Here is a 60,948-nt window from a genome sequence, read left to right on the forward strand (position 1 = left end):
CAGGAGAGGTCTTTGTGAACGTACAGGCTTCTCATCTATCGGGTTGTGTGGACTTGGTCTGGGAGAGACTGGGGAGCTGGTCAGTCAGATGACCACTCTTAAGATGTCAGAACGCTAACTTTCTCTTGGCCTAGGATCATGCCTGGATTTTAAGTAAACAATGCCCTCTACTGCTAAACAGCTAGCATGACAACTGGGAGGGCTGCACAGCTTTCCCATGGGAGCTCTGTCTGCAGGGAACCCTCTAAGGCAAGTGGAGCAAGGTGCACATGAGAGTTTGATCCTTAAGACACGGAACACCTTCTGCGAAAGCAGAGGTTTCCATCTCAGTAAAGTATTTAGGGTGAAACATCGGGGTGAGGTTTGACTACGTGGCTCTTAGACCTGTGTCAGCACCAGGATGCAAGACTATCCAAATTTGGTTGGATAATTTAAAAAGCAAAGCAAAACACTTTTCTGCCTGTTTAGATCTAATGGATTGGCTGGTGTCTATATCTCCCCAGGTCAGGTCTTTGCACACAGAATGGGAGGCTTTGTCAATTCGGAGCTTATTCTAAGAAGCAAGATTCAAGCACACCTATCTCTCCAGGACCTCCAATTTTACGTAATTTAAGAGAGGTGAAGGCATGGACGTCTGTGCTTTATGTAACTTGAATGTCTCCCTGGGAAACCTGAATTTTCTTTGAAAGACACTTGGAGCTACTATGTACATGGTAATTTAAAATAACCCAGGCTCGGTCATTGGTGACAAAGGCCCTGTGTCCATGTTCTCTGGCTTCCTTGTTTCCCTGGGTGGCAGAGCTGTCCCTCCCTTCTTAGCTGGGCTTTTCAGACAAATGCTACCTCTCTCTTTGGCCCCTCTCTATAGGCCAAGGGAGCAGGCCAGCCTCCTTTGACCTCAAGCACTTTGCTTGACTTGCTCAGCCTCACTCTTCTTTCCTGCAAAATGGATTGAACTAGATGATGGCTGTAGTATCTTCCAGCTCCCTCTGAGAACCAGCAGTCCCACTTCTTTCTCCCCCCAGGCTTCCACCAGCCTCCTTTCGGGTAGACCAGTCACCTCACTGAAAAGGGGAGAAAGGGTCCTAGTAGTGGACGTCTAATGCCAGGTAGCCTCTGCAATCTGGGACACTACTACCCTCTGTATAATCTGTGTGTTAACATCCGAGTAGAGTAGCTCTCTCCCCCTCCCCATATGAGAATGAATGGTGTTAAGGAATGGCCTCCATGCTGTGGAAGACAGGCACATCTCACACCTCCACTTAATCACCGTGGATGAGTTGACAAGTTGTTTCACTGACTTAAATGGTTACATCAGGCAAAAATGCCAAAACTCACTGGAGTTTATGATATTTTCAAGTCTTAAAAGTAGCAGGGGAGGTCATATCCCAAGAATTCAGGTTTCATTTCTTTCTTTCTTTCTTTCTTTCTTTCTTTCTTTCTTTCTTTCTTTCTTTCTTTCTTTCTTTCTTTCTTTCTTTCTTTTTTTTTTTTTTCAGAGTTTCGCTGTGTCACCCAGGCTGGAGTGCAGTGGCGCGATCTCAGCTCACTGCAACCTCCGCCTTCCCTGGTTCAAGCAGTTCTCTGCCTCAGCCTCCCGAGTAGCTGGGATTACAGGTGCTCACCACCACCCCAGGCTAATTTTTTGTATTTTTAGTAGAGACAGGGTTTCACCATGTTGGCCAGGCTGATCTTGAACTCCTGACCTTGTGATCCACCCGCCTCAGCCTCCCAAAGTGCTGGGATTACAGGTGTGAGCTACTGCACCCAGCCCAGGCTTATTTTCTATCTAGACTTGCACCCCAAGGGACTGCATGCTCAGAAGCATCTTTTGGCATTCAAGTTGTTAGGCAATTGGGTGCCTGTCCTGTGCCAGGTACTAGGCTGGGAGGCCTGCACCAACCAAGAGCGCCTGGCCAACTCTAGTTACCCACCCGCCGGGTGCACCAAGCCTCTGTCCTGAAGCAGGCAGCTCTTCGTGGAGATCAGACTCTTCCAGTCATGCTCCATTTGTTTCTCCTCTAAGCTCCTTGGCAGCTAAGGATGGGAGGAGAGAGCCAGATAAAAATCAAAAAGGAATCCATGCAATTTAACCAGGTGCCTGGAGAGCTTCTGGGAAACTCCCAGGGGCATGGAACCACCCAGAAGATAATAAATAATAGTGACAGAAACCAGCGCCGAATGTCTCCCCTTTCATCTTCTGTTTCCCCATAGGGTCTTGGCGCCTGGGTTCAACGCTGACTTGGGAGTTTTGTTCTACTGTTTGACGGTGCCTCGGTATGAAAACAAAAACTCCAACTTCCTCTGACTGCACGGTGACCCTGGGAGGACTGAAGAGAGACTCCCCAGGGGCAGGGGCCTGCTGGTCCCCACCCCCTCCCACCCTAGTAGGTCTCTGTCTGGGGAATCGTGGCACCCTGATCTGTGCTCAGGTTCAAGTGGAGAACTTGGAAGGTGACAAGCCAGACTTCATAGCTTGTTAAACTCACATGCGCATGCGTGTGCGCACACACACACACACGCACACGCACACACAACCACACACACCCCTCTCACTGTAAATACAGGATTCAGCCTATAAAAGAAACAATGAGAGCTGGATTCAATGAGGCTCCCCCAGCAAATGGAGTATTTAGGGTTTTGTTGGGATTCTATTGTGTAGACTAGAGTTCCTTAATACAGTGAGACAGTAAGCAGCTTCCTGTTATGGAAACAGTCAAACCCTGACATTCAGCAAGTCAATCTATACAGCAACTGGATAAACAACCAAGATAACCATCAGCCATCATCGGCACAATAGCCAAAATGGTATTGCTTGGGGACAAGGGGCTGGCTCAGACCCAAGCAATTCAGATGAATACAAGCCATCTCCTGGCCAACAGGACCATTCATTGTGCCCGGGATTGTGCACGCCGCCCTGTACGCTGGGCGGGAGTGTGCATGCCCAGATCCAGATGCTGTTTATAGGCCTGTGCCCTGGGAGCCCTGTGTCTGGCTTTCTGGGTGACCTTCTGAAGGCCTGTGTAGGGCACTGGGTTGGGACAGGTGTCCCATCTTTGCCAGCACTGAGATTGGAGACAAGACTCTAGGTCCCATCAGTTGTGGGGTGAGCTTGGCCAAGCCAGGCCTTGAATGCAGTTCTTAGCTTCCCCATCTGCAGAAGGAGCACCCTAACGATGTGTCCAACTCTTCTTCTTTCTTTCCTCTGAGGGCTGCACACATAGCCGCGCCTTTGACTAGAGAAGAAAGGACGGCCGGGGAAGCTTTATTTTAGGAAGTGTCTGAACTCCGGACTTGGCCCTTTCCCAGTTGCTGAGCTTGTTACTGGAAAGGGGTCTGGATCCAGACCCCAAGAGAGGGTTCTTGGATCTCATACAAGAAAGAATTCAGGGCAAGTCCACACAGTGAAGTGAAAGCGAGTTTATTAAGAACATAAAGGAATAAAAGAATGTCTGCTCCATAGACAAAGACCCCGGGACTTCTGCTTGCCCCTTTTTATGGTTGTTTCTTGATGATATGCTGAACAAGGGGTGGATTATTCATGCCTCCCCTTTTTAGACCATATAGGGTAACTTCCCGACGTTGCCATGGTATTTGTAAACTGTAGGAGTGTAGCAGTGAGGATGACCACAGGTCACTCTCGTGGACATCTTCGTTTCGGTGGGTTTTGGCTGACTTCTTCACTGCAACCTGTCTTATCAGCAGGGTATTTGTGACCTGTATCTTGTGCCAACCGCCTGTCTCGTCCTGTGACTAAGAATGCTTTAACCTCCTGGGAATGCAGCCTGGTAGCTCTCAGCCTCATTTTACCCAACCCCTACTCAAGATGGAGTTGCTCTGCTTCAAATGCCTCGGACAGGCTGAGTGCAGCGAGACCCATCTCCTGTCCTCCAAACTGTGCCGTCTGACACTGAGAGAGTCCTGGTCCCTGATAAGCCCTTAGTCAACACATGTCCAGCTGGTTAATCTGCCCTTGGCGTCAGATTCACACCAAGAATGACACAATCCCTCTACCTCAGTGGTATCACTGATCGCCCATGTGTTCTGGCCTGGAGGGTCCGAGAAGATCTTACAACCCCCGAATCCTTTCTTTAGCTACCAACGTCTGTCTGAAAGCAAGTGGCCAGCATTTGACTCTTTGGGCTAAACCAAAGGTTGGGGTGCATTGCAGGTTGGAGCATAGTATCAGGAAAGCCCTGTTGGGGTGGACATAAGCCTGTGAGGGAGATGTAGGGCCTCAATCTCTTTGTTTGGGAAGAGACAACAGGTGTCAGACAGGACCTGGGGAGTCAGAGGGCCTGGGTAGGACATTGTAGGGGCAGGAGGGACAGAGGAGGCTGGCCTGGGGTCTGGGAAACTCTCGGAATTATTCAGGGGACAGAGGGGAGAATCAGTCTGTGAGTGCTTGCCTGTAGCATTAAATTCTGAAATCTAAGCACAAAAGAGCGCACTAATACATTTTTTTTCCAGGTATAAATACAACTTTACTCAGTCTCTATTTTTCTTCTACACATGACAGATGCCGTTCAAATTATGAAACAAACAAAATTGTCAGTAGATGATGCAATCAACAGAACCAGGCTCAGAGACGGTCCAGATGTTGCAGGTATCATACAGCAACTTTAAAAGTAACTATAATTACTATATTAAAAGATATACCAGAAAAGGTAAGCAACATGCATGATGGTGAATTTCGGCAGAGAGATAGAAAGTGCAAAAAAGAGTTAAATAAAATGCTCAAAATACAAAAGAATCAGATACAAAGGATTAGTATTAGAGGCCCATGGATCCCTATCCAAAGTTTAGTTCTGATGGGAGTGGACTAATAATACATTTTGAGTGTTCAAGGGGCAGAGATTGGCTTTTTAGAGCTAGTGTACATCTCAGAGATGACTCCAGGCTAAATGCTAAGGCTCGGAGGGAGGGTGTGACTTGGCCGTGATTGCTGCATGAGTGTGATGGGTCAGAGGTGGGAGCCTGAACTTTCCCAGTCTGGCCTTCCTCCCTCCACACCTCACAGCTCCCACCCCGCAGAGCCTGAGATGGCAGCAGATGTCCTGAGAGCTTCCCATTTTCCCAACCCCAGAGAGAGGCGTGACCCAGCGCCTTGCTCAGGGAGTACCTGCATTCATCCTTCCCTGAATCCCCAGCCCTACCTGCCTCCTAGGAGCTCACAGCACAGGGCCTCCCCGGCAGCCTCTCAGCAGGGAGGAGGAGAGCAGGCTTGCTAGGTGCACCCTTCCATCCCTGCCTGAGAACGAGGCTCCATCCAGACCAGGAGAAGCCTGTGACCAGCCACAGGACCTCACCCCCTGGCCGCTCTGCCTTCCCTACTGTCCAAGGAGAGGAGGGAGACAATGGTGAATGCTAGCAAGGATGACATGAAAAAAAAAAAAAAAAATCACATCCCAGGACACCAAACTCACTATGCTAAAGGGAAAAGTTCAGCTAGGAACTGAGTCACGCAAAAACGCTCTTCCTTTTGTTCCCAAACACAAAGCTCTAATGGCACATTCTTACTTTATCTCATGTGAAATGTAGATTTACTTTCACATGTAAAATATGGATTGGCTGGGCACAGTGGCAAATGCCTGTAATCCTGGCACTTAGGGAGGCCGAGGTGGGTGAATCACTTGAGGTCAGGAGTTCGAGACCAGCCTGGCCAACATGTGAAAACCCCGTCTCTACCAAAAAAATACAAAAACTAGCCAGGCGTGGTGGTGCATGCCTGTAGTCCTAGCACTTTGGGAGGCTAAGGCATGAGAATAACTTGAATCCAGGAGGCAGAGGTTGCAGTGAGCTGAGATCACACCTGGCTAACTTTTCTATTTTTTGTAGAGACGGGGTCTCACTATGTTGCCCAGGCTGGTCTTGAACTCCTGGGCTCAACTGATCCTCCCACATTAGCCTCCCAAAGTGCTGGGATTACAGACATGAATCACCATGCTGGGCCAATTTTGTATCCCTTAACAAATCTCCCCTTATCTCTCCCTTCCCGTTGCCCTTCCCAGCGTCTAGTATACTCTGTTCTACTTTTTGCTTGTATGAGATCATTTTTTTATTTTTAGCTTCCACAAAGGAGTAAGAACATGGGCTGTTAGCTTTGTTCCTGTCTCCAACCTGGGTGACAGAGGGAGACCCTGTCTCAAAAGAAAAAAAAGGATTCAGTGAGCGCTAACCAGAGCCTCGGGGGAAGGGAACCACTTACTCATTTCCTACCCTCCCCTTTTCTTCCCCCTTCCTCTCCTGCCCATCCTTTCCCCTTTAAATGTTGAAGTCCTCAAGATGGTCCTTGGAAAAAAGCATAGGCCACAGATCCTACGGTAACTTGTGTTTCTTCTTCCTGGGCGCATCCTCAACCTTGGCAAAAGAAGCCTTTAGCTTGATCAAGATCTGTCCAAGCACTTGTTTTGGTTTACAACTTTGAGCAAGAGGGAACTCAGGCCAAGAAAATCAATCCTAAGACCCCCAAATTACAACCCTTCCTATTTCTACAGCACATAAAGCAGTTCCGGGGCCCTACATACCCGTTAACGTGTCTAAAGCATTTTCGGGTTCACACACCCTTGACAGTTTCCCTGTGTTCACAGTATCCATTATTCCATTTGCAAACAAGAAGCACTAGCACCCGCAGGGCTAGTAACTTACCTGAAACCACACACCTGGTGAGTTCCATAGTCACGATTTCAGGCAGGCCCTGTGACATTGAGCCCAGTGCTCATTCCGCTAAATCTCCCCAAACCTCACCTCCACAAAACCCCTACTTAACCATCACCCATGGAATTCAGTGGCAGGAGGGATGTGCATTTACTTTGTTTATAGCTGATAACTTTCAAACTTAGGTGAATGCCATTGTTCAACTGCTGCTAGTTCATTTCAAGAATCTCAAGTTCTTGAAAGTAAAAAAAAAAAAAAAAAAAAAAAAAAATTCCACCCTGATTCTCAAATAAGGTGAATGGAGCTTGGCTTACTGTGAGCCTCATCTCTCCATGGTGAAGAAATTAGCTTTCAATTACGTATATGTAATAATAAAGATGTGGACTAGGCAAAGAGGCCAGAGTGAAAGGAAACTTGTCCATACAGCTCCCTCCAGAAACAGAGTATTTTCTGGACTGCTTTTTTTTATCAGGGGGAGGTCATTGTTTGGGACAGAGTCTCACTCTGTCACCCAGGCCGGAGTGCAGTGGCACAATCTCTGCTTACTGCAACCTCTGCCTCCTGGGTTCAAGTGATTCTCCTGCCTCAGCCTCCTGAGCAGCTGGGATTACAGGCACCTGCCACCACGCCTGGCTAATTTTTCTGTTTTTAGTAGAGACAGGGTTTCATCATGTTGGCCAGGCTGGTCTCAAACTCCTGACCTCAGGTGATCCGCCCACCTCAGCCTCCCACAGTGCTGGGATTACAGGTGTGAACCACCACGCCCGGCCTAGAATTGCTTCTTTTTGACCACAGTCAGCTCGGTAGCTGGGAAGACAGAGCAACTAGCTTCTGCCCTGGGACTGGGAGCCATGGTCCTATTTTTTTTTTTTTTTTTTTTTTTTACATTAAATATATGTAATTCTGGCTGGATGCCATGGCTCATGCCTATAATCCCAGCACTTTGGGAGGCTGATCACCTGAGGTCAGGAGTTTGAGACCAGCCTGGTCAATATGGTGAAATACCGTCTCTACTAAAAATACAAAAAGTTAGCTGGCCTTGGTGGCATGTGCCTGTAGTCCTAGATACTCAGGAGGCTGAGGTGGGAGAATAGCCTGAGCCTGGGAGGTCGAAGCTACAGTGAGCCAAGCTCATGCCACTGTGCCCCAGCCTGGGTGACAGAATGAGACTCTGTCTCAAAAAAAAAAAAAAAAAAAAGTGTAGTTTTCATTGTGCATCAAGTATACCTCAATAAAGCTGTAGAAAAAAAATCTATATAAATGGAGGCCAGGCATGGTGGCTCATGCCTGTAATCCTAGCACTTTGGGAGGCTGAGGCGGGCAGATCACTTGAGTCCAGGAGTTCAAGACCAGCCTGGTCAACATGGAGAAACCGCATCTTTACTAAAAATACAAAAATTAGCCGGGTGTGGTGGCACATGCTTATAATCCCAGCTACTCGGGAGGCTGAGGGAGGAGAATTGCTTGAATCAGGACCTGGGAGGCAGGGGTTACAGCGAGTGGAGATCACCCACCGCACTCCAGCCTGGGCAAAAAAAAAAAAAAAAAAATAAAAAAAAAAAAAAAAAAAAAAAAAAAAAAAAAAAAAAACTATATAAATGGAAATCTATAAATCTCTCCATATAAAATCTATGTAAATCTATATAAATGAAAATCTATATAAATGGAAGGTATAACATATTTATGGTGCTGCCCTTGAAACTTTCTGAGATGGCAGTACTCCTCAAATAAGTTTATCAAGTTATAAACTTTAACTTTGTAAGTTTATAAATTTATAAATAAATACAAATATAAGTTTATAAATTCCTTGTAATCCCAATAAAAACTCCAGAGAGTTTTCTAGGAAGAAAAATCATGATGCCCAGGGTCTATCCCAGATGAACTAAACCAGGACTTGGGGCACGGGGCCTATGTTTCTTTTAATTTATACTTTATTTTTAAAATTTTAATTTTAATTAAAACATTTTTTAATGGTACCTATTTGTGGGGTATGCAGTGATGCTTTGATACATGTAACGTATAGTGATCAGATCAGGGCAATTAGCACGTCCATCGTCTCAGATATGTACCATTTCTTTGTGTTGGAAACATTCAATATCCTCCTTCTAGCTGTTCAAAGCTATATGATATATTATCATTAACTATAGCCATCCTATAGTGATCTAGAACACTAGAACTTGTTCCTCCTACCTAGTTGTGATTTTCTGGGTTTTTTTTTTTTCTTTGTTTTGAAACCGGGTCTCGCTGTCACCCTGGCTGGAGTGCAGTGGCACGATCATGGCTCACTGCCACCTCAAACTCCTAGGCTCAAGTGATCCTCCTGCTTCAGCCTCCCAAGTAGCTGGGACTACAAGTGCACACTACCATACTTGGCTAATTTTTCTGTTTTTTTTTGTAGAGACAGGGTCTCACTATGTTGCCCAGGCTGATCTTGAACTCCTGGGCTCAACTGATCCTCCCACCTTGGCCTCCCAAAGTGCTGGGATTACAGGCATGACCACCACGCTTGGCCAATTTTTTATCCTTTAACAAGTCTCTGCTTATCTCTCCCTTCCCCACATCCTTCCCAGCCTCTAGTAATACCCTCTTCTACTTTTTACTTGTATACGATCATTTTCTTAGCTTCCACATAGGAGTGAGAACATGTGCTGTTTAGCTTTGTTCCTAGGGTCCTATTTTTTCTTCCCTAACAGGGCCCCTGGCTGGGCTGCACCAGCCCCTCACACCTGTGTCCCTCCTAGGCCTCCCTGATTGTGGACCTCTGACTCTGGGGTCCCCTGTGGTCTTGTGTCTTCCTGTGGTTCCCAAACCTGGCTCACGTGCACCTAGAACTTCCCTCGGGGGCCCCTGGGCCAGTTCACACCATCTCCCAGGCTTCTCCTGACTGCCCAAAAGTGATCCCATGCAATGCGGAGCTCACGACGGCTCAATGGTGCCCCTGACTCCGTGGAGGAGCAGCAGCCACAGCAGAGGCTGGACTCTGGATTGTTAGGCTGTGGGTCTGGTGCTCCTTTCTGCACGCATTGTCTCCCGATACCCCATCCCCGAGTCCCGCAGTCTTAGGCCCTTCCTCCTCCTGACCCAGTGAAGCTCCAGTCACACTCCTGGCCCAGTCTTCTCCTGCCCTCCTGGTCTCTGGTCCCCACCTCTCAGAAGGACCAGATCCCATATTTCCATCCTAAGAGACGCCGCTGGCTCACTCCTCCTACCCATTCATCGCACTTTCTCAGGAGCAGGACTTGTCAGTGGCTTTGTCTCCCTCTCCCTGCTTTTCTTGGCGTGGATGGCATTGTGGGAATCATGAGAAAAAACTCCCAGGCTGCCATGTTCACATCTAAGTCCCCTAGACTTGCGGGGTTAAGGGAAAGACACGCTTGGATCCCAGGCTCCTCATGCTCTCTGCCCTTGCTGGTGCTGGTCTCTGGCCTCCCAGACGGCTCCCCCACGGTACCACAGGATCACTTCTGACACAGACCAAAGGCCCAGCGCAGGTGCCTCCCGGGCTCCACACCTTCAGCAGCCCCTCTTGGCCTCAGAGGAGGCCCTGCCCAACTCGGCTCCCTCGTTTCGTGCCCCAGGTGGGCAGAGCTGCTCTTGACCCTCCTCCCCTGCAACCCTCCTCCCACAGCCCCTCCACCTCCTCTGGACTCCTCCAGATCTCATCCACACTCCCAGGCCCCACCCACTTGCCTGCTCCTTTAGGAAGTCTTCCCTTGTGATCCCATTTTGCAAAGGAGGAAATTGGGATGGCAGGTTTCAATAACCTCCCCAAGGTTCTGCAGCTAGTGGGGAAGGGCTGGCTTCCTTCATCTGTTGGATCTTCATCCTTTGGATGTTTCCTCCCTCTGATGGACTCCAAAATCAGGCATCTCTCCGCGAAGCCCTGCCTCCTTAGGAAGGACAGGGGACGTGTCTTTAGTGCATTACCCAGCATGAGGCACTGCAGCTGTGTGAGCTCCCCTTGCCTCTCACATAGGGATGGGAAGCTCAGAATCTGCTTCTCCACCCTCTAGAACACTTTGGGGGTGCAGGCAGTCCCCCCAGGAAAGACCTCGGTATTAACTGATAACATCAGCTGCCACTTGCCAAGTGCTAACCACCTTGGAGTCCTCGGCTGACTCTAAGTGCATCGCCCCATCTAATCCTCGTCCCCACCTCCCACATGAGGTCTCATTATTTCCACATTCAGAGGAAGACGTGGTGCTTAGAAAGCCCGCCGAAGCTCGGCATTTCCCCCACACTTCTGCCTGTTCTCATAACCATGTGAGGTGTTATTTCTATAGTACGGTTGGCAAAATTGGGGTTCAAAAATCTTCAGCCACTGGCCCTTGCCTGTGGTGGAGCTGGGGTGAAAGTCCAGACCTGGGGACTTTGTTCCCTGGGTCCACTCTGCCGCCATTGACAGGGTGGAGGGAAGGCTCACCAGGGAAGCCTGCAATGGCCTGCGGGCACTCCCACTGCTTCACTGAGTGAAGGATAGGAGGTGAGGAGCTTGTCGTTGCTTTCAAGGGACAATGAGGCACATCACATATGGTGCAGGACACAATTAACTAGTGGGTCCCAAGACCTGGGAAGAGGTCTTGCTTCTGTTACTAGCTGTGTGTCATGGGCAAATAACTTAACCTCCCTTAGCCTCCTTTTCCTTTAACTCTAATTTGGTGTATTAGGCCGTTCTTGCATTGCTCTAAAGAAGTTGGGGAGGCTGGATAATTTATAAGAGGTTAAACTGGCTCAAGGTTCTGCAGGCTGTACAGGAAGCACAGGGGCATCTGCTTCTGGGGCAGCTTCAGGAAGCTTCCAGTCATGGTGGAAGGCAAAAGGGGAGCGAGTATGTCACATGGTAAGGACGGGAGCAAGAGAAAGAGAAAGGGGGGTGGGGGTGCCATACACTTTTAAATGACCAGATCTCATGTGAACTCAGAGCCAGAGCTGACTTATCACCAAGGGGATGGCCTAAGCCATTCATGGGGGATCTACCTCATGATCCAAACACCTCCTACCAGGCCCCACCTCCAGCATTGGAGACTACACTTCAACCTGAGATTTGGGCAGGGACATACATTCAAACGATATTACTTTCTTCCCGGCAAGAAGCAGAAAGGGAAATGGTGAGCAAGTAACAAACAAGATGCTTGCAGATAGTGATAACCTGATAACCGATATGGAGACGAGGAACAGATTTGGCAGGGGGGGTGGGAGAGAGAGACGGAGGGAGGGGATGGCATCAGCCTGTCCCTGCTGCATCTGAGCCTCACCCCCACTCCCACCAAGCCGGAGTCAGGACTGAGCTTTCTCACCTGTGCCTGAGTCATGGGTGATTTGCCCTGGGCATAAAAATCTCCATCCTGTGTTTCTTCCACCTGCCTCCCCCTTTCCCTGCCTGGAAGGCATGAAAGCAGTAGCCTTGCTGGTGGTCATATTCCAGTCCTCCTTCCAAAGGGATTCCTTTGCTGCTGGGATAGAATTTTCAGCTCTGGGGACAGTTGTTTTGTGGCTGGCTCACTTACCTCACAGCCCTGGCAGCAACCGCAAGCAAAGTCCAGACACCAGTGCAAAACCACAACATCTGCATCAACACAAGGCAACACCAGGCAGCCAGTTCTCCCTACCTCCCATTCCACACCCTTCCCCAAAATACAAGGATTAGAAAGTCATCCACAGCCAACACAGCCATACCCAAAGTTCGGTGAATTCTAGGCCACGGGGAGCCTGGGAGGGATGGGGGTGTGGGGCTGTCCTGGTTTGCACCTTTGGGGCATTCTGGAAAGTAAGACTTAGACCTCAACTTGGAAATTGCAAAAGTGCGAGGGGTGTGGTTTGGCAGTGGAATGGGAGGGGAGGTGCTGTCCTGGGGGTAGAGGTGCACTGGGTCCAGCAGGGTGCCGGGTCACGGAAGGCTGGGCTGTGGCTCTGGGATCTGCTGTTTCAGAGCAGGGTCTTGACTTGGAGGATGGCTGGGATTTGGGCAGCTGGAGCAGATGAGGAGAACCTTCTTTCAGGGATGGCACCTGCCTCCTGCTCTCAGTTCTCTCTTCTTCCAGGTAAGAAGATGGTATTGTCGTGGCCTCCACTGGGTGGACTTCTGGAAGGTGCAAGTGGCCCGCAAAGGGCCCTGGGGCCATTTTAGAATCACTCATAATAAAACTGGGTGGAAACACAACAGAGAATGTAATTGAATTCCTCCACTTTACAGATGAGACCGAGGGCTGCTCAGTTAAGATCACGCGGGTAGAAAGTGGCTGTCCTGTGGCTGTCCCATGATTCCACACAGATTTTTGGCATCTAGCTTGGTGGCTTTTTTTTTCTACCACACTTCTCATCTGCCTTACGCCCTGCAGCCCTGAGCCTGACACGTCTATAGACTGAAGGATGGAGAGGAGACGGCCTGGCATCCTGCAGAGTCTAGCAGAGGCCCTGGGCCACTTGGCTTCCCAGAGGCACAGCCAATTTCCCAGACTTGTTGTAAGAGAAACTGAAGTCATCCAGTTCCAATGGTGTTTCAGAGCCCAATAGACCCCCCCGGTGTGGCCAGTATTCAGCTGGCCTGGCATCTTCCAGGCGGTGCCACTGTGCTAGGCAGCGCTCTGCAGACCTGACTCTTAGCTGAAAAGACAAAAGATTGTCTCTTCCACTCATTAGTTATGAGACTTCTGACTTCGATGAGCCCCCGTGTTCTTATCTGTACAATAATCTATACTCTTCTTACATCAGTTAGTTGCTAGAACAAAAATAAAATGTCTGCTATGAAAAGTCCATAGCTCTGCTTCAACTCGAACTGTTGGTCTGTGTCTCCTCCTCCTGATCACGGCCAGGGGAAGCTGAAGATGTGCATTATTTTGGATGTCGTTATGCATAACTCTAATTAGTGATTACCAAAGTCCTCACGGGACCAATGAGGATACCGATCAGTTACTTGAACTGCCCAGAGTTAGAACTTGTATTCCCAACAACTTCTTCTTTTTTTGAGACAGCCTCACTCTGTCACCCAGGCTGGAGTGCAGTGGTATGATCTCGGCTCACTGCAACCTCAGCCTCGCAGGTTCAAGCAATTCTCCTGCCTCAGCCTCCTGAGTAGCTGGAATTAAAGGCATGTGCCACCACGCCCAGCTAATTTTTGTGTTTTTTGTAGAGACGGAGTTTTGTCATGTTGGCCAGGCTGGTCTTGAACTCCTGGCCTCAAGTGACCCACCCACCTTGGCCTACAGGCATGAGTTACTGCACCTGGCCTGGGAACAGTTTCGGTGAGAGAACTGCTCTGCTTCTAGTAGTTTCTGTAAATACTGATTTCTTGACTCACCAACCTCTTCTGAAGGTGGAACCCATAGAGGCTGGGCATGGAGGTGGTTATATTTAGGGCTCACGGTTGGAGGTTCTACCACCAGCCCCAGCAATACTGCAACAGCTGGAACAGCAGACTGATCCCAGGTAGAGGCACGCCTCCCAGATGCTGCAGCCTCTGTTCCAGGCTCCATTCCAGGCAGAGGCACGCCTCAGAGACATTGCCGGCTCCATTCCAGACCATGGCAACAAAGAGACTACCAAGCTAAAGCTAATCACACTACTTTTTTTGGTTTGTTTCCCAGCACATATAAAAGTTATATTTCCAGCCAGGCATGGTGGCTCATGCCTGTAATCCCAGCACTTTGCGGGGCTGAGGTGGGCGATCACCTGAGGTCAGGAGTTCGAGAGCAGCCTTGCCAACATGGTGAAACCTGGTCTCTACAAAAAATACAAAAATTAGCTGGGCATGTTGGTGGCACGCCTGTAATCCCAGTTACTCGGGAGGCTGAGGCTGGAGAATCGCTTGAACCCAGGAGGCGGAGGTTGCAGTGAGCTGAGATCGCACCATTGCACTCCAGCCTGGGCCACAAAAGCAAAACTCTGTCTCAAAAAAAAAAAAAAGTTATGTTCCACTGTAGTCTGTTAAGTGTGCAATAGTATTGTGCCAAAAAAAAGCCATGCACATACCTTAATTTCAAAATACTTTATTGCTAAAAATGCTAACGAAGTAAGCACATGCTGTTGGAAAAATGGCACTGATAGACTTGTTCGATGCATGGTTGCCCCAAACCTTCAATTTGTAAAAAATATGAAATAGCTATGAAGTACATAAAGTGCAGTATGATAAAACGAGGTGTGCCTATAAAATGTTCCTAGTGACTGGGGTGAGCTATCCATATACACAAAGCAGGGTACCCCGGGTGGAGCAGTCAAGACAGGTTCCCTGGAGGTAAACCTTCTTACCTGGGATGGGGGATAAGTGACTGGTTCCCCGAGCAGGTCAGAACTCTGGCTAGTCCAAGATCTCTTGTCCATTCAGCCAGTGTGTGTTGCAAACCATCTGCTGTGTAAAGAGCCAAGTCATTCATGAGATATTTCCTACCTCCAGAGAATGAACCCCCTCTTTCAGAGTGACAGGGCAGCGCGTCTACAAATCTGCTCCCCTGAAACAGTGAAAGCACAGCGTAGACTTCACACCCCAGCAGCCTCCTCATCTTCCAGTGACAGGAAGGCCGTCTAAGTGGGCTCCTCACCTGGTGGCAGGCAGGTGTATGCTCTGGGGCCTGCGTGGTGTTGCAATACACAGACTGTGGACATCTGTAGGAGGGTGGTGGACCCGTGCCCCACGGCCCCCATTCCTCCCTAAGGTCTGTGCCAGGTCGACTTTGCTCATCTGTGTGTCCTGCCTGGTTCACGTGAGCAAAGCCTCCCTTTCCCTGTGTGCGATTCCACAGATTGCATCCTGTGTGTCATCTGGTTTGGGATCATTTCAGGTAGCACTGGGTGAGCAGGCCATCCCCACCCCCTTGTTTGGGAACTAAGGGCCAGCTTTGGTGAGGAAAGTGATGAGCTCAAGGTCCCAGGGCGAGTCGGAGGCGGCAGCCCCCAGTCTCCTGTCTCTGACTGCTGCGATGTTCCCCTGGAGTGGCTGTGCCTCAGCTCCTGCAGGGGGATGGACGCTCCTCAGCTTCTAACCCAGTCCTCCCTGCTTTGCTGAGGCCCTCCTGACTCCAGTGTCTCTGCCTCCCATCCCCTGTGGCCACCTGTCTCCATGTGCACCTGGATCCCCTCTCCTGAGTGTCTCCTATGGAGAATGAGGGGGCGGCAGACCTGGCTGTCATCCGGTGACCACCTTCTCTTCCCGCTCCCTCACCGTCTCCTTCGGAAGAGATCCCACAGAGCCGGTGCCATAGGGATCAAGCCATGCTCATCACAGAGTCCCGGGAGCCCAGGCCCGAGGAGCCTCTGGTGGACACGGTGAGGTCAGGGGCACGGGGCAAGGGGCCGGGGCTGGGCGGGGGATGATTTGGCCCCAGTGGCCATCCCGAGCCTGAATGGATGGAAGTCCCGGCGGAAACACCTGGTGGGGACGGAAATGCAGGACAACTTTTATTATCCCTGTTCACAGGTCCATTCAGACTATATTGGGGGCTTCCTATTTCCTCTGCTGGCACCTCACACTCATTCATAACAAGAAAGGCCATTGTGCTCCTGAGTTATGGGCCCAGGAGCCCCATGGGGCGGGCATTAAACACATCAGCCCCAAAACTTATTTTTAAAATCGTATTCCCTGCTGAGTTGCAATTCTTATTTTTTCCTCCTCCCACAAAGAAAACTTTATGGGTAGTTTTGTCCCAACTTTGAGGGTGAAAAATAAGTGAAGTCCTTTTCAGGCACCCTGTGGGATCCCGCTGACTGGGACGGGAGCTCCCCACAGCTCCACCCCGATTCCAATCCTGGCTGTGCCCACATAGTCTCTGCTTGGCATTGAGTGAGGGATTTAACCCAATGGTTCAGTCCCTAACTGTCAAATGAGGGAGTGAGCAAGATCTCTAGCGTCTCTTTCAGTTCCTAAACGCTAATGATTACCTGGAGTGTGCACTGAAGAGTGAAATCTTCTGCTGGGATGTGGCCCATGGAGAGGAGCTCCACTTAGAGAGCACAAGAAGCCAAGCACGGTGGCTCTTGTCTGAAATCGCAGAACTTTGGGAGACTGAGGCAGGTAGATCGCTTGTGCCCAGGAGTTTGAGACAAGCCTGGGAAACATGGGGAGAATGGGAGAACCTGTCTCTACAAAAAATAAAATTAAAAAAATTAGGTGGGTGTGGTGGTGTGCACCTGTAGACCCAGCTACTCAGGAGGCTGAGGTGGGAGGATTGCTTGAACCCGGGAGTTTGAGACTGCAAGCGAGCTATGATCGCCCCCCTGTACTCCAGTCTGAGCAAAAGAGCAAGACCCTGTCTCAACACACACACACACACACACACACACACACACACACACACACGGCAAGACATGGACACAAACCTGGTTGTTCATCTGCATGCAAGAGTCAGCCACAGCTCCAGGAATCACAGCTTCCAACACAGACCCTGGCCAGCATCCCATGATACCGGGAGACTGTCTCCAGGGGTGAGGGTGGCTTTCAGCAGAGGCTCCATTTTCAAGTCAGACCCTCAATAAAGAGGCATCCAGCCTTGGTAACCACCAACAGAGCAGTAGCTGGCACTCTGCTAGGGCTCCCCTCCAGGGCTGCTGCCTGGAGCTGCTCAGACTCTCCTCCCCGAAAGGGACTCCCACACAACTGGGTTTTCCACCTGCCACAACTCAGTGTTGGTATAAGGCCCCATAATGGCTCCTCGAGTCACCGAGTCAGCTCCACAGCTCATGCAACGCATAGGCAAGCGCCGCATTCAGCAGAGCACCCGTCCAGAGCAGATACGCATTTGTTTGTCTTTGCGTTTGCTCCTAATATTACCTGTTAAAGGAAACATTATTTTGATGTGTGTTTAAAGGGTAAGGAAGGCTTTACTCAGGACTATCTGGGCAGGTTTCAAGACTGTCACAATAGAGGAGAGAGACTGGCCCAACTTGGAACATAAGAATAAGTGGGGAATTACCACCAAAGAGCAGGTTAGCGGGTCAGCACGTGGAAAATCACTAAAGGGAAATATCAAACGGAGGGATTCTGGCAAAACTGACCTACCAGATTCTTGCCGAAGGCAGGCCAGGGTGCCCAGACATCACCGAGGGGATGGGGCGGAGGAGGAGTTTGACCCGCTGTCAAGGGTGACTAACGCGGTTCTTAATTAAACTGAACTGTATAAGAACAGACAAGGAGGCCCAAGGAGGAGTCTGTGCTGAAAAGAGGGCACAGAAGAGTGTGTCTCATGTTTGACCACAGTAAGTGGCTTGGTCCTGCCCCTGCCCAAACATGGGAAATGGAGTTTCCAGGAAAAAACCATGCCTTTCTCTTCTGGGTCTTGATAATCCTGCAGTTGATGAGTTCTCTCCTTTCTTCTCCTGGCAGGGAGAGGGTCCTGGCCTTGGGGGCAGTGGGGTCTGGATGCTGACTCAGTTGCCTTTGGATCCCAAGTCCACGATGGGAGAAGTGCTTTGGGAATGATGGGGAGAGCCCCAGGGCTGCTGGGTGCACCAGTCCCTCCCCCAGTGCAAGTAGCTTGCAGGAAGCTGGCTTTTTTTTTTTTGGAGTCTTGCTCTTTCTCCCAGGCTGGAGTGCAATGTCATGATCTCAGCTCACTACAGTCTCACCTTCCGGATTCAAGTGATTCTCCTGTCTCAGCCTCGCAAGTAGCTGGGATTACAGGCACCCGCCACCATGCCCAGCTAATTTTTAGTAGAGACAGGGTTTCGACATGTTGGCCAGGCTGGTCTCAAACTCCTGGCCTCAAGTAATCCACCTGCCTTGGCCTCCCAGAGTTCTGGGATTATAGGCATGAGCCACTGCTCCCAGCAAAGCTGGCATTTCTCTTTGTCTCTTTTTCTTCTTCCTTACTTAGCTGCTTGTAGCCAGGGGAGGGGCCACATGGATTGTCAAGCCTGTGAGGAAAGGGCTGGGGTAGGACCTGTTCTCTGTGCAGAGACTCCTCAAACAGTGCCTGCAGGACTGAGCGAATGAGGAGCAGACGGGATGGGGGCAGAGATGCAGGGTGAGCAGGTCCCTGGAATGGGAGGCTTTGTGAGGTTGTGGGACCCTTGGCCCACCGTGGCTTCTGAGAAAGGTCCAGGTTTCCCTTGACTGCCTTCTTAGCTCTTATCTGGGGTTTTGCTAGTTTGGCAGCCACTGGAAGTGAAAAATGGAAAAGAAAATACACTGATAACCCTAATTACTCCTAGTCCCAGACCTCAGTGGGTCAGATTAGAGCCAGCCTTGGGGTGGGACAGTTGAGAAAAGAGGCCTCTGCAGACCAGTTCTGCTCTCTGCGGTCCTGGGCTGTCCACCTGCCCTCTTGGAAGGTCAAGGAAGCAAGGAGGGGCTGCCACACCTATTTCCATCTGTGCTTCACAGTTTACTCACTTTGTCTCATCACCACTGTGAAAGTCTCTTGATAGATTCTAACATCCCCGTTTTACATCTAAGGACGTTGGGGTTCGGGGAGGTTAACCTTGCCCTAAGTCATACAACTGCAAAGAGGCTGAGCCAGGATCCCTGCCCTGATCCCCACCCATGCTGCCAAACCGGGCAGTACTACCCAGTCTGCCACAGCGCCACTGTGAGAACCCCCGGGCATGTCTTTGTGTGGTGTGTGGCTTCCTAGGATGATCTGTGTCTCTTACAGTCAGAAGATTCTTCTTCTCTCAAATCCCGATCACCTCTGTCTCTTTAAAGTGAGGGGCTTCCTGAAGAAAAGCAAACAGACCAGCAATGAACCAAAGGAAACCTCTGAAGAAGAAACGGGCTGTAGGGGAGAAGCACATGCCTGCATCTCTCCAGGGTGCAGTCAGTGCTTGCTGTGCTGGCCCCATTCACAAAGAACACTGCAGCCTGAACTGCAGACTCCTTATTCCTCCTGGGCCCAAGGGCCTTTCCTCACCTCATCCAGGGCACTCAGCCACTTGTAGTGCATGAGAGTGCACACACACATGCAAACCCATGCATGCATATGCATGCATGGGCACACACCTGCACACACATACACACACATGCATGCCCACACATACAGGCACACGTGTGCACACACACATGCATGCACATACATGCATGACACACACACACATACATGGCACACACATATGCATGCACACACATGCACACACACACTGCGGAGTAGAAACCTAAATGTCAGGAGCCGCTCAGGGACATCCAGGACACCACATATCAGCCGGGCAAACGACTTGTGCAAAGTGAAGATGCGGCTGCCAAGAGGACAGAGGCAAGTGCTCCTCAGAGCCTTCAACCCTTTTGAAGGGTTAACAGGACCTTGATCCCACAAGGCCAGGGTAGGAAGCTGGCTCCAGGGCAAAGGGAAAGAGATCTGACTTTCTTGTCCAGGCCACAATGCTGAAAGTGAGCCAGTGGGGGAAGGGCCACGAGCCAAAACCCAACCACCCCAAGCAAAATTCTGAATGGGCTGCTCCACAGTGTGCAAAGTTTGGTGGGGGTGAGGGGCCAGTGTGCTGACAAGTAGCAAGGTCAGGGCCCGTATTAGCACTGTAAACAGGGGCGCACAATGCCCTCCCTTCCTCCGGAGAGGCAGCTCCTCTCCGGGCCAGTCCCCTGGGCCCAGGCCTCCCTGTCCCCCGTCCTTGCGGGAGTCTGACACTGAAAAGCCACTGCTGCTTCCTCAAGGAAAAGCCAGGTCTTTTGTGAGCTCTCACTTCCTCCTTCTGTGGGAACCACTCCTGGGCCTATGAACATCTGCCTGGGGCGTCTTTCTCAGAGGCCCGAGGTGGGAAAAGAGGAGGGGTGCTGGCTGCCAGGGAGTGGGCTGCAACCCGCGGGGCTGGGATTGTCATCACCAGGCTGCGGAAGAGAACAATGGGGGACCCCCAGCCCCCCGGCTTGGCTTCCCTCTTCCCACAAGCTTGCTCTTTTGTGCTTAGAGGGAGGTCAGGGGAATTCTTTTGTTTGCTTTTGTTTCCCTTGTTTTGTTTTGCTTTTGTTTGGCCTTTTGCGAGCCCCAGGTTGGGGCTCGGGAGTGTGGAGGTGGCGGCCCAGGCAGAGGGGTAGCGATGGGGTTGGTGGGAAATCCCGCATCTCCTCTGGGAGGAAATGTTTTGGGGGGCTTTGTGAGGTGAGGAGAGTCAGATGCTAGGAGTCAGCGTCAGATGTTTCACTGCTGGGCAGACCTGGCCTCCGAGGTGTGTGCTCTCATCTGGGCAGCTCATGGCGACCCTAGGCAAGTGCAGCTTGGGTGACAGGTGCCCCATGGTCATCCTTGGGGCAGCTGGAGGAGTGGCCTAGAGCTCTCCCTGGAGGGGAATCTGGAAGCAGCTCAGGCTTGGGGACTCCGATCCTTGCTTTCAGGCTGCATTCCAGGAAATGTGCCCAAGGAAGTCCTGCCCACGCTCCAGTGTGGCTGCCCTATGGGTTCACCTTGCCCACTGCCTGGACAGAGCCAATTTATCAAGACAGAATTGCAAGGTAGAAAGAGTAATTCACGCAGAGCCGGCTGTGTGGGGGATCGGAGTTTTATTACTACTTTGTCAACGAAAAGAGTCAAACTCTGTAAGATATTTGAAGAGATTTATTCTGAGCCAAATATGAGTGACCATATTTGGGAGGTCCTGAGAACATGTGCCCAAGGTGGTTGAGGCACAGCTTGGTTTTATATATTTTAGGGAGGCACGAGACATCAATCAAATATGTTTAAGAAATACATTGGTTTGGTTCAGAAGGGCGGGACAACTCAAAGCTGGGGGCTTCGAGGCGATCGATAAATTTCAACATTTTCTGGTTGACAATTGGTTATCTGAAGACCTGAGACCAATGGAAAGGAATGTTTAGGTTAAGGGAAAGGATTGTGGAGACCATGTTTTATTGTGCAGAGGAATCTTTCAGGTAGCAGACTTCCGAGAGAGAGCAGGTTGTAAAATGTTTCTTATTAGACCTAAAAGGGTGCCTGGCTCTTGGTCAGTTATCTACTGGATCTGGAAAGGAAGGAAGGAAGACAAAGGGGGAAGGGGATTCTCTATAGAAGGTGGATTTTTCCCACAAAAGACTTTGCAGGGCACTTTCAAGGGATGAAAGAAAATATATTTTGGGGTTAAATATATTTTCCTTGTCTCATAATGTTATGCCAGAGTCAGACTGAAAAGTAAGTCGCAATATATAGGGTCAAATAAACCCCATCTGATGAGAATTTATGGTTTGTAGGACGTGGCTCCCTAGACCCCTTAGGTAGGAATTTGGCTAAGATAAAAAAAAAAAAAAAAGAGCTTAGTCCTCAACTTAAATCAGTCTCCCCAAGCAGTAGGGGATTAGCATTTTTAAGGATAATTTGGTGGATGGGGCTCAGAAGAGGGGAGTGCTGATTGATCAGGTCGGAGTTGGAATCATAGGGGGTCGAAGTGAGTGTTTCTTGCTGTCTTCTGTTCCGGGTGGGATGGCAGGACTGGTGGAGCCAGATTACCGGTCTTGGTGGAGTGCGGGGTCTGCCAAGTGTCTCCAGCACTGATCTTAGGTTTCCCAGTAGTGGTGTTATCCGCAGGAGCAATGTGGGGAAGTTCAGACTCTTGGAGTCAGAGGATGCATGACCTCTAAACTGCAATTTCTAAGCTTGTAGCTAATTTGTTAGTCCTGCAAAGGCAGACTGGTCCCTAGACAAGAAGGGAGTCTTTTTGGAAAGGGCTGTTATCAATGTTGTTTCACAGTCAAACTATGAACTGAATTCCTTCCCAAAGTTAGTTTGGCCTCTGCCCAGAAATGAAGAAGGACAGCTGAAGGGTTAGAAGCAAGATGGAGTTGGTTAGGTCTGATTTCTTTCACTGTCATAACTTCCTCAGTTACAATTTTGCAAAGGCAGTTTCACCAGCTGCAAATGCTATTTGCTCCTCATGGCTGGAAAAGACATGGAACGCTCATCCCAGAACACCCAGCGGTGCCCAGAGAAGTCACACCTCTTGGGAAAGAAACTGCCTTGACTTCGATTCTTTGCAAGCTCCAGCATGAGGCTCAGGGCACAGGAACACTGGGCTATTGCAAAAGGGCTCTGTTCTGGAGAAAAAAACCTCAGCCTCCAAGACAGAGTGCCAGCAGTCAGAGGAACAATTGCCCCCAGTCACAGAGCTCAGCCAGACCCCCCAGTCAGCTGCATTTTAGGCTAGTTTGCTACCCCTGAGACCTGTGTAGATGTCAGTGTGGACACTCACATTCTCTTGAGCTCGCACCCAAGTGGCCCACACGTAAGTACATCAAGAAGGCAGAGGAAACAGCCCATTTCAGTAGCTGGGAGATGATTCAGAAAGATTTCCCAGGAACAATCCCTGAAAACAACTGAGCGCCTTGTGTTATGTGTGGATGAAATGAAGACCTCAGCTTCGTGAGCTGACATTTCTGCCACATCTGGGATGCCGCAGTTTGGCTTCCAGAGCAGCAGTGCTCAGCCCTGACTGCATAAGAGAGTCATAGGAGAGTTAAAACAACAACAACTACAACAAAACCCATCTCTACAGAGAGAGCGAGAGAGAGAGAAATTAGCAGGGCACAGTGATGGACCCGTAGTCCCAGCTACTTGGGAAGCTGAGCCGGGAGGATTGCTTGAGTCCAGGAATTCGAGGCTGCAGTGAGCTATGACTGCACAACTACACTTCAGCCTGAGAGACAGAGCGAGATATTGTTTCAAAACATACCCCCAAAACCAAAAAGCAACAACATCAACAAAGGCATTTATTGTAGAAAAGAGTTAGGCTGTATCTTATAAAACTGAAATGCAATTATCACAGAACCCAGCATTTGTGCTCTTGGACATTTATTCTAGATAAATGAAAAGTTATGTTCACATGAAAACCTGCACCTGAATGTTCATGGCAGCTTTCTTGGGGATAGCCCCAAACTGAAAACAATCTGGATGTTCCTTCAGGGGTGAGTGGTGAAACAAACACTCCGGCCGTGCTCCGTCCGTGCCAGGGAGGTCTGCTCAGCAGCAAAGACGACGGACTCTTGTTGCACATGACAACTTGGGAGGATCTCAAGGGAATCACGCTGAGTGAAAGAAGCCAGTCTCAGAAACATTCTTTGAGAACGTGTGATTCCATCTAAATAACATGCTTGAAATATCAATACCAGAGACGGAGAACATGAGAGGCTGTTCAGGGTTAGGAATGGGGATGGAGCCTCAGGGGTAACTTGAGGGATGTCATTGCCCTGTGGTCATGAAGCAGTTCTGGCTGTTGTCACTTGTGACAGTCACACAAATCTGCACACATGAGGAAATTGCACAGAACTACACACACCAACACCCACACCCACAGGCATGTAAACCAGTGACATCTGAAGAAGTTAGGCCGGCTGTGATGGTGCATGCCTGTAGTCCCAGCTACTTGGGACTGAGACAGAAGGATCTCTTGAGCCCGTGAGGTCAAAGCTGCAGTGAGCCGTGTTCCCATCACTGCACTCCAGCCTGGGTGGCAAAGTGAGACCCTGTCTCAAAAAGAGAAAACAGAAAATGAAATACGAAGAAGTTCTGTGGGTGGCACCAAAGTCATCCTCGTGGCGCCATCCTGGAGTTCTGCACGGCGTTACCATTGGAGTTGAGGAAAAGACATACAAGTCTGCTGTTTGTTGTTTTGCAAATTTCTGTGAACCCATAATTGCTTCCAAATAAAAAGTAAAAACCAAAACCTAAAATGAAGCATTCTAGCCTTCACCCCTACCTGCTGTTGAGTCAGATTCTTGTCAAGTACACCCATGGAACAAGGACAGGGCCTCACACGTGAGCCACTGTTAGAGCCTTTTATTATGCACAGAGATGGAGAAAAGAGTTAGGCCAAAGGTACCATCTCCCCCTGGGCCTCATCCCACACACTGGAAACCCTGACCAGGACACCACAAGACAATGGGCCGGATGGCTGGGATAGGAGCTGTGGGACACCCTGTCGCTAGGGAGCTGGTTCTAGACTGCAGCGGAGTGGTGCTGTATCCTGCACCTGCACTCTAAGCACTTAGGGTGTGGGAGAAGACCTTTACTTCATTAACCCTGAGGAGAAGGGAGGGGAGGGGCAGGTGGCTCCAGAGCAGCTCCTCTTTGGCTCCCATCCTCTTGGGTTCTGGGGGATCACAGACTGTTCTGTCAAGACCCAGATAGGCAGTGCTTTGATGGAGCCTGTGTGGATCCACACGAGGTTGTCCGGGCACCACAGCAAAGCAGTTTCCGTAGAACTCTCTTGGAGTGGGCCCAGGCATCAGTATTTGTAAAAGCCTCCCCACTAATTCTGCTGGGAAGCTGAGCTTGAGACGTCCTGTCTAGCTCGGCAGTAGGAGGAGCCAGAAGCGTGCATTTGGCTTCTGCCTGCAGCATGGCCCCAGGCAAGTCAGCATCCTGCCCCATTTTGGTTCCTCACCTGCAAAAATGCAGGTCTGGCCAGCCTGAAGGGGAAAGCCACTGGGTTAGGATTTGGAACTTGCTCCCTAGCCACTCTGGCACCTGCTGCTATGAGCTGCAGCACAGCCTCCCTGTTGGTAGAGAAATGGTCAGGACATGCAAAAGCCACACTGATCAACCATAGGCCCCAGTGAGGCTTTTTCCTGGCCATAAGCAGGACAGTGAGAAAGGCTGGAGAAAGAGTGCATCTGCTACCATATGCACCGCTGCATGCTCTGTCTAGAGCTTTCTAGAGCAACTCCTCCCTCAGACTGGGAGAGTCTTTTGCACATTCATATACATGCATCTAAGAGGGGGAATATGATGGTTTTCACCTACACATAAAAATACATTAGAACAATGTCCTAGATCCTAGCTTATTAGCTTTCTCATTCATTCAGCTAATCCACATGTCCATTCAATCTCTCATTCATTCAGTCCACAAACACTAAAATGTGACTCATCATTACCGAGCTTTGCTTACATCAGGTGTTAGCTTTTCACTTGGGATTGCATGTTCAGGTTGAAACTCTGGGGCCTCTAGAAAAGCCCCAGCTCCTTGAGTGACAGAAGCAAATGTTAAAAAAAAAAGAAAAGAAAAGAGAAAGAAAGCCCCAGCTCCTTGCTATTAGATCAGGGCTTGAAATATAATGAAGTATCAGTGTAAAGACAAGACTAGGGGCTTGGTGAAGAAGCAAGGAGCTGGACTTGGGATACCTAGGAAGAAAAGGGCTGGTGCATGTGCCGGTAGCCAAATTATCAGTGCTTGGCTGGAGCAATCACACCAGAACGCCTGAGTGAAATGTCCGTGTCTGTCTGCATCATTCGTGGCATGTTCACAAATGTTATGTGGACATGGGAGTCCAGGGTCACCACGGTTTAGGGAAGGCCAGGTTCACCAGATGGAACAGTAGCTTATAGTGCAGAACCTTCCAGAAACTTTACAGTGCTAACACAGTGAATCTCCAATATGAAGATGGAGACTTTCAAGGTGGAGATGCAACCAGGAGAGTTTCCCAAACATGCATTGACAGGGTTTGGATCTGCATCGCTGCCCAAATCCCATGTCAAATTGTAATCCCCAGTGTTGAAGGTGGGGTCTGGTGGGAGGTGATTGGATTGTAGGCGTGGAACCTTCATGAATGGTTTAGCAGCATCACCTTGGTGCTGTCTTGTGATAGAGTTCTCTTGAGATCTCGTTGTTTAAAAGTATGTGCCACCTCTCTTTCTTGCTCCTGCTCCAGGCATGTGAGATGTGCCTGCTTCCCCTTTGCCTTCCGCCGTGATTCTAAGTTTCCTAAGGCCTCCCCAGAAGCAGAAGCCACTATGCTTCTTGTACAGCCTGCAGAGCCATGGGCCAATGAAAGCTCTTTTCTTTATAAATTACCCAGTCTCAGGTGTTTCTTTATAGCAGTGAGAGAATGGATGAACACAGCCATGAGCATGGAACATCTCATGGGACCCTTGGAAGTGTTACCTGAGGGCAGTAACAAGATCTGTTGGAAGGGACGGCTGACTCTGGGTCCTTGGAGAGGCCAGGCTCATGCCAAGGGCCAAGCAGCCAGGTCAAGGGTGGGGACAGAAGGAAAAGGAGTCAGCTGGGATGGCAAGGGTGTGAGCTGGGAGGTTTTTTAGGATTTGGGACCAGGAGTGACCTGAAAGTGACAGGAACACATTCCGTCAACTCTAAAGGAAGAGGCAGCTGCTTCTCCCTGGGTTCTGAAGGACTTGGGGCAACCCAGTTTAGAGTGAAGGGCGACTCTAGAGAGCAGGAAGAAGATGGCGGATAGCTCATCTGCAGGGGACAAAGATCCTGGCGAGAGAAGGAGCAGGCCTGGGGAGTGGCAGAGGCTTCCCTGACAGGGGCTTCTTACAGACTCACAGCCCGGGCAGGATGGGGCCCGATCTTTAACCTTCCCTCCATGGTTAATCCATCAACTTAGCAGTCATAAGAAACCACAACTGGGGGAGCTGTTGGTAGAAGTCTCAGAATCCAAAGGCCCAAGAACCAGGAGCTCCAATGTTCAAGGGTAAGAGAAGATGGATGTCCCAGCTTGAGAAGAGAGAGAACGAATGTACCCTTCCTCTGACTTTTTGTTCTGTCTGGGTGTTCAGTGGATTTGGTGATGCCCACCCACATGGGAGAAGGAGGATCTTTCTTACTCATTCTTCATATTCAAATACTCATCTCTTCTGGAAACAGCCTTGCAGAGATACCCACAAATAATGTGTTCCCAGCTATCTAGGCATCACTTAGCCCAGTCAAGTTGATACATGAAATTAACCATCACACCCTCTTTCAGCCTCTGAGATCCAGCGTGTCCCCTCTGGCTACAAGGGTGTTGAGCACATTGTGCCCTTTGTGTGAAATGCTCTTTCCTTCATTGTTCTCCTACTTGTCACTTCCTATTTTGGTTTTAAAACTGAGTACTTCCATCTTTCTAAGAACAAGAGAATGAGTTTATTATTATTATTTTTTCTTCTCTCCTTCCTGCTTTTCCTCTGCTTCCCACTTCCTACTTAGCTCTTTAGAAGTGCAATTATAGCCTTTTACCTCCCCTTCACCAGGTACTGTCCAAAGGGCAAGTTCAGCTAACTAGGTGCTTAGTAGCTCCAGTGTGGGACTCTCTCTCAGCTTGAGAGAGAGCAATCCATCTACAACTCAAAGTATCCCCAACACGAAACTCTCTCCCACCTGGAGATCGCCTCAAGAGACAGCAGTCTATCCACAACTCAAAGTATGGTCAACATGAAACTCTCCCACCTGGAGATATTCAATAACTTTTACAACTTAATTCTGCCCGTGAAGGTGCCAACTCGACCACCTAGTAGATAAAGCACCAAAGTGAGTTATACAGACCCCTACCTGCCTGCTTCCTCCACTGCATGCCATTTATGTCAACTTTTCTTTTTTTTTTTCTTTTTGAGACAGAGTTTTGCTTTTGTTGCCCAGGCTGGAGTGCAATGGCATGATCTCATCTCACTGCAACCTCCACTTCCCAGGTTCAAGCAATGCTCCTACCTCAGCCCTCCAAGTAGCTGGGATTACGGGCAAGCACCATCATGCTAGGCTAATTTTCTTGTGTTTTCAGTAAAGACGGGGTTTCTCCATGCTGGCCAGACTGGCTCGAACTCCTGACCTCAGGTGATCCACCTTCCTCGACCTCCCAAAGTGCTGGGTTTACAGGCGTGAGCCACTGTGCCCGACCTGTCAATTTTCCTTTTAAAAGCACCTGCTTTCTGTTCCAAAAGGGAAGCAGAACGCTTAAGGCAGAAAGCCTGTACTTCTTCCCCTAAGCTAGCTCTGTAATAAAAAGTCACTTTCTTTATACCAGACCTCACTCTTATTAATTATACTCTGCCAGCAAAGAACAACTGAGTCTGTGTTTTGGTTACAGCTTCAATGCCATGTTCACAGGAAGACTTCTAGGAGACTGTCCAGAAACCAACTCCTCCTCTCATCTCCACTTTCTCTCTACAAAGTCATGTTGACAAAAGGAGAAAAAATAAAATATTTGAAGAGATTTATTCTGAGCCAAATATGGGTGACCATGGCAAATCCTGAGAACATGTGGCCTAGGAGATCCTGAGAACATGTGCCCAAGGTGGTCAGGCTACAGCTTGGTTTTATACATTTTAGGGAGACAGAAGACATCAATCAATACATATAAGATGTAAATTGGTTGGTCATAGGGCTTCCAGGTCATAGGTGGATTCAAAGATTTTCTAATTGGCAATTGGTTGAAAGAATTAAATTGTTATCTAAAGACCTGGAATCAATAGAATGGAGTGTCTAGATTATGATGAGGGATTGTGGAGAGTAAGGTTTTTATTATGTAGATGAAGTCTCCAGGCAGCAGGTTTCAGAGAGAATAGATTGTAAATGTTTCTTAACAGACTTAGAAAGAGGCCAGACTCTCAGTTAATTCTCTCCTGGATAAGAGAAAGATCTGGAAAGGGAAGAAAATTACAGAATGTAGATTTTCCTCACAAGAGACAGCTTTGTGAGACCATTTCAAAATACATCAAAGATATAGATTTTAGGGCAAAAAGCTTCAATTTCTTTCAGGGCCTGCTATCTGTCATGTTGGTATCTTATTACTACAAAGAGTCAGTTTTGTCAGTCTTAATGCATCTGTTTTAATGTTAATGCTGGCCAGCTGTGCCTGAATTCCAAAGGGAGGAGGGCATAATGAGGCATGCCTGATCCCCACTTCCCATCATGCCCTGAACTAGTGTTTCAGGTTAACTTTGGAATGCCCTTGGCTAAAAGGAGGGGGTCCATTTAGTTGGTTGTGGGGCGTAGAATTTTTTATTTGCATTCATGTTTATTGCAGTTGCAACTTCTATATATTTGTGTAGTGATTTCATAGATGCTAGTCTTCCCTATACCGTATATGCTCCACAGAGCAATGCCTGTTCCTTTTTGCTCACTGCCCCATTCCCAGCCCCAAGCCCATGGATGGCTTCTCATGAGGCATCTGTTAAATGGTTGTGAAACAAATGGAGGACATCAGGACAAACAATAGGGGCAGGTTGGTGGGGCTGAGCATTCAGAGTGAAAGGGATTATAATTAAATCTTGTCTCACCCTTGGATCCTTTACAAAATAATTGTTGGGTTATTTTCTTGGTGACACAGTGATCCATATTGATTTTAGAAAATGCATGCATCTCAGCTGGGGCATCTGGAAGTCTAGAGGGTGGCTACAGGAGCAAAGACCATGCAGTGCAGGCAGAAGAAGTCCTTGGAGCCCTGTTCCCTAGCTTAGGAGACCACGTGCCCCAAACCTGGCTGGCCACCAGGGCTTGCTCTTTCCTGGGTGGTTCTCAGCAACTTCATGGAGGATGACCCAGAAGGCAGGAAGTCTACTGCCAGTTCCTGTGCGCCCTTGGGCAAGCTATCTAAACCTTTTATGTCTCATTTTTTAAATCAGTCAATAGGTATAAATAGTCGGGCCTACTTCATTTGGCCATATTGAGGATTAAGTGAGATTTTATGTACAGTGCCTAATAGTACACATAAAAAGTGTTAAATAAATATCATTATTAAATCAGTCATCATTCAAAGGTACACCAAAGCAGACTCCTGGGCCCCTCTCTTGCCATGAAATAAAACCAGTAGTCATAGTCATGATGAGGCCTAATTCTCCTACCAAGGCAACTTGTTCTCTTTGCTAGTAATTGCTTGGATTTTCATTATTAGACAAGAAAAGAGAACCCTTTAGCAATAATTTGAGGCTATTCCTATCACAAAGCATGAGCATCATCAAAATGGAGAGGTTATGGTTGATTTTTTCAGTCATTTGGACAGAAAATGCCCTCAAAGATTTTCAACTCAAGGCTATGACCAAGGGTATGTTTTCTACCTCAAAAATGACTCCATGTAGAAGAAAGAGCAAAGCATCAATTTTGCAGATGAAAGGTGTGAGACCCAGGTGGCTTTGTTTGAGAGCTTCTGGTGTTCATTCTTTGTAAAGTGGGAAAATAGCTTCGCTTTTTAAAAAATGTTAAGTATAATTGACAAATTTAAAAAATTGTACGTATTTATGATGTACAATGTGATGCTTTGATTTATGTATACATTGTGAAATGGTTACTCCAATTAAACTAATTAACATATCCATCACCTTACTTATTGCTTTTTTGTGATGAGAACATTCAAGGTCTCTTCTCTTAGCAATTTTCAAGTCTGTAATACATTATTACTGTATTAACAATAGTAGCCATGCTGTACAATAGATCTTCAAAATTTAATTCTCCTGTCTAACTGAAATTTTGTGCCCTTTGACCATTTCCTCCCTCAGGTCTCATAACCACCATTCTACTCTGTGATTCCATGAGTTCAAATTTTTTATATTCCATATGTACGTGGGATAATGCGGTATTTGTCTTTCTAGGCCTGGTTTAATTCACTTAGTCTAATGTCCTCTAGGTTCATCTGTGTCATTGTCAATGACAGAATTTCCTTCTTGTTTAAGGCTGAATAGCATTTTATTGTGTATATTATATATATATCCATCTTATATATATGCCCATCAACAAATGAAAGATAAAGATATATTTATATTTCTCTGATGGTGAGTGATGATGAGCATTTTTTCATGTGTCTGTTGGCTGTATGAATGTCTTCTTTTGAGAAATGTCTGTTCATATCCTTTCCCCACTTTTTGATGGGGTTGTTTGTTTTTTTCTTGTATATTTGGTTGAGTTCTTTGTAGATTCTGGATATTATGAGATACCATGTCACACCAGTTAGAATGGCAATCATTAAAAAATCAGGAAACAACAGGTGTTGGAGAGGATGTGGAGAAATAGGAACACTTTTACACTGTTGGTGGGATTGTAAACTAGTTCAACCATTATGGAAAACAGTATGGCAATTCCTCAAGGATCTAGAACTAGATGTACCATATGACCCAGCCATCCCACTACTGGGCATATACCCAAAGGATTATAAATTATTCTACTACAAAGACACATGCACACGTATGTTTATTGCGGCACTATTCACAATAGCAAAGACTTGGAATCAACCCAAATGTCCATCTGTGACAGACTGGATTAAGAAAATGTGGCACATATACACCATGGACTACTATGCAGCCATAAAAAAGGATGAGTTTGCGTCCTTTGTAGGGACATGGATGCAGCTGGAAACCATCATTCTTAGCAAACTATCACAAGAAGAGAAAACCAAACACTGCATGTTCTCACTCATAGGTGGGAACTGAACAATGAGATCACTTGGACTCGGGAAGGGGAACATCACACACTGGGGCCTATCATGGGGAGGGGGGAGGGGGGAGGGATGGCACTGGGGAGTTATACATGATATAAATGATGAATTGATGGGTGCTGACGAGTTGATGGGTGCAGCACACCAACATGGCACAAGTATACATATGTAACAAAAACCTGCATGTTATGCACATGTACCCTAGAACTTAAAGTATAATTTAAAAAAATAAAAAAATTTAAAAAAATTAAAAAAAGATATATATATCACATTCTCTTTATCATTCGTTGATGGACACATAGGTTGTTCCAGGTTGTATTAGTCTATTCTCACACTGCTATAAAGACATACCCAAGACCGGGTAATTTGTTTAAAAAAGAGGTTTAATTAACTCCCAGTTTCACATGGCTGGAGAGGCCTCAGGAAACTTATGATTGTGGCAGAAGATGAGAGAGAAGCAAAGGCATGTCTTACATGGCAGCAGGTGAGAGAGAGAGCAAACGAAGGGGGAAGAGGCCCTTATGAAACCATCAGATCTTGTGAGCACTCACTCACTATCACGAGAATAGCAAAGGGAAAACTGCCCCCACGATCCAATCACTTCCCACCAGGTCCCACCCTCTGCACCTGGGAATTATGGGGATTATGCTTCAAACTGAGATTTGGGTGGGGACACAGAACTAAACCACAACACATGTCTTGGCTGTTATGAATAATACAAGCATGAGAGTGCAAATATCTTTTCAACATACTGATTTCATTTCCTTTGAAAAGATACCCTGAAGTGGGATTGCTGGATTATATGGTAGTTTTTGAGAAGCCTCCATACTCTTCCCCATTTTGGTTGTATTAATTTACATTCACACCAACGGAGTACAAACATTCCCTTTGCTCCACATACTCACCAACACTCACTATCTTTTGTCTTTTTGATAACAGCCATTCTAACAGGTGTGAGGTCATATGACTTTGTGATATTAATTTACATTTCCTTGATGATTAGTGATGTTGAGAAGTGTTTCATTCGGCCACTTATGTGTCTTCTTTTGAGAAATGTCTATTCAGGTCCTTTGCCCATTTTTAAATTGGGTTATTTGTTTTCTTACTATTGAGTTGTTTGGATTTTTTGTATATTTTAGGGATTAACCCCTTAAAAGATACATGGTTTGCAAATGTTTTCTCCCATTCCATAGGTTGTCTCTTTACTCTGTTAATTGTTTCCTTGGCTGTGTAGAAGCTTCTTAGTTTAGTGCAACCCCATTTGTCTATTTTTTTGCTTTTGCTGTCTGTGCTTTTGGGGTCACATCTAAGCTTTGCTTTTTCAACCCAGTGCTCAGTAGATTGAAGAGGAAGAAGTTTCCTGGAGGCCTTCAGCCATCCTTAGCTTTGCCACGATTAACACTCCCATGATTTCACTCTCTCAAAGAATGGGATTCTTTAAAAGTTCCAATCTTGAGGGCATCAGCAAGTTAGAAATGGGCTCTCTGCTTTCAATCAAATAGACCCCAGCTTTTGTTCTAAGAGAAAGATGAGGAGCTTGCTCATAACCAGTAGCTTCCAATACTCTTTATTCTAAGCATGAAGACATTTCCTTTGCACAGGGCACATTAAGGCTTACTGAGGCAAGGCAGGAAATGGTGCCCTTTACCCCAGTAACTTCCAGCATGTTCTGCGGTGCATCTCAACATCCGGCTGCTCTGTATTGCTATTATCCAAATGGGCAATGTTTCTGTCATTTAACTGCGTCTTTGGGCAGGAACAGTTGAAAGCAGGGATTTTGCAAAGGTTCTACTTTCGAAGAATTTGTTGGTTCCTATTAAATGGGCGGATGGAAAGCACAGGGAATCTGGAGATGCTTTATAGTGAGGACAGCACGGGCTTGAAAAAAGAGGGGGAGGAGTGTGAATTTTTTCATGCCCCCCTAAAAGGATGGGGTGAGAGCTTTTCCCCATCACCAAGTGCTCTTAGAGCCTGTGCAGATGGAGAGACATGGTTCCATTTTTCTCAGCCGTTCCCTTCAGTCCCTCTCATTGGCATATTGGTCAGCATTGCCAGAGTTAGGAGGTGAAACCCCGCTGCAGGGTGCCCCTACCTTGCACAAGATGACTTTGCAGGACATGCAGTCACAGGGAAGCTGGTCCTCGATCTGCTGGGATTCGTGGCCTCAGTTCATGCCTCCACCTGTGCTGCGTCTCACACCTGCAGTGCTGCCGGGTACCCTGCCTTCCCCACCAGAGGTCGAGCTCCCTAAGACAGCAACCGGGCACTGCCTGTCTTTGTGTTTCCCAGCACAAAGAAAAGAACTGAACACTTATTCTGATTCAATAACAGGAAGAATAAATGAATGAATGAATGAATGAGTGCATTTTAAAGCCAAGGGAGTTTCTGCCTCACAAGCTCATTGTCTTAGAAGAAAAGAAGGCAAATAAGGAGATCAGTAAGAAGTCCTGTGTGCCCGATTGCTTCCTGTGCCTTTCGACCTTCAGCCATGAAGCACGACCTTTATTGCTTGTTGAGCACAGACAGCTTTTAAAGGATATCCTTCCACTGCCCTCTCAGAAGGAAGGGGTCTTGGAAAGTGCTCAAAGCCCATCACTTGCAGGACCTTCTGAGTACGCTATGAATAAGAAGATAGTAAGAGAAGGTGGTGGCAACAGGGGATGTCAAAGTGTCCTGGAAGGCTGGGTCCATGTCACTCTTGGGGCAGCAACATGTTTTAGTGGGAGTAATTGATTTATTCAGTGTCATCTGAAAGTGAAAGAAGACAGGATAGCTGAGCAAGCAATCCTCCCTCCAGCTTTCCATCCACCCCTGCAGATGTGTTTGTGCTCATGCACACACAAGTGCACACACATGCTCACACACACAAGCCCCCACATACATCAGGTGATTAACACAGGTATTGAATGGAAAGCTACATCTTCAGGAGAAGCTGATACAGTGAAAACCCAGGTAACACATCCCAGGGTAACACAGTTGTCATCAAGCATTCTCTAGGGGCAGGCAGGGAGGAGAGGGGAAGGCTGGTTGGGAAACTGTAGGCAATCAGTCTCAGAAGTGGGGAGGCAGAGATTGGGTCCCTGTGCCCCAATTTTCTCCAGTCAAGTCAACAAAATGGCATCAGTTGGGAGTGTTCTGGAGTTTGCGTCTGTCTTGGAAGTCCCATCAAGAGTCCCAGAAATTCTTGATGTTTAAGGCACGGCAGCCAACTGCCACCAGCTGATGCCACACCAGAGCCAGGACTAGGACAGATTCATGGGGCCAGGAACGTGAGGCCAGGCTGCCGGCTCCACAGGCTCGGCCCCTTCCTTCATTGACTTGGCCATAACCAGCCTTGCACTTCAGGAGCTGGGAGTTCTGGACCCCCACTTATGTGTTATGGGGCTCACTAGGTAATTCTCTGTGGATAATGATGACTTGGATAGCTAAAATGCCTTGCGGGCTGGGCGCGGTGGCTCACACCTATAATTCCAGCACTTTGGGAAGCCAAAGTGGACAGATCACCTGAAATCAGGAGTTGGAGACCAGCCTGACCAACACGGAGAAACCCTGTTCTACTAAAAATACAAAAATTAGCAGGGCATGGTGGCGGGCGCCTGTAATTCCAGCTACTCGGGAGGCTGAGGCAGGAGAATCTCTGGAACCTGGGAGGCAGAGGCTGCAGTGAGCTGAGATCGCGGCACTGCACTCCAGCCTGAGCAACAGAGTGAGACTCTGTCTCAAAAATTAAAAAAAAAAAAAAGATAAAAATGCTTTATGGATTATCAGTGCTTCTCTATGCATCTTCTCGCTGTAGCAAGACTGAGAGCCGGGCCGGGAACGGGACCTTACCTCCACCTTGCAGGTAAGAAAATTGCAGTTTAGAGAAATGACAGAGCGGGGAGCTGCTGGCTGTGCCTGTGCTGTTCCATGGCCCCGAGCGCTCCATCTTTCTCCAACGTCAGGGGGAGAGACACAGCCCAAGAGGGGCACTGAGCGTTGGAACTGACGTCAGGAAGCCCCTGCCTGTGGCGCCCTAACACGGCCACTGAACAGTGTGGGGGCTGAGCTCCTGGGGCCTCGTTTCACATCGTAGAACCTGCGGCTTTTCTTGATGCTCTGTGGGGTCTCATCACTGTCGCGTTTAGCCGGGCTTGGTGAGCCTCTGTGTGACCCCCAGAGTTCTGGACACAGGCTGGACGCGGGCTTAGCCCTGAACCCAACCCACATCTCAACATTCCGATGCCATCGTCCACCCTCTGAAATGCCGTCAACCTCGGACCCTTTCCCATCCCCACAGCCGCCTTCCTAGGCTCTTACAACCATCTCCCACCGGGGCGCTGGCTCTGCGGCTGTCCCCTCACCCCCACTTCCCACATCAGAGTTTCTGGGATTGGATCGTGTCACTCCTGCTCAAGCCTCTTCAGTGGCTCTCTGTGACCATGGCCGCTGCTGGAACCTTTCAGAGGCCTACAGGACAGGACCCAGCTCCGTCCCTCATCTGCCCTCACCTCTGTCCTAGCGCGTATTATGGTGAGGTGACTGTCCGTTTACATCCATCTCCCCCTCTAGACCAGGGTAAGCGAATGTTTCCTGTCAAGGGTCAGGTAGTAAATGCTCCAGGCTCCAGGGGCCACCCAGCCTTGGTTGCATCTATTGAGCTTATGCCTGTATATACAGCAGTACCCACAGACCAGACACCAGGCAACAGGCATGGCTGCGGTCGGGTAACACACACAGTGGGCTTGATCCAACCCCGGCCCGGTGGGGCCCCTGCTCTTGACTTTGATCTCTGGGGCTGGCCATTCCAATCTGTCTGCCCTACCACCAGGTCCCCAGCACAGTACCTGGCACACAGCAGATGCTTCATAGAAGGCTTAGAGTGGATGTGTGACCAGGAGGGCTGCCCGAAGGGGGCACGGGAGTCCTAAGGCTGCCCGGCAGATCCACGTCTGAGGCTTTGGAGCCGTGGGTGCCTCAGGCTGCCGGGTCCCGCCTGTGCCTGGGCTTCTGCCCCAGTAGCTCCTCGTCTGCTTCTGGAGGGGACTTCCAGGCAGGGGGAATGGCCGGGGCTAAGCTGTTGGCCCAGATTCCTGGCTCACTGTGTCGGGAAGGGAGGGGTCCAAAGTGGCTCCAGCCTTAGAGTGAGGGAAATCGTTCCCCAGCTCCCAGGACCCGGGGGACAGGGGAACCCTGCGGAGCCACAGCCATCCGGGGCAATGCCTAGGCCCAGGGCCCCACCCGTGAGGGCCCAGGAGGGTGGCAGCCATCGGGAGGGTGGGGACACAGCCGCTCCTGGAAGGCTCCAGCCAGCTGTCAGGGAACCTCTGCTTCCCTCCCCTTCCAGGGCTGTGTGTGTGGCCTCCCTGGCTGCCCCAGGTCTCCAGGCCTGACCAAGCACAGGGAGACACGGAAGTCCTCGTGCCTGGTCTGGAGTCACTCTGCCACCTTGAGGCGACATCTGGGAACTGCATCCCACCCCAGCCAGGCCCAGCTGCGAGCTCGCTGCCTGAGCTCCATCTCCAAAGCCAGCCCCAGTTGCCTAAGGAAGCCTGTCCATTCTGCAAAGCTCTGGGAAGCTCTGTTCTGGAAAGGCCCAGAGATCCCCGAGACAGCCTTTCACACGGAGCAGTCCTGTCCTGAGCCTCCTGTCCTCCAGGTCTCAGCTCTCAGCCGGGCCTTCCCTGACACCTGCTGTAGGAGGGAGTCCCTCCTCTGTCCCCGCTCCCTCTTCCTCATTCTCCCCTGTGCCTCTCCGCCCCTCAGGTTCAGCAACAGCTGTGTGTTTATGGCGTCTGTCCCCTTAGAGTGTCGGCTTCTGAGGGCATGACATTTTGTTCTCTGTTCTTCCCTGTGACTGGAACAGCAACGGCATATAAAAGACTCTCAGCAAATGTTTGATGAGTGAATGAGCAACACCAAATCCGCAACAATCCACCAAGACTGAGTGGAGGCGGGGAGGTGAGCAGAGGGAAGAAGGGGATAGGAGGGAAAGGGAGAGGGAGGAAGGGAAGGAAAGAAAAGGAGGGAAAAGGAGTGGGAAGGGAAGGGAAAAGGAGGGACGGGAAGGAGAAGGTGCCAACTTGGGGCTTCAAGCCTGAGTGGTGCCTGCTGATGGGGTTGGCTGGAGGAGCAGAGCACCGGGAGGCCCGGGGATGTGGCGAGGCAGCCGTGGTGTCAGAAAGAGGAAGGCAGGAGGCTAAGACTGAGGGCCCTGGGATCTCGCACATTCCAGGGTTTAGAAAGATCAGGGTGGGGTCCACCTCTGGAGTCCACAAAAGGGAAGTGCGGGGTGGGGATGAGTCTAGAAGCAGCTCTGCAAAACAGTGCAGGTTTCCAGTCCACCAGAAGCTCAAAGAGGAGAGAAAAGACACGGGCTCTCGGAGCGGGAGGGGGGCGTTGTTGGAGGCCCGATCTTTGGGTGAGTGCTGACACCCCTGTGTCAGAGCCAACAGGTTGTCGCATGCCTGGACCACCCTCGGCGGCTCACTCTGGGAAGAGTGTTACAAGGGAGGTTGTCTAGTGACAAGGATGGCGGGAATCGTGGAGCTATAAATAGGAGCGGTGACTGCCGTAGCTGAGATGTGTGGTTTGGGGATGTCATGGCTCCATGAAGCCAGAGCTTGGTCTTCCAGCCCGCACACTGCCATCTGCTGGGCTACGGCGAGGCTGATGTGGCTCAGCATAGGATTCTGTGCTCTTGGTCAAAGCTGACGGCTGAGCTGGGAACAGTGACTCACACCTGTAATCCCAGCACTTTGAGAGGCTGAGGTGGGAGGATCATTTGAGCCCAGGAGTACAAGGCCAGCCTGGGAAACATAGGAGAACCTGTATCTACAAAAAATAATCAGCTGGGTGTGTGCACACTCCTGTGGTCCCAGCTACTCAGGAGGCTGAAGTGGAAGGATCACTTGAGCCTGGAGGGTGAGGCTTCAGTGAGCTGTGATTGGGCCACTGAACTTCTGCCTGGGCAACAGAGTGAGACCCTGTGTTTTTGTTTGTTTGTTTTGTTTTGTTTGTCAAGAGCAGGCAGCAGAGGGCTGCCTGTAGGGAGTGAGTTCTCTATGTGACCAGGAGGGCTGCCTGGAGGGGGCAACAGGAGCACGTGGCTGCCCTGTGGATCCAAGACTAAGACTTTGGAGCTTGCTGAGGCTGGGTTGACAGAGTGTATGGTCAGTTTTCTGATGCTGGATGCCTTGTTACTGCACAGGCATTCAAGGGTACAACTAGCTGTTGGGATTGATGTGAAGAGCGTTAAGGGGACTTGATCCTGTAGCAGGGAGGGATTTAGGGGTGAGATAGGTAATTGGCCAGCCCTGAGGGTTATAAGGGTCTGTGGCAACCCTGGGGTGGTGTGGCTCTGCTTTGTCTGGGGCCGTTTAGTTCCCTGAGTGTTCAGTGTATGGCAGGCTCTGCTCATGGCCCTTTCTGCATCGTCACAGCCTCAGTGGCCTTACTCTGCCCATGCAATGATTCTCATTTTACAGGCAAGGGACCTGGGACTTAGAGGCTCACATTCTTGGGGCTAAGCTTTGAACCATGGCCAGCTTCATTCTGGAAGCTGGCTCAGCTGAGGGGAGCCTAGTTCCCCTGGGCATAAGTGACACTGAGGCCTGCCTTTGCTCCTCGGACCTCAGATGGGGGCTGCCATCCTCTCCCCATCTGTGCCTAGCAGCTGCTCACGCAGCATCTGAGTCTCAGGGTCATCTGGGGACAGCACTCTGGCAAGAAGCTCTGCAGGGAGGGGCCCAGCATTCACACACGCAAGCAAAGAGCAGTAAGCCAGGACTAAAGATAGAAGATGCCTCTTACTGGGCCGGTTCTGATGTAAAAATGCAAAACTCCGAATTAAACAGGCACTTTGCATTGCAGAGCAACAGTGCCCAATTAAGCTATTCTGGGCTAGGACACTGAGAAGCTTTGTGAGCTCTTACTGCTCAAGACAATGAATAATACATAAGTCTCTACAGTCTCAATTCAAACGATGATTCATGAGCCACACCGAAAGCTTCATTCCAATCCAATCCATATTCTAATGTGATCCTCTTCTACCTTAGAAAGCCTGGGCTTGGTAGCCAGGTGGCATCTATTTCTTGATGATTAAAGTCTGGATCTTCTAGGGAAATGCTTCTGAAGTGTGGAACAGGGACCACTGCTGGTCTACAAACTGCTTGTTACTGGCCCATGAAGAGATATGCAGAGAAATGGAGAGTAAATGCTTAGGAACCTTTACAGAAACTTAAAGTTAAGTGGGTTATGTGGGTTGACTGTAATAAAAAAGTTTGCAACCTGGGCAACATGGCGAGACCCCATCTCTCCATAAAATAAAATTAGCCAGGCATGATGGTGCACACCTGTGGTCCCAGATACTTAGAAAGCTGAGACAGGAGGATCACTTGAGCCTGGGAGGTTGAGGCTGCAGAGTGAGTCCTGATTGCACCCTGCCCTCCAGCCTGGGTGACAGAGTGAGACACTCTCTCCAAAAAAGAAATAACGTGGGCTTGCATTTTATGTGTTCATTTTCGATTTCAGTTTTCAAGTAGTTCAATTTTATGTTTTATGAAAGTATTTGTTTGAAATAAGTTGGAAATTTCAAACAAAGCAAAACCAAAAGCCCTGGTCTTTTTCCTCACAGACAGTCTGAGAAGCACGGGTCCAGGCCACCATGTCCTGTTTGTTGAGACTGGGTCAACAGAGTACACGGTCAGTTTTCTCTGCCTGTTAAGGTTAATATAAAAAGTGTATAAATACATACTTTATCTCCTTTTCTTCTCTTAAAATCTATGAGACATAAAGTTAAATAATGTAACAATTATAGTGAGGTATTTTTGGACTTATACATATGTAGATGTAAATATATGAAAATAATAGCAAAAAGAAAAAAGAGGAGGAGGAAATAGGACTATGTAGGAAGAAAGTTTTGATCTCTTACTAGAAATAAGTTAGTCTAAACCAGAAGTTAATTCTAATAAGTTGAGATGTGTATTATAAGTTCTAGTGCAACTACTAAGAAAACAACTCAAACATATAATTAGCATCATTAAAAAATTAAAATGCTACACTAGAAAATATTGACTTGATGCAAAAGGCTATAAAGGAAGATCAGAGGGACACAAAGGAAAAGCATCATACAGGAAAACTAACCAAAACGGCATATGTCAATCAAACTATATCAATGATCACATTAAATGTGAGTGGACTAAAAATCCGATTAAAAGACAGAGATTGTCAGACTGGATAAACAAACAAGTTCCACTATGTGTTGTCTACAGGAAGCACATTTAAATTCACATATATAAGTAGGTTAAAAATAAAAAGATGGAAACAGATATACTATGCAAATGGTAACGATAAAAGAGCTGATATGATGCTAATAATATCAACAAAATAGACTGTAAAACAAAAAAGTCATTAGAGATAAAGAGGGACATTTTATAATGACTAAAGGGTCGATGATTCAGAAAGATACAACAACTATAAACATATGTGCACCTAACAATAGAACATTAAAATATTGGAAGCAAAAAATGACAGAATTGAAGGAAGAAAGAGACAATTTAATAACAGAAGTTGGAGACTTAAATCTCATCATGTTAAATAATGGATAGAACAACTATGCAGAAGATTAACAAGGATATAGAAGATTTTGGCAATACTATAAACCAGCTAGACCTAACAAGCATCTATAGAACATGCTACCCAATAATAGCAGAATATACTTTTTAAAATAGAGTACATAAAATATTCTTTAAGGTAGACCATATTCTAAGCTATAAAGCAATTCTCAAATTTTTAAAAGGATTGAAATAATACAAAGTATGTTCTCCAACCTCAGTGGAATTAAATTAGAAATAAATAACAGGAGAATAATTACAAATATATAAAAATTAAACAGCACACTCCTAAATAACCAATGAGTAAAAAGAGCTCACATGGGAAATTAGAAAATACTTGAAGGTCAATGAGAGTGAAAACATAACACACAAAAACATATGTGATGCACTAAAGCAGCAGTGAGAGGGAAATGTATAGCTGTAGATGCTTATATGATGTGGAAACTAAAAGATGTTCATCTCATAAAAGTAAAAATTAGAACAGAGAATACTAGAACCTAGGAAGGACAGGGGAAAGGGGAAGATAGGGAGAGATTTGTTAAAGGAAACAAAATTGTGCCACTGCACCACTTAGCCTGGGCAACAGAGTGAAGACCTTGTCTAAAAAAAAAAAAGAAAAGAAAAGAAAGAAAAGAAAAGAAATCTGTGGTGCAGGCATGCCTGGCTCTAAGGGCTATAAAAATGTCATCAGGATGTGATGTCTTCACTCTTTGACTTCACTCTCAGGGCAGTCACCTCCACATGGGGCCCCCAGAAGCTCTAGGCTTACATTCTCCAAGGGTCAGTCCTAGCAGACAGAGAGAGAGCTGCTAATCTCAAAGAGCCTGTGCAAGTCCCAGGTGAAGTTCTGGGACTTGCCAAGATTGCCAAGCTTGGTTCTTCGGGCTACCTGAAAGACATCCTGAGGCCCTGGGTTGAGGGCCTCTCATTGGCCAGGCCTGGTTCCATGCAACCTCCGGAATCAGAGGTGGGGCTCTACCTGTCCATACGAAATGGATCTTGAGAAAGGTGAGATCAGAAACTGGCAATGAGGAAGAGGGTTCCCTCAAATAAACCGGAGCCACTAGGTGCAGAGCAGACAAAACAGCCCACAGACACCTGAGCCTTGATTTCATGTCCCTGCTGCAGGAGGTCGTTTTTTTTTTTTTTTTTTTTTTTTTTGAGACAAAGTTTTGCTCTTATTACCCAGGCTGGAGTGCCATGGTGTGATCTCAGCTCACTGCAACCTCTGCCTCCTCTGCGATTCTCCTGCCTCAGCCTCTCAAGTAGCTGGAATTACAGGTGCCCACCACCACACCCAGCTAATTCTTTTGTATTTTTAGTTGCGATGGGGTGTCACCATTTTGGCCAGGCTGGTCTTGAACTCCTGAACTCAGGTGATCCACCTGCCTCAGCCTCCCAAAGTGCTGGGATTACAGACGTGAACCACTGTGCCTGGCCAGGTCATCTTTAAGGAGACGTTTGGGCTACTCTCAAATTACCCTCCACAAAACTATGGTAACAACTCACCTCTCCTTCTTATAAACCCTTTTTTTTTTTGGTTTTTTTTTTTTTTTTTTTTTTCTCATGGTGCTTCTAGGTCAAATGAAATGCCTAACGATTGCATCTATTAAGTTGTTAAGTTTAAACACCTCAGTAGCAGTGGTCGACTCCATGTTCAGCAGACGTTGTTGTTTCCCTTGGTGTCCAACAGATGTCTCTGTGTGTCTGTCTTGTCCCCACACATCTGCACTGGGGAACCACAGTGCAGTTTAGACACTACACTATGTGACCCTAGGTATGAAAACTCTCTTGGGACACAGATGATACTCCTGTAGCCTGACTAATCACAATTGACGGGATAATGTTTAAACTGACAATTTCCGTATCATGACAAAATGTTGCATTCACTGGTGAAACAGGGCCAGGTGCGGTGACTTATGCCTGTAATCACAGCACTTTGGGAGGCCACGGCGGGAGGATTGCTTGAGCCCAGGAGTTTGAGACCAGCCTAGGTAACATAGTGAGACTCCCATCTTACAAAAAATTGTTAAAAATGAGCCAGCTGTGGTGATGTGCACCTGTAGTCCCAGCTATTAGAGAGGCTGAGTTGGGAGGATCGCCTGAGATCTAGGTGGCAGTGAACTGTGATCATGCCACTGTACTCCAGCCTGGGCGACAGAGTGAGACCGTGTCTCAAAAAAGAAAAGTGAAACAGCAACATTGCTTCCACCTCATTATCTGAGAAGCCCCTTCACAGTACAGAAGCTATTCCCCCATATTTGTCAGAGTTCTCCAGAAAAAACAGGAGAGATAGATTAGATAGATGGAGTTGATATAGAGATGAGATGTAGATATATAGCTGATATAAATATGGATATACAGATATGAAGCTGTTTATTATAAGGAATTGACTCACCTGATTACAGGGACTGGCAGGCTCGAACCTGGTGTGTGGACCGGCAGACTCGAGATGCAGGAGAGCCGATGGTGCCACTCTGGTTTAGAGACCGGCAAGCAGAGCCCCAGAATTGCTGACAATGCAGGTGAAGTCCGAAGGTGGGCGGCTGAGGAATTCCCTCTTGTGCAGGGAGGCCAATCATTTTTGTCCTACCCGGGCCTTCAGTGGATTGGATGAGGCCCACCCCCATTATGGAGGGCAATCTGCTTCTTCAAAGTTTACCAATTTAAACATTAATCTCATCCAAAGATGCCCTCCAAGTTGACAGATAAAAGGAACCACCACACTCCCCAGCAGCCTTCACAGGAGCAGTACCTTCAACATGCACCCTACCGTCTTGGGAGTCCCAGGAGAGAGAGAGGGGGTCTTGTTCCTGATAACTGCAGCAGAAGTCCTGGTCTCGCTCTTATGACCCATAAAGCCCACAGCCCATTGCTGCTCCCATCCCTGTGGCCAAAATCAATGTCCTTCTAGGCCAGGTTTGAGTTCTATGCCCACCCCAGGCCCCAGCAAAGGGCCAGCCATCCACAACTACGCAAATTGGAGAGTGGGTGAAAACCATCCAGAACTATGTAAATTGGAGGACCCCCAATTTGAGAGTCCTTCTGTGTGGGAGGGCCCCCACACAGAAGTCAGAAGGCAGTGAGCAGGAAAGTGGAGTGGACACTGGTGATGTCCTGAGATGGTGAACACTCTGGCTGGCCACCCTCCACTGGGCCTGCCTGAGTCCCAGGTTCTTAGGGGCTTCTGAAAAAATGGCTTCTAGACATTGTAGCTGTAGGACCTCTGGAGGAGAAGGGTTAGAGTGGGAAAAAGAACTAGGAAGTTTTTTTTCTTTTTTCTTTTTTTTGGAGATGGAGTTTCACTCTTGTTGCCTAGGCTGGAGTGCAATGGTGCAATCTCGGCTCATTGCAACCTTCACCTCCTGGGTTCAAGCCATTATCCTGCCTCAGCCTCCCAAGTGGCTGGGATTACAGGCACCTGCCACCACATCCAACTAATTTTTGTATTTTTTAAAGTAGAGATGGGGTTTCACCACGTTGGCCAGACTGGTCTTGAGCTCCTGATCTCAGGTGATCCACCTGCCTCAGCCTCCCAAAGTGCTGGGATTACAGGCGTTGAGCCACCGTGCCCAGCCAGAAAGCTTTTTTTCAGTCTCTCTCTGGAGAACTCACAGCCAGGCTGTAGGTCCCCAGGAAAAGCCCAAGCTTCCATTTAAGGATTTGCATTTCCTGAATTGCCTTTGCATCTTTGGTGGTGGCCCAGGAAATTGGAATCCAGAGGAAAGAGGCACGCTGCAGCACTGGGTCTACATGAGGGGAAGACGAGAACACGTTCTCAAGGGGCTTCTTGTGAATGGTGGTCTGCCCCACACCAGTCCTTGCAGCTACAGGGTTGGGGGGTCCTGCTTGGTGTGGGGAGGGACACCATTCAACACACTGGTGGAACACAGCAGGCAACTCAGAAGGACTGAGTCATGGAGGGAGGTCAGCTGACAGAAGAGGCGAGAGCCTCTGAACATGAAGGAGAGCAAGAGGGGAGCACCATCAGCTTGGCTCCAGGATGAGCCAGAAAGGAGAACAGGTGACAACCTGAGAGGCGAGGGAAAGGGGAGCTCAGGCCTTCCTGCCCCAAAAGAGAGAAGGCCCAAGATGGGAAACGGAAAAAAGGTGATTTTGAAAAGTCGGTGTGTTAGTCTGTTTTCACACAATGGATAAAGATGTACCTGAGACTGGGTAATTTATAAAGAAAAAGAGGTTTGTGGACTCACAGTTCCATGTAGCTGGAGAGGCCTCACAGTCATGGTGGAAGGCAAAACGCACATCTTACATGGCAGCAGGCAAGAGAGAACAAGAGCCAAGCAAAAAGGGAAACCTCTGATAAAACCATCAGATCTCGTGAGACTGAATCACTACCATGAGAATAGTATGGGAAAACCACTGCATGACTCGATTATCTCCCACTGGGTCCCTCCCACAACACGTGGGATTAAAGATGAGACTTGGGTGGGGACATAGGCAAACCATATCAGTGGGGTCCTCAGGAAACATTAAGGTTGCTTGATAGAAGGGTTACAATAAGCTGTTGTCCTTAAGGTAGGGTGAGCATAAGCACCTCGTTTGTTCTAACGGGCGGGAGTAATGTAAACACCATGTGAAGGCTGCCTGGGCAGTGTGGTGGTTCATCTCATATGTCAACTTGCAGGGCATCTTTGGATAAGATTGACATTTAAACTGATAACTTTTGAATCAGCAGATTGCCCTCCATAACATGGGTGGGCCTTGTCCAACCCGCTGAAGGCCTGCATAGATCTAAGAGACTAACTTCCCAGCACAACAGGAAATTCTTTATTCTCATCATGGCCACCACTGAGAAGCCCTTCTTGAGGGAAATGGCCACAGACAACAGTCACTGCCTTCACCTTTCAGCCCCTCGACTCAGCCACGCCTGAAGTCATCATGCCTGCCCTGGATATTTGGGTGTCGGATTTTTATTTTTATTTTTTCCTGTTATATGTATCCATAAATGCCTCATTTTGGCTGAATTCAGTCAGAATTAGGTGACTGTCACCTACAATGGAAAGAGTCCTGACTAATTCACAGACCCAAAGTGCAGTCCCCAAACCAGGGCCCCAGCCTGACTTTCTGGTCCTCCTGGTTCCAGTCTCAGTTTCCATCCTTGAGCCCTGAGCTGCAGCCAGAGACTCTGCTGGAGACACATTTTCATGCACCCTCCCTTGGTTAAAAAAATAGCCTCTATTTTATTATCAGTACAAAATAGCTCTGAACAACACATGGGACAGGGGACAGAGCAGGAGCCAGGATCTGAGGCTGCCTGGCTCTGTGGCTCCCGAGACTCGGGAGCCCATAGGTTTCTGTTTCACAGAGGTCCTCATTTTCTCCGCACTGAAGGGCCTGCCCTCTAGCTGGGTCACCTTCTCGATCCAGAGGTTGTAGTTCACCAACAAGGTGTATATCCCTGGGGTGTTCTTCTCGCCACAGCTCTTTCCCCAGCTGATGATACCCACCTGGTACCACTTCTCACCAGGCTCTGGGGTGCAGACCAGAGGTCCCCCGCTGTCACCCTGTGGGCAGAGAACACAGCTCAGCAGGGAGTCTGGTTCTAAGCTGCCCATGTGAGGCTGGGCACAGTTCATTCGTGGAAGAGGATTCCTCACCTCCCCAACTCTGGCTGCTAAAGGACATCTCGTCAATGCTGACCTTTACCCACACCATCCCTGCTCCACGGGAGAAGCGTGTGGCTGCCAGTTTGGCTCTGGAGGTTGTAGGGTTGTAGAGCATTGGGGGTGGGGTGCTGTGGATGAGACAGGACTGAAGATGGGGGAGGAAGAGGGAGGGCTTGGTGAGAAAAGACCACTCCATCTGCAGCACAGAGAGATGCAGGCCAAGGGATGAGTGGAGACTTGTTTTGAGGGACTTATCAAATGAGAGGCTCTGGAAAGGGCAGGAAAGGAAACGGGACATGTGAAGAAGTGTTGTAGGGCTAGGAACTGGGTCTCCTTTGTGTTCTTGCAGAGGCACAGAGAGAAGGACGTTCCTTTTTAATTCAGCCTAGCTTTTCAGAATGTGTGACCCTTCCAGGATGGAATCACATGGTCTATGACTCGTATAGTTATCCATTTATGTTGAGCTTCTGAACCAAGTCCCTGCCATGCCCCACATCTACATAAATCAAACAAATGCCCCACATCTTTCCGTCCACCTTCACACAAGGCAGATGAGCCTGCAGGAGGAGAAAGGGCCTGCTGAGGGTTCTATGGTAGACTGGCTGGGATTAGAACCCAGGATTTTCTTTTTATTAATTATTTTATTTATTTTATTTTATTTTATTTTATTTTATTTTATTTTATTTTATTTTATTTTATTTATTTTATTTTATTTTATTTTTTTGAGGCGGAGTCTCTCTCTGTCGCCCAGGCTGGAGTGCAGTGGCCGGATCTCAGCTCACTGCAAGCTCCGCCTCCTGGGTTTACGCCATTCTCCTGCCTCAGCCTCCCGAGTAGCTGGGACTACAGGCGCCCACCACTTCGCCCGGCTAGTTTTTTTGCATTTTTTAGTAGAGACGGAGTTTCACCGTGTTAGCCAGGATGGTCTCGATCTCCTGACATCGTGATCCGCCCGTCTCGGCCTCCCAAAGTGCTGGGATTACAGGCTTGAGCCACCGCCCCGGGCCTATTAATTTTAAATTAATTATTATGGGTACATAATAGTTTTATATGTTTATGGGGTATACGTTTTGATATAGGCATACAATGTGCAATAATTAAATCAAGGTAACTGGGGTATCCATCCCCTCAAGTATGTATCATTTCTTTGTATTAAGAACATTTCAATTCCACTCTTCTAGTTATTTCAAAATATATACTTGTTATCTATAATCACTTTATTGTGCTACCAAATACTAGATTGTATTCATTCTAACCAACTGTGTTTTCATGCTCCTTCACTGGAGTCCCCACCTGCTTTCTTTCCCAGCCTCTGGTAACTATCATTCTTTATCTCCATGAGTTTTTTTTTTTTTTTAAGCTTCCATTTATGAGTGAGAACATGCATTGTCTTTCTGTACCTGGCTTATTTCACTTAATGTAATGTCCTCCAGTTCTATCCATGTTGTTGCAAAGGACAGGATTTCATTCTTTATGGCTAAATAATATTCCGTTGTGTATATGTACCTCATATTCTTTATCCATTCATCCATTGAGGGACACTTAGGTTGACTCCATATCTTGGTTATTGTGAATAGTGCTACAGTAAAAATGCCAAGTGCCAATGTCTCTTTGATATATTGATTTCCTTTCTTTTGGATGTATACCCAGCAGTGGGGTTGCTGGATCATATGGTAGTTCTATTTTTTATTTTTTTAGTACCCTCCATCCTGTAACTCAAGATTTTCTTATTTTCTTTTTCAACTTTTATTTTACTTTAATAGGGAACATGTGCAGATTTGTTATGTGAGTAAATTGCATGTCACTGGGGTTTGGTATACAAATGATTTAATCACCCAGGTAGTAAGCACAGTATCTGATGGGTAGGTTTTTGCTTCTTACCCTCTTCATACCTTCTACCTTTAAGTAGGCCCTGGTGTCTATTGTTTCCCTCTTTGTGTCTATGCATATTCAACATTTAGTTCCAATTTATAAGTGAGAACATGCGATATTTGGTTTTCTGTTCCTACATTAATTCACTTAGGATAATGGCCTCTAGCTGCATCCAATTTGCTGCAAAGGACATGATTTTTTTCTTTTTTATGGCTGCGTAGTATTCCACGGTGTGTATGTACCACAATTTCTTTATCCAGTACACCATTGATGGACATCTAGCTTGATTCCATGTCTCTGCTACTGTGAATAGTGCTGTGATGAACATACACATACCTGTGTCTTTTTGGTAGAATAATTTATATTCCTTTGGATATGTACCAGTATTGAGATTGCCAGGTTTAATGGTAGTTGTGTTTTAAGTTCTCTGAGAAATCTACAAACTGCTTTTTACAGTGGCTGAACTAATGATTTATGTTCCCACCAGGAGTGTAGAAGCCTTCTCTTTTCTCTGCAACCTCACCAACATCTGTTATTTTCTGACCTTAATAACAGCTATTCTGACTGGTGTGGGATGATATCTCATCGTGGCTTTGATTTGCATTTCTCTAACAATTAGTGATATTGAGCATTTTTTTTTCATATGCTTGTTGGCTGCATGTATGTCTTCTTTTGAGAAGTGTCTGTTCATGTCATCTGCCCATTTTTTAATGAGGTTGTTTAGTTTTTGCTTGTTGAGTGGTTTAAGTTCCTTATAAATTCTGAATATTAGACCTTTGTCAGATGCATAGTTTGCAAATATTTTCTCCCATTGTGTAGGTTGTCTGTTTACTCTGTTAACAGTTTCTTTAGCTGTGCAGATGCTCTTTAGTTTAATTAGGCCAATGTTGTACTTTGTTGCAATTGCTTTTGGAGACTTCCTCATGAAATCTTTGCTAAGGCCTGTGTCAAGAATGGTATTTCGTAGTGACTTTCTTTTAGTGTTTTCACAGTTTTATGTTTTATATTTAAGTCTTTTATTCATCTTGAGTTGATTTCAGTTGATGGTGAAAGGAAAGGGTCCAGTTTCGATCTGCATATGGCTAGCTAGTTATCCCAACACCATTTATTGAATAGGAAGTGCTTTCTCCCTTGCTTGTTATTGTTGACTTTGATGAAGATCAGATGGTTGTAGGTGTACAGCTGTATTTCTGGGTTCTCTAACCTATTCCATTGGTCTAGGTGTCAGTTTTGGTACCAGTACCATGCTGTTTTGGTTACCATAGCCCTGTATATAGTTTGAAGTTGGATAGCATGATGCCTTCAGCTTTTTTTTTTTTTGCTTAGGATTGCCTTGGCTACTTGGGCTCTTTTCTGGTTTCATATGAATTTTAAAATAGTTTTTTCTAATTCTGTGAAGAATGTCATTGGTAGTTTGATAGGGAAGGTATTGGATCTGTAAATTGCTTTGGGTAGTATGGCAATTTTAATGATATTGATTCTTTCTATCCATGAGCATGGAATGTCTTTCATTTGTTTGTGTTGTCTCAGATTTCTTTCAGTAATGTTTTGTAATTCTCATCATAGAGATCTTTCACCTCCCTGATTATTTGTCTTCCTAGACATTTTATTCTTTTGGTGGATATTGTGAATGGAATTGCATTCTTGATTTGGCTTTCAGCTTGTATGTTATCTGGTGTATATAAATGTCACAAATTTTTGTACATTGATTTTGTATCCTGAAACTTTGCTGAAGCTGCTTATTAGTTCTAGGAGACTTTGAGCAGAGACTATGAAGTTTTTCAGGTATGGAATCATACCATTTGCAAAGAGGGATAGTTTGACATCTTCTCTTCCTATTTGGATGCCTTTCATTTCTTTTTCTTGCCTGATTGCTCTGGCTAAGACTCCTAGGACTATGTTGAATAGGAGTGGTGAAGGAGGGCATCCTTTTCTTGTTCTGGTCCTGAGATGGAGGCTTCCAGCTTTTGCTCATTCGGTATGATTTTGGCTGTGGGTTTGTCATAGACGGCTCTTATTATTTTGAGGTATGTGTAACCCAGGATTTTCATGCCAAAGCCCGTACCCTTTCTACCTTTGTTATATTTACTCTCTCACCAAAGGAGCTGAGCAGCTACAACCTTGCAAGCAGACTTCAGCGAGAGATGATGTCCCATTCCATGATCCTTGAGAGGTGACTAGAATAAGTACAGTATTACAACAAATTCTAATCAGGGAGGACAATTAATGTTTTCTGGTCATGCTGTGTGTAGTGTATTCTTGCATGGCTATAAAGAAATACCCGAGGATCTCCAATCAGACCACCTTCTCCTCAGCTTTCAGAGCCTTTTTGTTTCTATTTTACAAGATACTATCCCGTGCTTTTAGTTGTATTTAGTGGGAGGGGCTGGGAGAATTGTGTTTACTCCGTCTTGTCTGGAACCAGAAGTCTCAATTCTGTGTGCATTGTTTTTTGTTTTGTTTGTTTGTTTGTTTTTTGGTAATATTTTAAATTGCCCAGAAAGTGAAGCAAATACAAGACAAGGTTCATGTGTCACTCTTTTTGGTCCCCACAGTTTTCACCACATGGGGGGCTCCTAAACCCAGTGCTATGCTGCCAGGGTCTACTTCTTACTTCAGAATGCCTTCTCCTTTCTCTTTTCCCTTTCTGCCTCTAACCCCTGTTCCAGTACCCACCTCTCAAGGCTCTCATAGCCTATCAGGAAAAACTACCAATTTTCTCACATTAAACCATAACAGACTATTCTAGATAAATATATATATATCTTTTCCATGCGGCAGCCTCTCCATCACTGTTCAGAATATTTATCATCTGCATTTGTGGTTTTATACCAATGACCAAGTCCACTGCCTGGCCAATGAGCAGGTCTCTAGTCTTCAGCTGGGACTAAGCAGGTTCATCAGGGTGGCCACTTTTAAGGTGAAGAGAGCACCTTTGAGCACGAAAGACAAATTTCATCATTCATCCTTAGAGCCAGAGGAAGCTAATTTATGGGTTGTTTTTTTTTCTATTTTTCTGGCTATCAATAATTTTTAAAGAAGAACTTGTGTTCACTTTATTAAAGAGAGGCAAAGAGACCAGTTTTGGTTCAATGAAACCCGCATGCAACACCCAATATATTATCATCGTTTGTTTATCCACTGCCTGCCCAGGAAACCGTAGGGTCCCTTAGGTGAGGAACCGTATCTCATTGACGGGTCTCCAGGGCCTTGTATGCTCAACAAAGGTTTCTAAATTAATGAATTAAAATGACTTCTTATATAGATACCAAGTCCTCCTTGGATTTTTTTTTTTTTTTTAAAGAATTCCCAGAATTGAGAAAAGCCTTGGCACCCTGTTTACCTGGTGTACCTGACGAAGATCAGAAATGGTTAAGCAGGGTTGCAGCATATTGACTCCCAGATGTGCTCACTCATAGCTCCAGCGGTTCTGCAATCCACATCCTCATTCCCATGGCTGGAGGCCCTAATTCCCATACCTTTTCCAGACTCAGAATGGTCTATTTGCAGCAGAGAGAGAATATCCTCGCACTGGCAGTTCTGGTGAGGACTTACTAGGTGAGGGAGGGTACCCCCTAGTTACCTGGCAGGCATCATAGCTCTCATTATTGTATCCGGCACACAGCATATTTGTGGTAAGTTTTGGAAACACCTTTGAACACTCCTCCCAGTCCATGATGACCATTGGCGCTTTCATCAGATCCGTTTTCACAGAGTTTTTGTCAGCTGGTCCGGAGAGAAAGCACATTAGAGAAGCCACCAGGCCTCATGTCCCCACGCTCATGATGCAGCTGACCGTGCCCTTGGCCCTGTGTTCACCAGCCCCCATCCCCTGCCTTCACAGGCTCTGTAGCCCCTCACTTCCTTCAGGCTACCCCTTGCCTGCCACTTACCCACTCCTCGCAAAACTCCCACAACTACTGGAATTCTTCTTCTCATTCAAAACCAAATTTCTACTTCCAAGAAGACTTCCAGCTTGACTCCAGTCAGCCCCACAGACTCAGCTTCTTGGAACTGGCTACTGACTGTTTCTCAGCATAATCCTGCCTCATCAATATATGTGCCTATTGTGACATTGTATTACATGAGGATGGCATTTCCTTCACACAGGGCCTTGGGAGGTGGGTTTGCACTCCCAGCAAAACAACTGTAGTTCCTCAGCAAGGGCAGGTTTGCAGAGTGTCTTGAGATGGGATCAGAGGGAATTTGCAGAGGCCCTTTCTGGGCCACCAGATGCCAGAAATTCACCCAGATTCCTCTCCATCTCATTAACTCTGACCACAAAGAGATTTCACATTTCTTCCTCTGATTGAAGATTTTTAAACTTGTCCATGCCCATGTGCCTCCTCTCCCTCTTCTACCTTTCCAGGAGTGCCTGGAGCCCAGAACTAAGGTCCCATCACTTTCCCTCTGGTTGCTCAACTCCTGAAACACCCACGGTCGTCCAGGCCCAGGCTCGCTGCAAATCATCCCTGTGGATCCAGAGCCTCATTCAGGCTGACGCAATGCTTTGCCGTTCTCATCCTCTCCCCTCCCCTATCTATTTGCTTTTGGTTTTGTTGGGTTTTCTTTGGGGACAGTCCAGCAGGCCCTTCATCATATCTTTCTGTCCCAGTAGACTTTCTTCTGTTTTGGCCAAGTAACAGCATAACAACAAGTCACAACAGATTCATTTCTAAGAAGAGCCAGGCAATGCTCCAGGACCATCAAAGCCTAGCCCAGGGTGGGCATCTCCAATGCTTGGAGGAGCCAGGTAGGAAACACACCCGTGGGAATCAGGGAAGATGTTTACGAATACAGAGTAGAGGGGCCTCTGGCTAACTGCAGAGTTTAAGTTCGATGAAACACACAAACCACACTGCTCTGTGCTGGCTGGATCAGACTGGCTCAGACCTGGTGTCTCAGTTCGGGGTTTCAGCACTCAAAAGGAGCTGAGGCTTGGGCTCTGTGAGCCTCCCCTGCGCAGGAATCTGCTCCAAAGCAAGTCTTGTCCTCACTCCTTCCTCAGCTCTTCCCCTTCCCCCTTCCCCCTTCCTCCCCTCTCCTTCAGATTGCAGTGGCTCTTTCCCCAGGGGAAGCTGAGCAGTCACATACCAGCATTGGTCTGGCCCCAACCTGCCACCCAGCACTCGCGCCATGTGGCGGGGCCGTGCTGCGTAGGGAGGCAGATGGGCACCTTCAGGTCATCGAGTGTGATGGGCGAGGCCAGCAGCAGCAAGGCAATGTCGTTGTCCATGTTGGCTCTCTTAAAGTCCTTGTGAAGAATGATGCTGGCGACCTCCTTTATTTCCACGGATGAGCTAGTTAAGTCGTTGGTCCCCAGCACGACACTCAGTTCTTCTGGACTGGTGGCAGAGAACCAGAGAGGGGCGAGTGGAAGGGGAAGGGAAGCCTCAAAAGTGGCAGAATTGGCTGTGCCCAGAAACCTAAATCTCATATAGCTCTAGGACATTTAGACCCTACTGGGGCTGTTGCTCAGAAGGTGTGAGGATTGGAAAAAGGCAGGAAAAACAAAAACAAAAAACAGAACAGCCGGTGAGCAGACCACAGCCACACCATGGCACCATCGGGGGCCCCAGAAGTGTGAATGAGGTGCTTCTGTCTAACACAGCAAAGGCAGAGCTGGGTTTAGGGCACTCTACAGAGCCCACAAAAAGCCACTTGGCACGGATCAAACTGGTGTTCACATAGGTAAGGCATTCATTATTATGTCTCTTTTATATCAACTGGTCTACCAACACTTTAGAAACTTGGGACCAGAAGTTAGTCTAGACCGCCACTGACCAAGCAGACAGGAGCGTCAGTAATAAGTCCACATTCAGAACCCCACAGGATATTTGATATCCCATGACAGCAGGTGCCACAAGGGTCTTTGGTTATGACATGATGAAACTGTCCCTGGGTTTTTGATTAACCTTCTCAAATCAGCCCTTCTGTGGGTCTTCAAACTTCCTTGAGCTGGTGTAGCAGAAAGCACAAGTGCTAGAGCCAGAATTTGAATTCTGTCTCTATATACTAGGTGGGTACGGTGGGTGAGCAGCCTCAATTTATTGGACCTCAGTTTCCTTATCTATAAATGAGGGCTATTCATTCTACCTGCTCCAGGGGTCACTGTGTGATTAAATGAGTTAACAGAGGAATCTTTCCTTCCTTCCTTCCTTCCTTCCTTCCTTCCTTCCTTCCTTCCTTCCCCCTTTTTTTTTTTTTTTTTAGATGGAGTCTTGCTCTGTCGCCCAGGCTGGAGTGCCAGTGGTGTGATCTTGGCTGACTGCAACTTCCACCTCCTGGGTTCAAGCAATTCTCCTGTCTCAGCCTCCTGAACAGCTGGAACTACAGGCGCATGCCACCATGCCCAGCTAATTTAGTAGAGATGGGGTTTCACCATATTGGCCAGGCTGGTCTCGAACTCCTGACCACTGAACTCCTGACCACTGAAGTCCTGATCCACCCGCCTCGGCCTCCCAAAGTGCTGGGATTACAGGCGTGAGCCACTGCGCCTGGCCAATAGAGGAAAGTTTCTTAGCAGGGTCCCCAGCACATAGTTAGTCATCAGTAACACCGGGCATTCATCCACATGCTGTCACACAGAGAACGCTCTACAAGGAGCAGGAGAGTAGGGGGTCAGGTGGCCCAGGAAGCCAGGCTTCCAGAATTAGAAGGATTTCCCCCTAGATGGACTGGAATGCCCCAGAAGAGGCATTTGGACCAAGCCGTTTGGCTCCATCAAGCCACAGGTGTTCCTGGAGAGGGCAGATGTGACCTCAGGGAGGTCGTAGTCATTGGCCCTGGGTGATGTGAGGAGGACGCAGCCTCAGGCTGGCTACCTTCAAGTCCCCAGGGCTAGGGGATGGGTGGGGGGGTGGGAGCCGTTCATGCTGACTGCACACCGAACAGCTGCAGGTTCCTCTCAGCCACCAGGTGTGGGTGAGGGGGAGGGTGCCCCAGGGGTGGGCGCCCTCAAAGGCAGCAGCGGGAGGCTTGTAGTACTTACAACAACTCTTCGGAATATAAGCAGTGAGCCGCAGTGAGAATCCACCACTTGTTGAGGATGGAGCCGCCACAGAAAGGTTCCCCTCTGGCCTGAATACTCACCTGCCACGGAAACTCACCCACCTCCGCCTCCATACCCCCTGTGATTCTGGAATACCGAGTTCCTCCCTCGAAAATGGATCTGTCGCCACATTCTGGTGGAATGAAAGAGAGTGGAAAGGAAAAAGGGAAACATTTAGTCAGCATCCAGTGCAAGCCGGGGACCGGGCTGGGAGGAGGAGGCTTCCAAGTGGATATCCTCGCCCCCATTCTAGAGAGGAGCTCACTGAGGCTGGCGAGCGGGGCAGCTCTTGTGGCATTAGCCAGCAGATGCTTTATTTTCTCTACACAGAGCTCCGCAGGCGAGTCAGAAGCATTGGCTCTGACTCTATCCAGCATTTGTGACCTCAGGAGAGTCACTTCACTGAGCTTGTTTCTGCTCTCATCCAGGAGAAATTGGAAGAAAAATAGCATCCAAAGCCAACGTCCTGTGGTGGGCAGGACGGTAGCCCCCCAAAGAGGTCCAAGTTCTAATGGGCCATCTCCCCAGAACCTGCGAATATTTTAGCTTGCAAGGAAAGAGGCGCTTTGGAGGTGAAATTTGGGTTGCCAACCACTGCTCTCAGAGTGGGGACACCATTCTGGCTTTTCCGCGGGGCCAGTGGAATCACTGAGGCACTTGAGAGGGGTGGAGGGAAGCAGAAGGTCAGGCCGAGGGAGAAGTGACTGCAGAGGAAAGGCGGAGAGATGCAACATAGCTGGCTTTGAAGATGAAGGCAGGGGCCCAGAGAAGCTTCTAGAAGCTGGAAGTGGAAAGGCAAAGAATTCTCCCTTAGAGCGTCCAGTAGGAATGCAGACCTGCCGCACCCTGAATTCAGCCCCGGAAGGCCTGTGCTGGAGCTCTGTCCCACAGTACTGTAGGATAAGATATTGGTGTTGTTTAAGCCGCCAAGTGTGTAGTCATTCATTTCAGCAGCCCTAAGAAACCACAAGGGGCGGGGCACAGAAAGTGCCAGAACCTACCGGAAAGCCCTGGCTGAACGCCCTGGCTGTTCTAGGCTAGTCCAGGCTGAGCAGCTCCTTTACTTGGGGGACTGAGAGCAAAGCTGTAACTGCCTGTGCTGAGGCAGGAAATTCCCCTTCCGGACAGAGGCCGGGTCCAGCGCCTCGCCCCCAGGAAGAGGAGATGCTCCATTAATATTTGCTGACTTGAATGTCTGCCTTGTGTTCTGGGACAAGGCATGAGTTTGACTCTAAAACGCCCAAGACCCTATTCTTGTCTCTTTCTTGCTGCTCATTTTCCAACCATCAGCTCAATAGAAGCTGTGAGGGTTTTGTCGTTTGGGTGACCCCGTGGTGATCATTTTTGGTTTAAAAAAAATACACTAGTGAGAACTTAGCAATGTGCATCCAGAGCCTTCTGCTGTCAGTAATGCATAAAAGCTCTCTTCGGGACTTTTGTTTTGTTTTTGAGAGATGAGGTATTGCTCTACCGCCCAGGCTGGAGTGCAGTAGCACGATCTTGGCTCACTGCAATGTCTGCCTCCCAGGTTCCAGCGATCCTCCTGCCTCAGCATCCCAAGTAGCTGGGACTATAGTTTTTGTATTTTTTAGTAGAGACAGGGTTTCACTAAACCTGTATGTTGGTCAGGCTGGTCTTGAGCTCCTGACCTCAGGTGATCCGCCCGCCTCTGCCTCCCAAAGTGCTGGGATTACAGGCATGAGCCACCGTGCCCGGCCTATTCGCGACTTTTGGATCCACACTTCTTCTCTGATTTTATTTACATATGATGCTTACTGTGTGTCAGGCACTGTTGCAAGCACTTGACAAGCACCGATTCACTTGGTTGTCATAACTGCCCTATTGAGGTAGGCTCTCTTGTTTTCATCCTCACTTTGTAGTTGAGACAAATGAGGCACAGAGAGGTTAAGTAGTTTGCCCAAGGTCACACAGCTAGTCAGTGACTGAACCATGATATGAGCCCCAGGCAGGCTGGCAGCAGAGCTGGTGTTCTCATCACTGCCCCATGTGGCTCTCTGCCTGAAATATTCTTCCGCAGGCAGCTACTTGGCTCACCTCACTGCGCCCAAGAATCCCTTCTCCAGAGTGTCCTTCCCTGACCTGTGTCTGAAACAGCCCCTCCCATCCTGGTGACTCCTTATTTCCTACCCTGTGTTACATTTCTTCATTGCATCCTCGTTACATTAACTCCTACATTATAAGTCCCTTTTGCCTGACTCTGGTTCCAGAATGTACGCTCCAGACAGAGGCGGCCACATGCTTGTCTGGTTCATAGTGGGTCCCAGGGTCCGAAAGCCACACATGGCACGGAAGAGGCACTCAACAACCATAAGTCATCCTCTGACCCAACGACTCTGGGAGTCTGGAAGGCAGCACATATGTGCATCTGATGATGTTCACTGCAGCGATGTCTATCATCGTGACAAATTGAAAACCAGCTAAATGCTAGGGCTGAATAAAGTAAGGCACATCCAAATCATCAACTACTTCTCAGCCACAAAATTAGGCTCGTGGGGGATTTTTAACAACACAGGAAAATGTTTGTGATATAAAATTGAGTGAAAAAGTCAGGATGAAAATCATATTTAAGACTTGTGATTTTATTATGTTAAGAATGTGGGTTTATAAGTATGGAAGGAAGTACATCAAAATGCCAAGTGTCTATGAGGTGGATTGGATGGTGGGCAGCTATGATGGTGCCCTCTGTCTCTCCGTCTGAGACGCAGAACATGGCACGTGCTAGACAGCCCAAGCTTGGATCCATGCTCTGTTGCTTACTCACTAAATGATTTAGGGAAAGCTACTTATCTTTGAGGACCCCCCTCCACTTTCTTCATTCCTAAAATAAGCATAAGATAATGCCAACTTTCTAAGACTGACGTGTGGATGAAATGAGAGGATGGATGTTGAAATGGCCGACAAAGTGCTTGGATCAAAGTCAACTCTCCAGAATGAACTGGCAGAATTTCTCATATCCATTTTGCATCAAAGTCCCCATGGGACCCATCCCCCACATTCTTGGTCCTGAGATCCACCCACAACATCCATATGGAATCGTGTGGACTTTTAGGTTCATGCAAAGGCTCAGAGCCTGGAAGCAGTGATGGAAGCAGAAACGGCTGCTTCTGAGTGATCTGAGCAATCATACATTTTGGGCCCCCTTGCAATGGGACACCAGAGGAGCATGTTCTGCTGATGCTCTCCCCTCACTCCCCCCACCCCCTGTTCACACAGAGTGCAGTGAACCCCAGGCTGGACTGAAGGAGGCCAGGTGAACCTGCTGTGTTCTGGGCAAGAGGCAGCGTGCACAGGGCAGGCAACCTGGCGCTGCGGTCGCCCAGTGCAGGCCAAGCGGACAGCTCTGTCATTTCCCCATGGGTCAACTTTGGGCAAATCCTCATCTTCAGTGAGGCTGAGTTCCTTGTCCACACATGGTCTGAGAGCAGATGCCCCACCGTGGTGGTGTGGGCATCAAACACGGGGAAGTGCTCGGCCCCTAACAGTTGCCAGGTACCCCAGTGTCCCTGAAGTCTCGCCCATCCCCTTGGAGAAAGAAATGAGCCATCAGGGAGCTGTAGGGGCCCAGGCACAAGGACACAAGCATCCTTGAACTTGGTCTGACTGATCTAGGCTTCCCTGGGCACCTGTGGCTCCTGGAAGCCTGGTGCTGATGGGAGCCACAGAGGCCCAGGGTAATGGTCTCCCTCTAATTGGGAGAACTCAGTCTCAGCTAGTTGTAGGCACGAGCTTCAGGGCAGCCTACTATTCCTCTGAGGATAAAGTGTCAGGTTTCAAAACCAAAACTCAAGGTCAGACAGGTCAAACACTGGGTCAGGGAAGAGAGGAGAAAAAGGAGAAGTGATTTGGAGGAGGGATATGTGGGGACCCCTGGAGCTCTGGCCTTGTGCTCTGCGATCCACCCTCCTGGCAGCCAGTCAGCTGGACCATGAGCCCCCATTCATGCTCCCTCTGCTCCTGTACTCACCACTGACTGGGCGGGGGGGATGAGGGGGCTGAGGGTGGTGGGCGCCCCTAGCCCCACCTAGGAGAGCCACTCCAGCCTCTGGGAGAGGAGTCTGCGGACTGAGTTGAGCTTCTGTGACCAGGGACAGGAGCAGCAACACTGAGAGCAGGAGCATGGCCCTAGGCTGTGCTGTGGGCCTGGGGGTGACAGAGGCCAGGGCTGAGGGAGTGAGGCTGACAGCCTCTGGCTCAGATCCAGGGCCCCCAGGTGATGTCACAATGGGCTGTGGAGCCGAGAACTCAGACTGCAGTCATGAAGACTTCTGTTCTGACTGTTTTGTTTCTAGGATGGCTGCACAGAGGCACCTCATCTCAGACCCTTTCTTATCCCAGGTTTCCTTCTCCCTGACCTGGGCACCACCCAACTTCCCGAGTGTATTCCCATTTTCATGTTGCTGATAAAGACATACCCGAGACTGGATAATTTATAAAGAAAAAGAGGTTTAATAGACTCACAGTTCCAGGTGGCTGGGGAGGCCTCACAATCATGGCGGAAGGCAAAAGGCATGTCTTACATGTCGGCAGACAAGAGAGAATGAGACCACGTGAAATGGGAAACCGCTTATAAAACCATCAGACCCTGTAAGACTTATTCACTACCAAGACAGCAGTATGGGGAAACTGCCCCCGTAATTCAGGCATCTCCTGCTGGGTCCTTCCCACAACCCGTGGGAATTATGGGAGCTACAATCAAGATGAGATTAGGGTGGGGACACAGTCAAGCCATATCATTGAGCCTCCGGTGGGCACAATGATGCTTTCAGCCATTGTCACCCCCAAACATTTTTTGAGGCTCAGTTCAGGCCACGGCTTCTCTGTGAACGTGGGGGTAATGTCTGGAGGAACAGCTTCCAGCCTGGGCCCTCGGGAATGGGGTGGGGCCCGGGGAGGCCCGGAGGCCTCTGCCAGCACCTGCACCCTGTGGGGTACAGCTGTCTGCTTAGTTCTCTGCCCAGGATTCTGACCCGGGGCCTCAGGTGTGGCTGTCCAGGTCAGGTTGAGAGGTTCTGGCCTCCCCTCATGCCCAGCGTGGCGGGTCCCAATCCCCCTCCTACCACCTTCTAG

General features: G+C 48.2%; 1 protein-coding gene across 2 annotated transcripts; it reads right to left on the bottom strand.

The window, feature by feature from the left end:
* Positions 1-30,250: 30,250 nt before the first annotated feature.
* On the bottom strand, positions 30,251-60,047 carry PRSS55 (serine protease 55). Of its 2 annotated transcripts, XM_023225260.2 has the most exons (5): positions 59,846-60,047; positions 55,801-55,993; positions 53,904-54,154; positions 52,393-52,535; positions 30,251-30,474 (listed from the first exon to the last, which is right to left on the bottom strand). In XM_023225260.2, exons 1-5 carry the CDS (start codon positions 59,997-59,999, stop codon positions 30,385-30,387), a joined length of 831 nt encoding a protein of 276 aa, XP_023081028.1. In that variant the 5' UTR covers positions 60,000-60,047; the 3' UTR covers positions 30,251-30,384. The 2 variants fall into 2 exon arrangements, with proteins under 2 accessions (XP_023081028.1, XP_023081030.1); XM_023225262.1 differs by lacking the exons at positions 30,251-30,474; positions 55,801-55,993; positions 59,846-60,047 and adding an exon at positions 46,110-46,835 and having other exon boundaries at positions 53,904-54,246.
* Between the last annotated feature and the right edge of the window lie 901 nt (positions 60,048-60,948).

The sequence above is a fragment of the Piliocolobus tephrosceles genome, chromosome 7 (genome assembly GCF_002776525.5).
Source record: "Piliocolobus tephrosceles isolate RC106 chromosome 7, ASM277652v3, whole genome shotgun sequence".
Lineage (NCBI taxonomy): Eukaryota > Metazoa > Chordata > Mammalia > Primates > Cercopithecidae > Piliocolobus > Piliocolobus tephrosceles.

What these genes read in the sequence shown, in the direction of transcription:
- PRSS55 (XM_023225260.2), bottom strand. Translation starts at nt 59,999, where the DNA reads ATGCTCCTGCTCTCAGTGTTGCTGCTCCTGTCCCTGGTCACAGAAGCT. An exon ending in TCCCCCCCGCCCAGTCAGTG is followed by an intron (nt 55,994 to 59,845) that starts GTGAGTACAGGA and finishes TCATTCCACCAG; the next exon opens with AATGTGGCGACAGATCCATT. An exon ending in TTGGGGCCAGACCAATGCTG is followed by an intron (nt 52,536 to 53,903) that starts GTATGTGACTGC and finishes TCTCCGGACCAG; the next exon opens with CTGACAAAAACTCTGTGAAA.